The sequence below is a fragment of the Glandiceps talaboti genome, chromosome 2 (genome assembly GCF_964340395.1).
Source record: "Glandiceps talaboti chromosome 2, keGlaTala1.1, whole genome shotgun sequence".
Classification (NCBI taxonomy): Eukaryota; Metazoa; Hemichordata; class Enteropneusta; family Spengelidae; genus Glandiceps; species Glandiceps talaboti.
Window position 1 is genome coordinate 8,723,771 of NC_135550.1, and position 72,089 is coordinate 8,795,859.

Sequence of the window (72,089 nt, forward strand, 5' to 3'; positions counted from 1 at the left end):
GAACACGACCAGAACTTGACCCTTCCACTATAACAGCTTGGGATCGATTACTAACTTAAAGGAAACTTTGTATCCATCTATTAGTTACGCCATTCACACCATACCATTTCAGTTTCTATATCAAACGCTTGTGACCAACTTTATCGAATGCTTTCGAAAAGTCCAATACACAAACGTCAGTTTGAATACCGGATTGCATGTTGTTTGCTATATCGTGAACAAATTCTATCAATTGAAATTCGCATGAACGTTTTTCTCTGAAGCCGTGTTATAAGTCGTAAAGAATTTCTATGATTTTGTCCCTGTATTTTGATGTCAAAGCTTATGACATGCAATATGCGGAAATAAATCTCAACAACTAACATCTAATCTAATAATTCTTAAATTTGAAAGCCATGACAAAATATTATATTAAAATCTGGGCCTTTCAAAATACCAACTCAAGTAACACTTTTCACCTAATTAAAAGTGAACACATATGTATTATGTTTGTGAAGTCATGTGAACGTCCATAAAGTGTAAGGTATATGTTATTCATCAGTTGCTTCCGTGAACAAGTGCAGCAAACGCACTGCCTTCTTTGCTCAGTAGATATTGTGGCGAGTCGAACTCCTGCACTTTGCCATCGTTCAGCACAAGTACCATGTCAGAATCCAATATTGTACCAATTCGATGCTGGAATATAAATAAATGTAACATGAATATATGCTAATTCAATATTGTGATGAATTTCCTTTAATTCTATTGTGTCCAAAACATATATAATGAGATGATTAAGTAATTTTTTTCTATTACGTTTGGTTATTCTGGGTAAGTTGCATTAAAATCTAAAATGAATGAAATCAAGCACTAAGCATTACCCGTGTGAAGAAAATGTTTTCTGTAAAGTGTAAACGAAAAGAGGAAATACTTACCGCAATTGTTATCACAGTCCGGTCAGCGAACTCTTTTCTCACGACTTCCTGTAAAATGGCATCCTGTGCAAATACATACGGATAAATTCTATTTCAAACACTGGGTATCAAAAACACTAGTAATCAGTAAAATCGTGTCCAAACTGCGTATGTGTTGGCCGCTTGTTCATATACTGAACCATCACCATGCATGAACAGTTTGATTACTGATAATCATTTAAGATTGCAGTTATTAGTTTTGTTTACCTACTAGTAGTTTGTTTACAAACAACATTGTGTAGTATATTAACAAATTTAACAAACTGAACGGATAAGGTCTGTGTGTAAACAACTTAAAGTCAAAAACCACTGGACCGATTACCATTATATTTGATGGATATATATTATCTTTGGTGTCTAGTTGGGAAATAGTTCAAATCAAAATGATCTTTCAACCGGTGTGTGAGGAGGTCAAAAATGGGATTTTTGGTTTAAAAAAATTAAACTCCAAAACTACTGAGCAGATCGATCTGAAATTTGGTTGGAACGTTCTTAGAGGTTTAAAGATTAAGAATTGTTCATGGCATGATGATCCATCAACGATATGCAAATTTGGGCTAACAAGTGTCTTTTTGGTCAAAAAATATATAGTTCCAAAAACTACTGAGCAGATTGAGCTGACATTTAATGGAGATGCATCTGGGGATGTGTAGATGAAGCTGTATTCATAACCTGATGATCCCATCAGCGATATTCAAATAAGGTCTACAAATCGCAATTTTGGACAAAAACATATATATTTTGCAACTGCATGGTGAATGGGTTGAAACTTGAAGGGGTGTTTCTGGAGGTATTATTCTGCAGTTATTGTTGAAAACATTTCGACACAATTGCCCCTACAACCATAACGACGCCCTTAGCAACACTGAAATGAGGATGAATATTACAAAGATAACAAGGATGGGTACTAAAGATTCAAAAAATATTTGCAAATATGCTTAGCAACAGGGCCAAGCCCACAGAAAAAGCTACATGATGGTTTATATTGCAAAGATGAAAAGTGGGAAAGGTAGGCTAGTTAATAAAGATTCCAAAATATATGCAAATATCCATAGCAACAAGACCATGTCCATAGCAACAGTCAAATACAGTTGTTCCACAACGCCATTGTCGCTATTTTTAAAGATTTATTTTCCAAACTTATCTTTTGCAATTTATTGAGTCAGAAAGACAGAATTCGTCTATGCTATTTCACATTTTTAAAGTAGGAAAACAAACTGGTTTATCCGTCCATTTCTTCATCCATATGGCCAGGATAATATAAGATATTTGTCTATTATAATGTGGTACGTAATGGCAAAGGTTCATTTGAATTACTGCGAATGTTAACTGAAAGCAAAAGTCAAATACCGTTTTTGAATCAATAGATGCTGTGGCTTCATCCATAACAAGTATCTTCGATTTACGAAGAAATGCCCTTGCTAAGCAGAACAGCTGCCTCTGACCAACACTGAAGTTGTCCCCTCCCTCACAAACTTCCGAATCTGAAATTGTATTGTTTTGATAATTATAGACGTGGCAGTACAGGAAGTAATTCACAAGAATTAAAACTACGATCACTGGTTCAATAGATAAGGAAGTATATAAGAAAATATGGCATTGTTTTAAATATTGCATCTCAGCAACATGATCTTATAGATGTTCTTTGTAATTGTATACAGCAAACACGGACCTTTCGTTATTACTAAATTGTGATTATATTTCATACATACACGACACATTTAGCATGTATGACGAGAGAGAGAGAGAGAGAGAGATCGAGAGAGATCGAGAGAGAGAGAGAGAGAGAGAGAGAGAGAGAGAGAGAGAGAGAGAGAGAGAGAGAGAGAGAGAGAGAGGGGGGGGAAAAGGGAGACTGACAGATAGACAGGCACAGGCAGACAGACAGACAGACAGACAGTCATGTGTCGAATATACAGTAAGATGATAAGTTGGTCATTATTCATGTTGTTGTTGTTGTTGTTGTTGTTGTTGTTGTTGTTGTTTTGTTGTTAATTGGTATTGGTATTGTATGGATTTATAATGCCAATAACTCTGAATTTACGAAGTATGTATGCCTTTCTCGATCCACACTGTATACTTGCATGAATTGTAAGGTACTTTAGTTTGTTGACCTTTTTGGGGTTCGTCAAGGTATCTCATGATCATACTGATATACGTGGTATCATTTCATTCGGTTACTAGTCTTTGGAAACTTGCTTGTTACAATTCAATTCACCTAATAAGGTTACTTTCAATATCACCATAAACAATTTCTTGTGGTGTCAATAGTGTGTGGTATTACAAGAACAAAAACATTTTGACTCTCAGCAATTGATAAGATTACGAGTGGTTCTTTGTCCAGTGACAGCATAAAGGGAATTAAAAATGTGAATTGTGATGTTTTGCAGCCAGATGTATTCCGTGATAGCATATGTTTTTAACTGCAATCACGATATTTTAAACAAAAAAAAATGATTAATGTTTAAAAGTCAAGGGTTAACACAAATGTTTACTCTTAGTCTCTGCTAATAGCTATGGAAATAATATCAAGTGCAGGTAACTCTTCCAACCACTTTGACATAATCCTTAGTGATCAGACTATAACTATGCATTTCATCAATATCCAACTTAATATCCTCCAATACGATAATAAGTGTTCATGCTGTGCAGGACTTTGTATTAGTATGAGGCAATGGTAACTATGCAACTTTAAATATTCTCCAATACTACATAAAGTGTCCATGTTATCTTTAAGCATTACAAAAGAAATGAGTATGAGGCAATGATAACTGCATATCAAAAAGTCGATAAAAACGACAATGACTCACCAAGTTGACCTGGTAAATCTTGGACTAAACCTTTCAGTTGAGCAATATCAAGTGCTTGCCACAGCTCAGCATCCTCGGAAGAACCTCCTGGGTTTAAATTATATCTGATGGTAATGTATAAATCATCACAGATGAGTAGTGATTAATATTTTCAATTTAGTATATGCAAGGATTGTGAATGTCTTACAAATCAACTAACTTCATTCAGAATGTTATACATGATGAATGGTAGCAAAACGACTCAAGTAACAAGTCTTTGTAGAAGACACTGACTCCCCCGCACTGAAATACTTTTTACTATGCGACTGAGTGGGGACATGATTTAAAATTGGTGGTAACAAATATGACTGACATTCAGTAAAACGGATATGGGCACCACAAAAATGCTTGTGTATAGTTCTTTTCAACAATATTACTATTAAAATGATTTACAAGAAATTGGCAGTATGTAAATTACTACAATGTGTCTGTGATAGGCAAGAATTGGCTTGATTTTGATAATTAATGTGAAAGCTCCAGGTCAACTTCAAAGGTCAAAGTCTCCATCAATAGCTTGCATCTGATAATATGAAGGTAGACACTTGAATGGAGTGTCTGCGCATTACAGTTTTTGAGTTACTCAATAAATGTTGATTTTCAACTACAAACACGGCCACCATGCAGTCAAATCTGTATACATCAAAAAACAAATTGAAGTGCATAAGTCCCATATGATATGCCACCTTTGTGTAAGGTTTGAAAGAAGTTGGATGTTGTATGCCTGAGAAATGACGTACTGTGTGCTGACAAATGGATGGACAGACAGACGGACAGAGGCCATTGTAGTAGTCTCCCTCTGGGGTGGGGGGCTACAAGAACTGATAGGTATTTATTGTATATTTTGTATATTTATTATATAGTACAATAGTGGCATACCGTAGGGATATATGCAATCAATTTGCAAATGTCAAACAATTAATAATATGCAAAATAGGATCTGATCTTGACCTTAAATGTCAAGGTTTACTTTCTTGCAAGACCATGTGGTTACTATGTATGTGTGATGCACACACACACACACACAGATATATATATATATATATATATATATATATATATATATATATATATATATATATATATATATATATATATATATATATATACATATATAGTAATTATAGGGGAGATCAAAGCCATTCTGTTTGGTAAAATGTGACCCTCTCCTCTAATCTGTTTCTGAAATAATGACATTTTCTCCCTTTCCTTTCTCTACGACATGGCCCTCCTCCTGTTCAAATATTTTGTTTTTAAATTGATGATAATGATGTTTTAATAGTGACCAGGTCCACAATCAATGGTAAAGGCTCCAGCCCACCGCTGCCACCACATAATGGATTTAATTGAGGTTTTTCCCAAAACTACTACCCCAGTGAATTAGTGTGAAAGTGCTAAACAAATTAGTTAATTAATAACGTTCTTTTGATTTGATTGGGAGAGCTGATGGGTGTACAACCGAAATTTTGTCATCAACTTTTCCACCCATCATATTGTCCCCAATACCATTGTCTTCACTCTCATCAAACCAAAACCAACAATTTTTTTCAGCAGCAATAGTCTTAGACTGAGGTGTTCTTATATTATTTTACAATGGTGGCAGCAGTGGGTGTGGCAGCAGTGATATTTGAATGTGGTGGCAGCGAGGAAATGCAATTGCTAAATGATGCAACGTTATATAATACAATGAGTCAAAATAAAATGTGATCCTTTCATAATTTTCTAAAATATAGTCCTCCCCCGAGAACCGATTTATAAGAAGTGACTTTCTTCCCCACTCCTGCCCTCCACCACAAGTAATAGCTTAAGGCTCCCTTGCAACAGCACAAGTATGTCCCTTTATGAACAAATAACTAAATTGCAAATATTTATTTCGTAAAATATTGCGGGCGCTCCAAAAATTAGTGCATACAATTTCAATCAATGTATCTACATCTCTGTTACCCTATCTTAATCCTGCGTTGAAACTATGGATAATGTTTTTTTAAAATCAAAAAGCAACATAATTTGAGACATAAACTAAGCCTTTCCTCGCTATCCACGGAAGTGTAGCTCATTGTCCGTATTGGTTCATGAGAACTTAGTACTGAATTGCACCATAACACCCGAGTGAGGCTACCTTTTCCCTATTAAGACTACTTTTATACGTTCAAATGTGCCTTGGTATTTAGTAAAGTCTTCATTTTCTTTCCAGTACAGTAATCAGCAAAGCTCCCTTTATGGACCCAGAATGTGTAAATCGTTGAGGTGGTGGCATTGGCATCTATTATTAATTTAAAGTTAAGCCATGCATAGTTACACATATTCTGTGGTATTATTGCCATCATGAAATAGGTCATAGGCAAATGACAAAACAACAATTCTTTGTAGCAGTCCAGTCTCATGTAGATAATGACGGCAAGCATGAAATATATATATACTGTATACACATCATATGGTAGTATAGAAGGGAGGTTGCCTTTTATAAACATAAACCCTGCTGCTTGATCTGAGTGTTGCCGTTTTGAGAAGGCATGTGCTGTAAAAACTGTCTACGACTATGATTCACATTCTAACCTGTCCCCCCTCTCTCTCTCTCTCTCTCTCTCTCTCTCTCTCTCTCTCTCTCTCTCTCTCTCTCTCTCTCTCTCTCTCTCTCTCTCTCTCTCTCTCTCTCTCTCTCTCTCTCTCTCGATACTGTGGCTTTTTGACGACGTTATTGATGCAACATCATCCACTAGTTCAAGGCATTATCACTTGTGTCTTTTTTATTGACAGATATGTATTCGGCATTACATACTTCTAGAGTTTCAAATAAATTAAACACAGTAGATTTTTGAAATTAACTTACCGTATGCTACCAGAGAATAAAACGGGGTCTTGTGGGATAATGGCCATTTTATTACGCAGTGTCAGCAAAGGAACATTTGAAATATCCACACCGTCAATCAGTATACGACCTGTGATAAAGCAGACCCTCTATAAGTTATTCAAGATGGTGGCCAGGATGCAGACCGTCGTCCTGCTGACTCTATATTTCGTATTAAAATAACTTTCAATGGCTTCAAGATTTTGAAGGACAATATATTTCTATCTTTCAACAAAGAGGTTATTCCGACTTATTTGGTGCTATTCTCAGCCGAAGCCATTCAACAAATACGTTAAATTTTGGAATTGTTGAAGCCAGGCAGAGGGCGTTAGCCAGTGCCAAACGAAATGACAGTAGCTCCGTCATCGCAAAGAACAAACTAAGAAGGTCAGTCTACGTATTCACAATCATTCTGCTGATGTCGGGGTGGGGGGGGGGGCATTAATACAAACCCCGGACCTTGCAGTGTATGTAACCGTGTTGTAATGAGGAATCACCGAGTTATATTGTTTGACGAGTGAAACAAGTTAGTCTGGATGCCAACTGTGGTAACTGTGGTCTAGTCTGGATGCCAACTGTGGTAACTGTGGACTAACCACAGTCAGGTCAAACTTTCCCGATCAGCACAGAAAGTTGCTCATCTAATCAGTGAATCCCAGCTGCTATTGTGACATAAACAGTGTATAAGTAGCATCCTGAGCTGACAAATATACCATATTTAGACATTACATAACTGCCCCAATAAACACTAACTTTATGGGGACTGTGTTATGGTTAGCATTTTGCGACTGGTTAACAAAGACATGTTTTTTAATGACTCTGTGTGTGGCCAGCTGTGGATGAATTTTAAATTGCATCTCAGGACTTCTAGAGCAACAGCTTTGACTATACTGTGAGTGAAGGTATAAATCGTAACGATACTGTATAGGGACTAGACTAGCAACAAGTGGACTCATGTCAGATGGCAGAAAACAATTAGTTAATGTTAATGAAACGAATTCAGATTCCATGGATATTCAGTGTGGTATTCCTCACTGAAGTATTCTATGGCCACTGCTGTTTCTATGCTATGTGAATAATATGGACATTTCAATCAAATGTAAACTCCTACTTTAGTACACATGATTAGCAGTCGGGAGGTCATGGGTTCGAATCGTACTGGAAACGGAGGATTTTTCTATGACCGATCCAAACCCAGGGTGAGTGTTCTACAGACTCGATGGGTAGGCTGTATCACTCAGCCATGTCCCACTCACAAGACGAGTGCGAATTTGGGGAAACTCCTGGAGTAATGACTCGAAAAGGTCAGGGGCGATTACTCACATGGAACACACAGGTGCTATGTTTGCCGACTTGAGTGACACTGGGATAGCCTATGGACTGACTGGGAAAGCCTTGGCAGTTCAACAGCAACGTGATATAGAGTGTGCAACATAGACCTGTCACGTAGGTCCCAAACCTGAATGGTTCTCTGTAGCATTATGTGTGATCGCGTGTATATGTCTGCATATTAAACAGGATATCGCTGGGAGCAATTCCCAGCACAAAGGTTTTTTATAAACAAATATTTTTTAAAATCCTACTCTATGCTGACGACATTGACATGTTAGTGTCGCATAAGGATGTAAATCGCATTGCCTCAGTGTTAAGCAAATCATGTAACGAATGGCTGATTGACAATATTCACTCCATCCAGGGAAAACAGAAATAAAGGTTTCTGAATTTTGAATAACTTGTAATAAACGTGATATTTTTGCCAGCAAATCTGTCAAATACCTTGGACTCGAAATCCAATACAAGGCTTAGATTTCTCTATCGCCAAGAACTTTTTCTCAACCAAAACTCCCGCAAAACCCTTTGCTCTGCTCTGCTCTGCTCTAATCCAATATCATTTTGGTTACAAAATCATACGGTTCATACGGTTCATCCTTTCTATGGCGCCAAGATCACACATAGGTGCTGATCAATTTGATGCCCTGTGTATGCTGGATGTCAGGGGTAGAGTGAGCCAGCTACGGCTTAGCCATGCTTTCAAAATATACGATAACTCCAGTCCCGAGTATTTGTTCCATCAGCTTACCAAAGTATCTTCTGTAACAGTTCCAAATTATGGTACTATGGAGGGTGATATAAATTTTCATCGGGCAACAGTTAAAGCGAGGTTGATAATACGTTTTATACTAACGCAATTAAGGACTGGAACAATCTACCAGCATCAATAAAACAGATATCACAAAGAGATACCTTTAAAAACCATATCTGTCCAGTACACTAAGGGAGTTATTTTCCTTATTAACTAGTTTGCCTCGACGATTTCCCTATTCTGGTATTCTTCCCCATTATATGTAGTTAAACACTTTTGCTAATCCCACCACTTTCCTGAATCACTGCATGGACTCATTGACTTTGTGGGTTATCCAAGTAATTCAACAATTTGTACCCGTTTTTATTTGTATATCTGTGCTGTCGATATTGTTGTCTCACTGAAGTAAACTAATCTAAGCTAAACTATTAAGCACTGACAGTTCTATAGTCTTGAAAGCACATGATGACAAACTGTCCATCGTGGAAATGAGCTGGAGGGGACTCGGGAAGAGGCCTCAAAGAATTCGCAACCCATTGCACTCATATTCTCCAGAATGATTAGAATAGGCCAGTCCAAAAATATGGCTAACGAAAGATGGCCCCTTGAATTGCTGACGTCTATGTCTCTGTTCTTGTGTACACACTGTGCACATTAGTATATATGTTCATGTGTACACATTGTCAGTGTATGGTACATTTGATACACTACGAATGTATTTCACTTTATTTAGCAGTCACTAAGGTACTTTTTTACATGGCAGTCCATTCTCTACAATCACAATGGTATAGCTCTACACATAAAGACCAAAAACAGTAACGATAAAAGTTAACCATAGTGTCTTTCAGATTCCCTGTTAAATCGATATGCATTGCACGACAGGGCCATTTCAAATTTCACAAGCTTTACATGTCACAAATGTTCAAGCAACTAGGAAATACAGTTCGCCAGGTCACTATTTAACGATATTTCTCTCTGAATCTAACATGTAGTATAGCGATATAGTGGGATTAATTCCTTTATGTTACTACTTAGTACATGAGAACGCACATATTCGGAATGTGCATACCATGGTGTCGATGTAAATGTACAATTTTACCTTTTGACAGCCATGCTTGTCAAAGTAATACCTTTCCTTACGATAAGGGAATAGATGTGTGTTATATGGCTTGAAGTTCTCTTTCATGTATGCAATCTAATGTCTTTCAGATGACGAAATGGACAGTCTAAGTGGTCAGATCAACCATTTCAGAGACATTATCCAAATAATGACTTTTTTCTACGGTAAAACGCTTTCGAATTGGCTTTCTGATCACATCATAGTAATTGGAACTTGTTTATACTAAAGCGAACTTACCGCGATACGTGTCGATCATTCTGAAAAGTGCCAACGCAAGTGATGACTTGCCACTTCCTGTCCTTCCACAGATGCCGATCTACATAAAAATAAATACAGATGTTCAAAGGTGAGTACAGTCCATGGGAAGCAAATACACAAATGAAAGATCTTTGGAAGGCTAGAAAAATGCGAATCAAAGTAAGGTATACCTTTGAGCCACTTTTAAATTCCAATGACACTTTCCGCAGCACTGAGTCAAGATTGGCAGCGTATCGGACGGAGATATCTTGTAGACTTACATTACCTTCTGCAGGCCAGGTGTTTTCTGGCTTGTATTTACCTGTCAATACAAGTGAAATACAGATGTGATGGTTTCTTGCATACAAGATAAACACAAATGACCTCTCAGTAAGGATAGCTCGTTCTTGTAAAGTAAATGAATACAAAATATGTGAAGTGGACTAAACACAACACGCAGATTGTTCTTCACAAATTTAACTACCAATCTATGTCGATGAAAATCCTAGTTTTCTTTCAAATTAAAATAAAAAAGACAATAAGGATGATCGAAATGAAAATTTGACCGAACATGAATATTTGCGAAATACATTATGACTTTAGAAATCAGAACGAAAATAAGTGGACGCTGCACTGGCTTCATGAGAAATGCTATAATAATCAGATTTAAACTGGTAGAATTTTGGGCCTCCAACCACTGTTGGAATGCAAACCTCTGAACTATAACTATGAGTTTTGAAGCTTACTTATTGTCTAATTATGAAAAAAAATCATTCATTATGCAAATTAACCATTTAGCTTATAAGTTACGTCATCAAGCTTTAAATGACGCATACACATCTTTAGCATAAATGCATGTACTAAATTATCTGAAATTTTAAGTTTGCATTCTAAAGATATTGCACAATTACCGAAATGATTATGGAAAAAATTCCACATCGCAATTAAGAACAACACAATTACCTATCAATCATAAATAATTTCTATAGCGCCAGATTCCAAAAGATAAGTTCTGTTCAATGGCGCTTGAAAGGTTCAATTCACACATTATGCTAGTTTGAAAAGATGTGCTTTCAATTTGTTCTTTAAAAAATCAATAACTACATCAAAACATATGATCTTTTATATTTGATGAATGTATGAAGCTAAATGAAATTTGAAGTTTGCATTCTTAAGATGTATCCTATTCACCGAAAATCCTTAATTATGCAAATTATCCATTAAAATTAAAAACTATACTGACAGGCTTTAGAGGATATGTGTGACACAGACAGACAGATTGACGCACACACAGATGAATGGACGGACGGACAGACACAGAAATCGTCATTTCAATACCTCCCCTTACAAGAGGTGAAAATTATGAGAAAAAAATTCTTTCATAGAAATGGACCTTGACTATGCACTTGCTAAATTAATAGCTCGTTACCCTTTCGAATGTTTTTGCTATGTGGACAAGGCAATATCTCAACAAATTGTGCATGTCGTATGACATTTCTGAGAAATCTCATTTGCATGTACATAGAATATTTTTAAGGTATTAACCAGAAAATAAATCGTGATCATGAATAAGTAAACATTAAATTGTGAGTTTACCTCCCCTAAAGAGAGGTATTGAAATGGCGATGTCTGTCTGTCTGTCTGTCTGTCTGTCTGTAAGTCCGTCTGTGTATCTGTCTGTATGTCTGTGTCATCATTTTCTTAAAAACGGCTGGTTCATTTATAATGACATTTGGTACATACAATGGTATGGGTAATGGCTAGAACTGATAAGTTTTTGAGCGAGATCTGTTCATTTTAATTAGGCCAATTTGCATATCAATACAATCGACTAATTAAGCAATATCTTAAGACTGCATGCTTGAATAATTTGCATAATTAATTATTTTTTGTAATTATCTAAAGACTATATCTTAAGGCTGCATTCTTCAATGTCAATATAATTTAGCACATACATTAAACATAACAAAGTGCATGTCCTATAAAGTTTGTTGATGTACCTTACAGTGTCAATGAATAATTTGCATAAATAATTGTTTTCGATAATTAGGCTGTATCTTAAGAATACATACTTCAATTTCAATATAATTTAGTTCATACGTTAACCATGATAAAGCCAATGTGTCCTATACATTTGTTGATGTAGTTTAGTTTTAATAAAAAAAATGGCATAATGACTGATTTTCGGTAATTAGGTTTTTAGTAATATCTTAATAATGCAAGCTTCAAATTTCATGTAATATAAATCAACCATAATAATACACACTGGTCCTATGAAATTTATTGATGCAACTTTTAACTTTAATGAGTAATTTGAATAATCAACGATATTCAGTAATTAAGTTGTATCATGCACTCTTCAAATTCCATATAATTTGGTACACACATTAACCATAAGAAAGCGCAATTGTCCTAAAAAGCCAGTTAACATAGTTTTTTACTGTTAATGATTAATTTTCACCATTAGTGATTTTCGGTAATCAGACTTTATTTTAAGAATGTAAACTGCAAAATTCATATAATTTGGTATATATATCGACCATAATAATGCGGATATTAGGTTTCTTTAGTTAACTTATACTTGTAATGAGTAATTTTCATTATTAACGATCTTCAGCAATTAAGCTATATCTGTGCTTCAAATTCCATATAATTTATCACATACATCAACCATGAGAAAACACATATCCTCTAAAGCCTGTTGATATAGTTTTTCATTTTAACGGGTAATTTGCATAATTAATGACATTCTGTAATTAAAGCTATATCTTAAGTATGCAAACTTCAAATATAATTTAACTTGATACATTCATCAAACATAAAAATCATACGTTTTCATACAATTGCTTGTGTAGTACTTCAATGCGATATGTAATTTACATAAGTAATCATTTCTGTAATTAGGCAAGATCTTTAGAATACATACCTTAAATTTCAGATAATTTAGTTCATGCATTTTTGCTAAAGATGTGCATGTATGCATGCTTGTTTTATAATTTGACAATATGTTAACTATGTAAGCTTCAAACTTCATACAGTTTCGCATCATTAATTTTCCAATTAAGTGGCACGTACAGCATGGATAATAGTTATAGTTCGCTTTGCATTCCAACTAAACCAAAAATCTACAATTTTGCCCTTACTGGAGGCATTCAGTTTAAATCGGGTTTAGTTTGAAGTGTTACAGTTTACGAAAGTTAAAAAATAGGCAATTCAATTTACAGTTATTTAATAAGTATAAATCACCTGAGTAAGAAGCGGGTTAAAAAAAAAAATATTATTTAATTTTTTTTTAATTTTAATTAAGAAACATTTTAAGTTACTTAGTTATATTTAACTTGCCACTAGCTGGAATACATCATTATACATACCGTTGTAGTTTTCTGGTGCAATATCAACATACTCTTGGACTCGTTCAACATTGCCCAGATATACTTGAAACATTATCAAATGGTTGGCACACCATGACACACTCGATAAAAGCTGTAAATTAATTACAGTAAATTACTTTAATGGGTTATAACAAAACAACTGCAAAAAAGTCAGTCAAGTACCCAAAAGAATCACAAAGTTGTCATTAGTTTTCTATTATAGTGGGTAAAGGTGCTTAACAAAATAACTGTAAATTAAAGCTGGAAGCAGCGTTTGCGGAGCCCAAGCGGTTTGCCCAGCAGACAATGATGTGCTGCATGGAGGTTGGAGTAAGTCTTCCTTCTACACGCCAAATTGTAAGGTTATCTATACACTGGTTTCAGAGAAGATCATTTTAAAAATGATTTGGAGGAAAATCCAATATGGTCGCCACTGGATTTCTTAAGGTAATCGGTAGCGATCACTCAACTGATTCCGATGTAATCCGACACAGCATGAAGTGTTTTGGGTGAGATGACTTTGAAGTTTTTATTGCCCATATGACATATGTCAATATTGTATGTTTGTCAGTATGCCGACTACAGTGAAAGAGGAGAAAGCAGATATTCCAATGTTCCTGATCCTTTGCCAAAATCTACACAAGAATTGTAACTCTCGACAAAAAAATCTTATTTACGGAACAAATCTTTTGAAATTCCCGCGATTCTACTAACAAAACAACTCACACGCTGTCACTCCCCTATCATGGCACCATCCGTTAACCTCTCATGAATATTCAAACATCATCTTCGTCTTCGCTCGGCAAGATTTTTCCACATTCGGACTAATCCTTTGACCAACCTGAGCGTATTAACGGGAAGTACCCGAACGGTAATGTAGTTATATGGTAGTTTTGACCTGTCGATGTTAGGTTTTCGTTTTCGATCGGATTATTCGTTACACACTTACGTGATTTTGCCCGGGACCTGAAAATGTCAATGTTTGGACTCAAAAAATGGACCATTTTCACAGCTTTCTACATTAATGGGATATTCACCCATTTTCTATCAAACATCGATAGAGTATGTTGCTTTGAATGTGTCTAGGTCACACTTCTGGGTCTACGCCAAATACATTTACAGGCAACGCTCGGCGAAAATTTTCACCCATTTATTTCCCAAAATTTGACCAATTTTGACATTTTTTTAAAAGAATTCTGCATCCACAAAGCAATTATTTTTTCATACATCGATTTACTAGGTATTTTTAAGTCTGTATTCGAAGTTTCATGAACATTGAATGGCAAATTTCTATATGAATGGCCTGTGAAGTCAAGAATGTGTGTTACAGATCTATGGGCCTCGCCTGGCCAGTGATCGGCCAGCGGTCGTAGCTGGTCACTGGTGTGTGTTTTCGAGGAGGGGTGACTACAAGAAACCGCTACCTTTATGGTAACCTGCCATACGCAGGTCCTGTCTGGGGATGCCCTCTTTAAAGATTGCGAAACTCATGTTGAGAGTAGCAATTTCAAAAATTGGTGGATGAAGTGTGCTTGGTCCATCGATACTTGCTGTAGACAGACGAAAACAATGCTCGCATTAAATTCCATAAATAACAATGAGCAATATTCTTGAGCGACGCACTGATAGGGTTTTAAAATATTACATATACTTACAGTGAGGACAGATGTTATGCTTAATCCAACTAATCCGGGTGACAACTTAAACACCACAACTGACACAAGGCTTAGTAACGTCACTGAGAAAAAAATTATTAACGGGGGTAGACCCTGCAAGTAATTAGCACGTTATTTATCAATATCATGTATTAAATGTTTTAAATATTGCGATATTTAAATCGTAAACCTGCACTAGCTGCAACATAGACATTTTCTATGTGAAAACTGTGTTAAGTACTAATGAAAAGACATAGTGTCTGTCAAATGGTAGTCAACATTGTCAGTGGGTAGTGTAGTGTCAAGTTTAAATCGTGAGGAATTGCTTGATTTCGAATCAGCCACCATAGTAAACAGATAAATTGAATTCCTCCCGTGAGGGAAAAACATAGATGTTTGGGTCTATACACATTATTGGAATGTAAAATTCAGGGTGCGCAATAATGTACATTATATTAGAGCATTACCAATTTCAGTGAATTTTGTGACGTCATCGCTGATTACTGATAATGTACTCCGTTATTGGGCATCGCGGCCCCGGAACGAGCATAACAATACAAGCTTATGTCCGTAAGGCAATAAAGGTGTGGGTATTTAAGAACAGGGAAATTATGGGGTAAACACCATAAGAATTTTTTTTTAAAAAGATTGAAATGAAAATGAAACAAATTTGTGTTCACAGCAGTTCATTGAAGTGTATATGTGTGTGTACGTGTACGTACGTGTGTTGCTATGATTAGTATTCAGCTTCCGGGCCGAACATGGCAGACGATGTTCAGCGCTGTGTATATTATACGTTGGTTTGCGTTTCTCTGTCTACAAATTCACTGGAATTGGCAAAACTATAAAATAATAACAATAATGTTCGCCCTCCCAGTCCATAATTGACTCAAGCAAACTTTGCACTCCATAACGGGCTCGGCTGTCGCCTCGCCCATTATGTCGTTCAAAGTTTGCTTTCGTCCATTATTGGCTGGGTGGGCGTACATTATTGTTTAATTACGATATCTAATAAAAAAAATTGGAAAAAAACGTTCAGGTTGCAGCTAGTGCAGCGTTAAGTAATGCCATGTCATAATGGGATATTCCTTAATTGCAATGAAATCAAAAACAGCGTTAAGGATATCCAATCCTTGTCATACCCCATCTTACTATATAGCACCATTGCATACGATGTGCAATACAATAACTCTTTAATTATCATACTTTTATGACACATGACTTCCTTGCTATGCAAATCTATCTCTTTAAAGATGACACAATCAAATGAAATTCATCCATCTCATCATCTGTGTAAGTATTGTCTCCCTAGCCCCTTTGACCAGGAGCCCCTTTGACCTGGAGCAAGTGAACTCGGACGTATTGAATACATTGCTTAACATCTTGTTAACAAATAGTTGAAAAGATAAGATTTTCTAATCAGAACCGATTAACACTTACCAATATGATGTTGGCTCTTCGCAGTATAGTATATAAGAAAAGATCTGTTATAACATTGTCATTATTGTACTTTAGCATCATCTTGCGAAATCGTGCCTGACACCTATGCATGTAACAACATGATAGAAATATGATCACCATTCTCTGACCAGAAAATGCACACACAAATAAATAAAGTAAACGTATTTTCAGCAGTTACTCAAAGTCCAAAACAACAAATAAAAGAACTTCGAGTGGTATACGATTACATGTAAAGTGATTTTTGGGATAACAAAGATCACGCTTAAATAGCAGTTACGACTTACTTGTTCTACCCGTTTTAATGTATATGAATAAGAAAAAGACCATTTAATGCAGACAAAGCATTGTAACTTCGTGAGGTGATCATTTAGCGGCGTCATCATAAAGTGAACAAGACTCGCTGTGTTTTGTGTATTGGTTGAAATGATAAAGTCAATATATTTGAATATGTATCTGGAATGTGCCCATTAACTTTCTGCTGTATAGTGTCTCTTTATCATTAAAATTATTATGATTATTATCATATTAATTTATTTTAATAAATTGTGGGGCTTAAGATAATAAAACATCAAAAACATATGAGGACTTTAGAGGAAATCCACTTTTGATTTAAAAAAAGTAATCACAAAATATGGTTAATTGGGTTTAATATGGCAATAAAAGTAAATAACATAATTACATTAGATAGCATGCTTGTAAAGAACATATTGCTTGTCATCATCATAATCAGTATTATATTGTTACAGGCTTATTTCTTCATGTTGAGTTCCCTTGGAAGCAGCTGTCGAGTTTTATGTTTTCACGCATGTTACAACGGAATCAACCACCAAATGACATAAGCAAGGAAATATTTTCCTACATATTATATTATCATATGTTATAGATAGTTTTAGCGGCATTTCTTATAAAGGGGAATATTTGCTATCATGGCAACTGATGTTCATAAAATGGCTAATAGTTTTAACCCAGCTAACAAATAATCCTAGCTATTATTAGAAGCATATATTGTACTGACATTGTGCGTTATTATGCCTACTTTTACAAGTATGTTTCCATATTATATCTATTTCTATTATCTTATCACTTACCCACACATGGCATGTGCGAAGGATTTCTTCCCTATTTCAATTTGTTCATGTGTTATATATAGTTTTGTAATGAAATCACATAATATGGTGATTTTCGTTGCCATGGCAACTGATGTACCTAAAGGTGACTTCATTTGTGAATTCAGCATGAGAAATAACCATAAATATTGTTAATTTCTTAGTCAAAATATATTCAAATCATTGTAATGTTATTGTCAGAAGCATACATTTTACTAAAACATGGCATTTTAAGCCTAATTTACGTTTCCATGGAAACAGCTATCATATTTTAGTAATCTGTATTACAACAGATGTCATCAACTCATCAATGCCATACACAAGAAAATTGTTTATATATTTTATTTCTGTATGTGCTATGTCCATTGTTACAAAAATAAATCTGCACAATGTGTTGTTTTTTGGTTATTATGTTAACTAATGTTCAAGAAGTGACTACTATTTCTGCACTCAACATACCGAAAATAGCATAGATATTGAGGTTTGTTGGCAAAATATATATTATTCAACTCATTACTGTTGTGATCAGAGCCATTCATTTTACCAAAACATAGCATTGTAAAGCCTACATTGCATTTTTCCATGGAAAGAGCTATTCAGTTTTAATTAATTTGTATTACAATGGACAGCACAGGCTCATTAACACCATAAGCAACGACATTTGTTCATACATTTTATTTATTATTCATATAAAGAGATAATATATGGTTACCATGGTAACGAATGTTCATAAAATTACTGTTTTTTACCATATCACACCACCAAATCATGATAAACTACCCCGGCTAGGGTGATTTATAACCAAACAGTCATTATCATTATTCTGTCATTACCAAAGTGATTATTATTATATTTTATGTTATTTGATTAATGTTGACTTTATTTAATCTCCATAAATTGTTACACAATGTACACCAACATAAACCTGGTAATGAAAAGTCATATATCTTTTAAAGCCAAATATTACACATAGTTTATAGTGATGTGACAAATATAAAATATCTGGTATTCTTAGATTCGGTGAACCAAAACAATTACATACCCATATGCTCTCACTGAAGAAAGTCCTCCCGCTGTTGTTGAGATGTGAGCCAATATTGGTGATCTGGTGAGATTACTCAAACGACGGATTTCACTACAGGTACAAAATATATATATTTATATGATATTTAGGTACATTGAAAGTATTTATTCATGTAAGTATACAAGTAGCCCCCCCCCCCCACATAAGTCTGTCACAGAAAAGAGACAAACAAATGTGAAAAAACAGACATACGCACTTGCACGTGTTGCTGTCCATGTGACACTTTCTTAAATGGAGGTTATATTTGTGAAAAAACCCCGCAGTAATGTTATCCATTAGACTAAGTCACATATAAGTAAAGCATTTGAAGACACTGTCTTTTACGAAAACCTGTTAGCTATGGAACGGATGTTTTATGTTTTAGGGTTATCTATCTGTCTGTCTGTCTGTCTGTCTGTCTGTCTGTCTGTCTGTCTGTCTGTCTGTCTGTCTGTCTGTCTGTCTGTCTGTATGTCTGTCTGTATGTCTGTCTGTCTCTGTATATCCATCCATCCATGGTAGAAAACGTCTGATGACTCAATATAACGAAAGTTCTCTTGGTCAATTGTTAGAAATTATAGATTGTTGATAATCAAGTGATAATACGAAAGAAACAAATAATTGAATGTTCAAAATATTCCAAGGTTCCAAAGTACTGAGTCAGACATGTTTGATAATCAAGATCCCTAGATTTAGATGATACGCGTTAGTGAATGTTTCTTACCGTAGAGCCGAACCCATATATTTTAGCAGATAAACATAGCCGATGACTGAAAGTACCAGTACCACAATAGTTACCGGGGCAGCAATTACAACAGTTATCACAGTTGTCAAAATAGTCACAGCGAAGCCACATAACGTGAGTGTACTTGTCCAGATGACCTGCAAACAATTAGAAGGAAAGAAATGAGATTGCAAAACTCTCGTATGTCTGGCCAAAATAATGATACCGTTCAAAATATTCATTAACAACACCAGAATGTCTCAAATGTGTATGAAGTGTTCACTTTGCGACACACATTTAATAGGTGGTACGGTTTAAAGTTATAGGGTCATTTGGCACATTTACGTAGTTCCTATATTTACTTGCTTTTAAACAAACTCTATGACTCTAAACATTCATCAGATTTTTATTCGTAGCAAACCAGTTTAACTTTGTAATAGTGAAGTGCAATGCAGTGTAGCCCTGCAGTGTAGTGTAGTGTAGTGTAGTGTAGTGAGGAAACAGTTCACTGTAATATTGACGGAAAGCGAGTGGAATGAACAGATCAAAGACTAGGTAAACATTAAAATGTGTTCAGAAACTTAACAACTAGAAGTGTGTTCTTAAGATATAACGTCAAAATTTGATATAACATGACTTTGACGACATGTATAATCTCACCCCTAAGTAAAACATGAAAATTGATGTGGAATTATACATTTGTAAAATTGTTTGATGTAATGAAAATACGTCAAGATTTGATGTAGTATGACTTTTGTACGCGTACTATATCTCACACTTACCAAATTTGATATAGTATGACTTTGTGTGTATGTATTATATCACACTTACCAAATTTGGTATATTACGACTTTGTGTACATGTATTATATATCCCACTTACCAAATTTGATATAGTATGACTGTTTGTACATGTATTATATCTCACACTTACCAGATCTAATATCTGTAAATCACTTGAAAATCGATTGAGAATACGACCAATAGGACTTGTGTCGAAGAACCTCATAGGAGCATGAATGACATTGCGAAATATCTGACTCTGTAATCGTTTAGATCCTAGTATACTGAAGAGAGCAATGCATACACACTGGACTACAACCATACTAATAAAGCCCACTATCAATAACGTGTAACCTATGGTGTAGTACCTTCTTGTCTGTGGGTCTCCAATCTGTAATAAAAAGGAAATTTGTGTTTATGTGAATGACAAATCCTGAAAAGAATTGAAAATCTAAGAAATATGAGTTGGAAATAGGAGAATGACGTGGCTTGTTTAAGTAAACTTGGTACATAGATAAATGACTAGAAATACTTACCGTGACATTGTTTACAGCATCTAACTCAAACTGTGACCAATTCGACAACCATATATTCACCCACGTATCGAAGCTTACTGCGACGATAAACAAGACCATGATCAAGCAAACATAAGGCAATCTAATAACTTTTAAATAAGTCCAGAAGACGTTCCAAGACGGTTTGGCGATGGCATCTTCTTCTTTCGAGATAAACTGACCAATGGATTCTTGAGGAAAAAGCACATACATGAAACATAACATTGAAATGACACAGCACTTCACTTGATTGACTCATAGTATATTGAAATTATATAAATTTAATAAACAACGCTAGTACATACAAATGAATTAGTATTACCACTTGGTTTGTCAGATGAACTTTCTCCCTGTACTCCAGGAACCACAGGGACTTCTGAGGCACTTCCAGACCCACTTATTGTGCTAATGACTGCCTGCCACTCTTCGTATTGCCCGCCCTTACAAATTGCGTCCATGGTTCTTTGGTGGGTGATACTACCATTTTGCATTACTACAACCTTTTGGGGTAAAATATAAAATACAGTGTATTACTAAATGAGAAGACTAATGCCTATAATGCTTTGATTTGCCTTTAAATCAACGCGCTAAAATACACATTGATATAACCACTGGACACGTCCTTGGGCTGGCTGGACGTTATATAAATCGTAAAGCCTTTCCAATGGCAATTGCAAATCGACTCGTTAATTAAGTCGAATGTTCCCGGCTATCATAATTAGACGCCATACACAATGGGCATTTTATTGAAATGTTGATTGTTCGGTGTAATCGTTCATAGGTTCTGAATGCCAGAATTATCGAACAGTCACACTTTATCCTTTAACCATACACTCAGATCGTTCTAGCATAAAGGGAATTAAATGGATCAAATCAAAACTACACACAGTTCTTTACCTCACCAGTCTACTTTCTAGAACGAGACTCACTTCTTCCCCCAGTCTCAATACCGTTCCATTCTAGCCTTTACTGAATGAAACATTATTTAAAAATACATATTCATCAATGTTGTAAACTAATATATTTAAAAAAAAAATAACAGACCAATACTCAAAACCATGAAGCAGCATAACTCTAATAGAAGTGGTTCACGTTGAAACGATCAAACCCGACCATTTAGTGTCATTAGCTAAAACTACCATCATCACATTTCTAAAAAAGATGTGATGACATGAACAGATTGTCACAATATGCCAGACTATGCTCAACGTTTGTTTAAAGCTGAAACTCAAAAGAAGTCTAATGCTGTGTGTGAGTGTGTGTGCGCGTGCTGGGGGTGGGGGTGGGGGTAAACATGGCTATAACAGCATGGTATCAACAATGACCGCATAGCAAAGCCAATATCATTAAATCATTGTAATGTAATGTAAAACTGTGTTGCCAGATTTCTAGCGAGTACACACACCTGTATGACATATGACATATCTATCTCTCCACAAGCTTAAGGAAAACATTCATTTTATATATTTTCCTTACCTTTCCCTAGGATAGTTCAGTCTCTTCTACCAAAGTTAAACTTGTAATAATGCGACATATGAGTCTAAAATTTTGTTTACCTTTACAACACATATTCGACAATTATACTAGTTAATAATTAGAGTATGTTACTATTAGTATGCTGTTCAATGTGATATTGATATTTACCTGATCTGCGTTATCAACATATTGTACTTGGTGTGTAACCAAAATGACTGTTCTCTTCTCTTCAGTCAGAAATGTCATGATACATCGTTCCATTATGTGTGCTCCAACATGTACATCCAGGGCCGACAGAGGATCATCCTTTAGAAAATAATACGAAAAATAAGAACTTAATAGAGCATTTGACTAAATGTTCTGTAACATATGTCCTTAGTCACTTAACTAAGCTTTGCAAACAGCTCTACCTCAAATAAGATAACCCAATAATAATAACAATTTAAACTTTCATTTTATCTTTGAAGACTCATTTTACTAACTGTCCATTAAAACAGATTTTATGGATTGGTTATTTTTCCGGCCTGGGGTTCGATGGCCATCGACCCGACAAAAAGTCTCTTGCCCCTCTTTAAAAGCCCAAACACATTGACCACTCCTATTATCTATTTCTAAACATATACAATAGCCCCCCCCCCCCATTCATATGCATGTCAGGTATTCCATTCTGACTGAGTGAGTGGACTGTTGGACCACGTTTCACATATCGGTTTACAAGACAAATTAAGACTATCAGGCTAGGCGAATTTAAAAAACAATGTTTGTTTTCGATAACTCCACCGACCCTAGTTTAACCCACCGATCCTAAACATCGTTTAATATTTTAAAACAAAAAGATAAGAAATTCTATATTTATCTTGACCTGACGTCTGTTTTCTTTCCCACCTGACGTGTGTACATATTTCATCGAACTGTCACAGAAGATGTATTCTGACTGACATTCCGTTTGGTTTTGGATGGAATAAATATACGAATATAATTTCAAAATCAAAAACAATCACAACGATTGAGATACTATTATCGGAAACACGCTAATATTTTATTTTTCCTAATTAACAAATAAAATTTATAGACCGGGTTGAAATATTCGAAAAGATTTAATAGGATTTTGACAGAGAAGATCAGGGGAAAGAGTTGGAGGTGAGGATATGTCATGGGGAGATATGGGTGCTGAGAGGTTAGAATCTCTGGTGGGGGTGGACTATTATGGGTATTTATTAGGCCATCAGACCCTTTCGATCAATAATTTGCTAACTTGATAGCACCATATATCAGAAACTATTCTTTATACATATAGGATTCAAAAGTTCTTTAAACAGTAACCTGGTCCGAATTTAATGCTATCATCACAGTATAACGTCAGCGCACATGACGGTTGGATAGGCGGTGTTGAGGAATGTGTTTACTCTACGATTCTTTTAAGGCACTTTTATGTGTTGTCCATAGCCTTTTAGGCAATAATTTAACCGCTTTCATAGACAGTGCCTTCTAAGATTATCAATTAATCTTTAAAAATAGAGTTGAAATGTTTACGAAAATGTAATAATGTCGTGACAGTAAAAGGTTTAACTTAAGTAGTAGATCTGATTGTTGATTGACTAAGCACCTTCCATTCATCTGTCATAATGAGATGAAGACCTAATTCAAATGCACAAAAAATATGATTATTTTATTGAGGTGGGGGTGTCGTATTTTTCTGTAATGTTTGAGAGTCACTTTTAACCTTTAAGGATTTTTGTTAAAGTAACTCTTCTTCTCTTTTACTTTATTTCAGTGATGTGCAGAAAGTCGAAATAATGATACAATTGTTTTCAACAACAACATTTTAAAATACAAAACATTGTCATCTAACCCTGCAGGTCTAGTGTGAATCGTGTCATAGCAATGTAACCATAATGAGGGGGAAAATACGCCCATTTGTGAAAGTAAATGGAGTGAATAGTGGGTTTGAGGACAAGTGACAAGTGTGGCTGATGGTAGATAGAGATGTGCCTCCAATGTATAACAGTTTTCGAGCACAGTTCAAGTTACATAAATTAAACAATGTCGGTAACCGATGGACGTGTTATGCTCTGTGCATGATAACATCGTCTGCCAAGGCAAGTTTGGATGATATTGGATCATGCATGTTAGAGATATGACTTGACGTTAATGTACGGCTTGACAAATAGATGGGCAGAAATTATTTTTCAATATCACATTCTGAATAGTACCTGGTAAATTCTGAAATTTGTGTCTGTTCACTATTAAGCATTAGACATAGCAATATGGAGAAGCCTAAAATCGATAAAAATACATACCAGTATAACCACGTCACTCTTTGCGTACACTGCTCTTGCTACACTTATTCGTTGTTTCTGTCCTCCACTTAGATTTATACCCTTCTCACCTACTTCTGTCATATCACCTGCCGGTAGCATATTTAAATCGTGCTTCATGGCGCATACCTCTAATACTCTCTGGTACCTTGAAATGTAATGTAAGGTCAATATTACAATAATCAATAGAATGAGTAAAATAAGCTTTTCCATTGTTTGTTGTCCACAAAACCTGTTATTATCAAATTGGACTATGTACCGTGATTCTACTTCATTGTTGGAAGACATTTTGCATATTAATTCTTTCATTTGCATACTAAATGATTTTATATTGCAATGCCCTAGCACTTTATTTCACTTCAATTGGGTGGCTAACAAGTTTGTAGATTAGTTCAAGTATCATTATTGCACAGAACAATTGAACATAAGTATATCCAAGCATCTATTAATTAATCAGCATGATAATGCCACCAAAGTCTTACTTCACTGACCTAATTAGCAAAAATGTATAATTTATAATACCTCAAATCGGGATTTCTTCCATTCATATCACTTTCCCTTCCTATACGCACTGTCAAGTCTTTTTGTTTGTCATATAAGTTTGTCATTATTAGTAACTTTATGTACTTATATGTACCCAAACTTTGGACCAGGGGCGGCGGGCAATGCTGGTACAATTATACTTGTATTTGAGTAAGAAATAAGAAAAAGAGGAACAGAAATAGAGACACGAGTGTTTAGAACGCCCTGGATTTTTTTCACTTACAGTACCTTCTAATAAATAGAATAATATCGTTGTTTTTGCTACCTGTAGTCCCTGTACGTAGTCCTTGTAAATATACGATTCTAAACGCGCGGTTTCAGAGAACCCAATTCTCATATGCAACTGAGGCTCAAGATAAACGTCGAACTTCTCATCTGCCTAAATATAATTATTAGATTAGGTTCATTACAAATTCGACGCTTATTGCAATTAGTTGCAGCAACTGATACTGAATTTGACACAGCCTGTCGAAAACGTTCAGTGCGTGCATCATTCTCATGTTGGAATTATTTTCAATGCTAAAATTTCACACTGCAGTGAAATTCCTGTTTTCCTTGATTCTGTGTGTCAACAAAAATCTCGACTGGTCCGCCATATGATTTGACCCCCTAAAAGTAACTTTTGAAAGCTGAGGTCGTACCGGGGTATCACCCTTCAAGCAGAGCCAAAATCCTTACACTGATAAAATGTTCGTTCGACGGGACATTCCCAACTGGGGGTGCGATTTCGGGTTCGAGCATCACCAGAAAATCGAACCCGTCAAGTGTGCGATATTGGTATTTAAGATTGGTTACTGCTGCCTGATGTCATACTCCGTTGTATGTATGACCAACATCGCCCATAAGATACTCTCACGTGATGGTACCATTGCCTGACTGTGACTTTCGTTCATTTTAATTACATTCGTTATATTCTTTCGCGATTCCGAGCTCTGAGCTCGAGGGAAAGTCGAAAGTAAGCTTACTGCATACTGGCTGGTACATACAAATTGTCATCGATAATGTACATGATTTTGAAAATAAACAAAATTTATTAAATAAAAATAAAAGTACCTCTACATACCAGACTCCTGCCACCCAAGGATGTATGCAAAATAAGGGAGCGATCAGTTTTTACCACCGGGGGTGGGCCGGTGACTTTTTTGTTCACGTTGTACTTGAAAATAGTGACCCCCTGCCATTTATCCACAAAACAATCCAATCCCCCCTCTGACAAGTAAAAAACACACTGACTTCCCCCCCACCGACATCTGTTGGCCAGAAATATTCTTCTTGTTCTAGGAAAAGACACTCTAGATTCTCAAAGCACAATGCAGCACACAGCATAGTTAATTTTACTTGTTACATTTACAGTAATTTTAAGTGTATCTGGTAAATTGCTATACCAAATCCATTGTTTCACATGTATAAAGCTCTTTAGACAGAAACCCTATGAAAAGTATGATTGTCTCTTCATCGACTTGCAAAATATTCAAAAGTTATAGGATATCACTTAGATTGAGTGAATTATTACCATTATAGATTAATTCAGCTAATTATAAATATTAGAAATGGAGTTAATATAATTTAAACCTAGGGGTTTCAATAAGTATCAAAGTAGGGAGAGAACTGGAAAAAGTATGGTGAGAAGTGCATGCTACGTGCGTGCACGCCTGCTGTACAAGAGCAGGTGGGGCGCTGGGACGGGGTGTCCCCCCCGCCCACGGTAAGATTTTTTTATATATAAAGATTAACACCTTTTGGAGGCCATTTAGAGCACCATTCAAATTAAGTAAAACACAACTTAGTTATATCACAAAAGTATAACTAATTTTTGGGTTTCAAATGTTTAAGGGAGCAATTAGATTTTAAGGCCGGGGGTGGGCCGGTGACTTCTTGTTCACGTTGTACTTAAAAATAGTGACCCCCTTGCGATTCATCCACAAAACAATCCAACCCCCAACCTCGACAAATAAAAAAGCACACTGACCCCCCACCACCCGACATCTGTTGACAAGAGACATTCTTCTTGTTCTTGTATAATACACTCTAGATTCTCAAAGCACAATACCGCACACTGCATAGTTAATTTTCCTTGTTACATTTACAGTAATTTTAAGTGTATCTGGTAAATTGCTATCCCAAATCCATTGCTTCACATGTATAAAGCTGTTTAGACAGAAACCCTATGATTGTATGATTGTCTCTTCATCGACATGCAAAATATTCATGGTTTAGTAACTAAAAGTTATGGGATATCTCTTAGATTGAATGAACTATTACCATTGTAGATTAATTCAGCTAATTATAAAGTACAATATTAGAAAAGGAGTTAATATAATTGTAAACCTGTGGGTTTCATTAAGTTTCAAAGTAGGGAGAGAACTGGAAAATGTAAGGGGAGAAGTGAACGTGAAGTGCATTTCGAGCACCATTCAGAAGTAAAGCACAACTTATTATATCATAAAAATATTACTAATTTTAGGGTTTCAAAAGTTTCACTCATTTCAAGTCATATTGACACAAATAATAATAAAACAGATCACGTAGAAAGTGAGAACATTTGTGGAAATCATGCAAAGTGGAGGTCAGTTACTATTTAGAGATAGAAATTCATTAAATTATATGAAAGTTTTATATATATCTTCTTTATTACCTACTTATTAAATTTACATTTGTAGACAAAATAAATAATACATTTTTTGAGGTAGGTAAAAGGAGACCAGAAAATAGCTACTTGCTAATCAAGTCTGTCTCCTTAGACACTGTAAATAATATTTAGAATGTGTAACTGATTGAATAGTTGATTGGAGCCTACTGTACGATCACTGGAAGTTATAGCTCTGGCTGCCATTTTTTGTGTCTCTATTGGCACGGTTTGTGTGCAATGCAACATGTTCAGGTCAATGGAGGCACAGATTTTAGAGTCAGTGCATCCAGTAAATTTCAAGGTATTTCATTTCTTATGTGCTATTACATGTACAGCTACACATGCAAATTTTATACCACATGATGACACAATGCAACTAATGGCCTGCATTATTGAGAAGTCATTACTTACAAAACTGTTGTTTTATGACTCCATGTCATATGCTTGGGATGTATCAAGAGACAGAGTTTATGTTATATTTGAACGTATATTTATAGCCATTGTCTCTGTTTTATTGTATGCACATACATTTGTTGTATGGAAATTTAAGTACAGCAGGGTGGTTCATGATTTCGTTCAGTTGTTGAAAATAAGGTGACCCCCCCCCTTTATTCCCTTTGTAAATATGATGACCCCACCCTTCTTAGAGTGCCAAATTGAGGTGCCCCCTGAATAACCGCCCCCCCTGCCATAAAAAAACTGATCGCTCCCTAAGTTATTTCAAGTCATATTGACTTGAATAATAATAATAATAAAGATCAAGTAGAAAGTGAGTAAAAGTTGGGGAAAACATGCACAGTGGGGGTCATTTACCATTTAGAGATACAAATCATTAAATTATTTGGAAGTGTGCATCTAGCTATTGGTATGGAAATTTAAGTACAGCAGGGTGGCTCATGATTTCGTTTAGTTGTTCTTCACCACATGCTCTTCGTCTCAGATGAACATGGTTCACACGTTATGTTAAAACATCCCTAAAGAATAAACGAGTATCTTGGTGTATACCAAGTTAACAGTAACCTCCTAAGCTGCACAAAAAATTGTTGTCCATATTATGTAAGTTTGTGCACTGCAGTATTGTATAGTACTGTTATATGTACTCTGTACCGTCCGACTCCAAGAACCGTCTTAACAGAGATTAATCCGGAGTTCGTTCTCGGAGCACATATATTTCTAGAGAGTGATCACCATAGATAATCGAAAGTCTAGAAAGAGTATTGTTGCACATATAAATGTTTTCTTGTGACATTTTGGAAGTGCAAACTATGTACCTATATACAGTGTGTGGGGGAGTGATATATGTCCATGTACATGACTAAACATTTGTAACGGAAAAGACGCACCAAGAGGGGATTTTGACGTTAATTTTGGCAGGAAAGTGTCCAAGGGGACGCATTAGAAAAAAAAATTGACCGCAACTTCTGCCTGTACGAATAAAGACTACACCAAATTTGATGATTCAGGTAAATTAATTGCTAATTTATATATATTTCAAAAAGGCATTCGACTCTGTAAATCGATGTAAACTGTTGCATAAACTTTCAAAAATTGGAATTAGAGGGAAGATTTTATCTATCATTCGTTCTATGTATGCCAACGTCAGATCTTGTGTTGCAGTAGTTGGTTTTATATCAGATCATTTTTAAGTAAAGTAGGTTTAATGCAAGGGGAAGTTTTATCTCCTATATTATTTTCTATGTATATTAACGACTTAGAAATGGGTTTTCTAAACAATGAATGGTGGTAGACTGAGAATTAATGAGCAATGGGTTTACGATGGACAATTTGTTGAAGTGGTTGATAAGTTTACTTATTTAGGAATGTTGCTGAGTTATAATAACAAGTTTTCTTGCACGGAAAAACAATTTGCGGACTAGGGAAGGAAGGCACTTTTTGTATTACACCATAACACCTCTTCACTATCCCTGAACCATGAAACTTTGTTATTTTTGTTTGATTGTTACGTTGGTAGTATTCTCTCATAAGCGTCAGAAGTTTGGGGATTACACAAGGATCAAAATATTGAAAGAGTTCACCTTGATTTCTGTAAACGCATTCTTGGAGTAAAAAAGTCGACATGTAATGTTATGGTATACAGTGAGCTTGGTAGATACCCTCTTAAATATACCAGAACGTACAATATGATAAAATACAATACCTAAGGACACTGAGAGGATTAAGAAAGAGATTTGCTATATATTCAAGGAGTATGGGCTGAACATCACCATCGAAGCCAATAAGAACGTACTCAACTTCCTCGACGTTGCATTTAACCTCGCCGAGAAAACCTACAGCCCATATACAAAACCGAACGCAACCTTGCAATATGTCCATCGAGAGAGCAACCATCCCCCTAATAAAACCAGCGGGGGTAAATAGACGCCTGTCATCTATATCATCAGACAAGCAGTCATTCGATCAAGCCGCACCTCGGTACCAGAAAGCATTACACGAAAGCGGATATAAATACAAACTTGAATATAAGCACCCAGCAACTATAGGTAGGAAGAATAGGTCACGGAATAATATTTTACAGTATAACCCACCCTTCAGCAAGAGTGTCTCCACTAATATTGGTAAAAAAAATGCCTCGCCCTGGTGTGCTTTCCACAAGGGAACAACCTCAGAAAAATCTTCAATCGTAACACAATTAAAATTAGTTACAGTTGTGTAACTAATACCAAACGTCCGCAACAATTTGTCAAGAAACTCAACAGAACTAAGTAAGTATGTATGGTTTCTTAAGGATAAAGAAATTGATTACAACATCACGTGGAAAATGATAGCGCGCGCGACCATACAACAGCTCCAGTCAGAGATGTAATCTCTGCATAACTGAAAAGTACATCAACCTCATCGCTGCACTCTAAATAAACGGAATGAACTTGTGTCATCGTGTAACCATAGACATAAATCATTATCAATTAACTATGCAAATACACTATGTTACTAGGTAGATATTCCCTGTTAGGAACATTAGAATAATAGAATTTAACGGTAAGGAAACGCAGATACTATATTCCATTGTACCCCTGATGAGTGAGGAATACACACCTATGAAACAGTTCTGTAGGGTCAATAGCATGATTATTTTTTTTCATATTTTCAAAACCTGTATATAATTCGCTCTGCTAACCGTATTGAGCACTTTTATGTGGTTATATCAACACCCAGTCAATTATATATATATATATATATATATATATATATATATATATATATATATATATATATATATATATATATATATATATATATGTGTGTGTGTGTGTGTGTGTGTGTGTGTGTGTTTGTGTGAACGGGAGCATTTTCAGTTCATGTTTGGTTTTATATGTGCCAATAAAGCTATTATTATTACGATAACCTGATGGTAGCATAGAATGGCAGGAACAGTTAACAACAACAAAGTTCGCTAGAACAGGGGTGATGCCCTGTTTGACGTCACACAGGTGAAGATTTGCACGTCGTGTTAATGTGATAATGTCGTTTACCGCTTACCTCTCTTCTTCATATGGTTCCCCAAACAGTATATTATTTCTTAAGGTGTCATTTTGAAGCCATGCCTTCTGAGCGCTGTACGAAATTCTGCTATGCTCTCTGCCAAAGAGATAAATAGTTAAACTTGATATATCCATCACTATTGTCTAGACTCGTGTCCGGTCTCTTATCAGCTTTCAAATTGGTACTAGAGGCCGATAACAGTTAATTTACCCATGGCTGTAATTGGCTATAATTTCCTTGCATTCCGATTGGCCTGTGCCAGTGACGATTTTCAAATGGCAAAGTACCGATAAGATTGGCTTTTATTTGGAATCAAATGTGCGAGCCCATATAGAGTGGAGATGTCAAACAAGTTTGTTTGTATATTTAGTGTACACACTTACTCGTAGTAATGATGGCAAGACAAAATTCAAAATACATTTGTGTTTACTTTAAAATCCAAAGCAGACGACTGCCTGAAAGCTAGTTTGAGTGGTATTGCAGACAAAATCCGGCTTCAGGCCTATAAAGACTGTTGGCATAGTTTTTTTAGTTTTAATGAATTATTTACACAACAAATGATTTCCAGTAAATAGGCTGTATCTGAGGCTATATCTTTAGAATGAATACATACATATAATTTGATACATATATCAACCATGATAATGCGCCCATGTCAATTGTGTTTACATAGTATTCGATTTTAATGTCATTTGGTGTATTCATTGATTATTATTTTATAGTCATACGTTATTTGCATAATTAATGACTTGATAATTGGACCATATCTTAGAGTGCAAGCTTCAAATTTAACATATTGTTATCATAAATCAAACATCACAAAGCGCTCATGTACTTTAACGCTTGTTGCTGTAACTTTTAGTTATAATGAGAAATTTACATAATAAAATGATTTTCGGTATTAGGCTATATATGTTAAGAATACAAAATTCAATTCATTCAATGTGGTACATACATCAACCATAAGAAATCACACGTGTTTGATGCATTTGTTATGTGATGTGTAATTTGCATAAATAACCATTTTGAATATTAGGCAATATCTTTAATAGAATGCAAGCTTCAAATTTCAAATAATTTAGTACATGCATTGGTGGTTAAGAAGTGCATGTGTCCTTTAAAACTTATTGATGTAGCTTATAATTTTAACAGTTCATTTCCATAATGAATGATTTTACGATGATTAGACAATATCGTATGTATGCAAGGTCAAATGTTCACATATTCTCATATAATTACTTTTCAAGTTAAGGTTACATCATGTATGATAGATATAACTCAGAATTTTGCATTCAAACAATGTGCGTACGAACAAAACAAATATTGTTTTACCAGTATGAGAGGCATCTGTTTGTCAGAGTCCTGACAAAAATGGCAGCCATAACCGGTCCTCATTCTCTAAGCCCTCTAGTGATGAGATTGGATTGGAGCCAAGTCCTCACTACTGTCCTTCATTTTATTTTATGCTACTTTTTTTTGAGGGGGCCGGAGGTAACATTTCCATGTACATTCAACAAAGCGTTCATATTTGTCGGTGGAGGATTCATTTGCAGATAATATGAGAGTAAAACAAATCGTCGAAATGTGTTAGGCAGCCACCGAAAATGTGTGATGTGATTGCCAGGTGATTGGTCTTTTTGTCTTGAGGAAGTGATTGGCAAACGACAAAAGAAACATATTGTACATTTCCAGTGTTCTCAACCTGTATGAGCTCTAGCATTTACTACTGTGATCAAACATTTGATTTAACTCTATACCTACTTGTTGAACTTTACTTTACCAGACATCAAAGTCATTTCTCCCAAAATTGCTAACAGCAAAGACGACTTTCCACTACCGACACTTCCAACTATCATCGTAAGTTCACCTTGAAAGAAAGATTTATGATAAGTTAATAACAGCAAAGATGATAATACCTACTGACAAGTTATTGTTTGCTTAAAACTAGATAGTCCATGATATGTAGCAGTAAAATCCAAATTGATTAAAAGTATGGTTGTCATGGATCCAGACACCTAAATGATTCCAATTGAAAAAGTATGTTGAGAAGAGGTTTTGAGTAATCGCCTAATTGATATCCATAGAATAAGTATACCAAGTTAATTAAAAATTCATTCATACAATAGTTTCTGAGATATCATGTGCATAGTCAGACAGACACAGCAGGCAGACAGACAGACAGACAGACAGACAGACAGACAGACAGACAGACAGACACTGAGACATCACTAATCACATCATCTTTCCATACAGAAAGTAAAAAAAATGACCCATTTCTATTACCAGAACAACAAAACCATCGCAATTTTGAGCTATAGCTATCATACATTATACACCTCTTATTGGAAAATTATTTACATGAATCTATATGAAATCTGAAGCTTGTTTGAAGCATTCATATATGATATAGCCTAATTATTATATGCCTGTTTACCAAAATCTGATCAGTCCTTGTAATTACCCTATGAAAGATGTGTAGCAGGTTTCGTTACAATTGATGCAGTAGTTTTAGAGATAACATGTTCACAGAAACACACGCACATTCCAAACAAACAAACAAACAAACAGACAGACAGACAGACAGACAGACAGACAGACAGACAGACATGCAGACAGACAGACAGACAGACAAAAGTATAATATTACCTCTCTAAAAAAACTTGCTTTCGTTGTCATGATAACAGAAGGGCAATTACATGTTTTGTTTGATTACCATCTGATATCTGATAACCCAAACCTTTACGCAAAGCCAACCTATTACTTGGGTAAGAAATCAGTCAGTTTGGGTGTACATATTTAACAATATCACAATCTCATGGCCTCGCAATGCAATTGATGGCAGGGCTATGGTTATTTTCGATCGTGGTTCGGTGCATTCTGCTGTATTTTCGCTCACCATCACTCGCGAAAATATGGCCACAGTAATACACCGGTGTGCTCTCAAAGATAATTTCTGTACACCCTACCGTTGTGAAGCCATGGGATTGATAAAATAAGCTAAAATACCATCACAAATTGACAGCTGCTAGCCGGGGAGAGAATTTCTTTGAAAGAGTCTTACCAGCTTGAAATTTCACATTGATGTCGTTCAGATGTAGCTCACTGCTATCCTCACACCATGAAAAGGAGCCATTCTTAACCTAAGAAATTAAAGGAATATCAGAGCTTTATCACAACCTGTATTATTGATAATGTGAATTTGAAAAACTATAGATATTGATGGACTCGAGAGGAAAGGCCAAAGAGAACAATACAAATTACATTGAACCAAAATATGGCAAAAGCCTTTACTTATCAAATCATATTTAAATATGGCTGTACTGTCATTGGATGTTTATCACCTGAAAGACCAGTTTTTAGAAATGTAAACGATGCAAACTTTAAGAGGTTTAAGGCTCAAACACCAGAAAGTGCACGTGTAAGTGGACTATGACTCGGACATTTATTGTACAATCATATGTGCAGTGTGATATTCTTTGCATGTTCGGTCAACAAAATAAGTTTTTAGATAGCAATGTGTGTGTGTGTGTGTGTTTGTGTGTGTGTGTGTGTGTGTGTGTGTGTGTGTCTGTCTGTCTGTCTGTCTGTCTGTCTGTATGTATGTATGTATGTATGTATGCATGTCTGACTGTGTGGTTGTATGCCTTTTTGTATGCCTTATTGTATGCCTGTACGTACGTACGTACGTACTTATGTATGTATGTTTGTATGTATGTATGTATGTATGTATGTATGTATGTATGTATGTATGTATGTATGTATGTATGTATGTATGGATGTATGTATGTATGTATGTATGTATGTAGTTAGTTAGTTAGTTAGTTAGTTTGGTAGGTAGGTAGGTATGCCTTCGGCTTGGCCATCATCAACATTGTAGTAAAGAGTGCAAACCATTGTGCAGGCAATAAATTGCATGATACTTCTGAAGTGTAATCAATAGCTGCTCATAATTTCATCAAGCGGTGTGGATACAGATACGATGGACGTGACTTGAATATCATGAAGGATTTGGATAATGAACGATACATTTCAATTACACTATAATAAATGGTTTGATGTGTCCTTTCATTTTTCTAGAATGATGCTAATTTAGCTAAATAAATGGGTGTATCAATTCTCTCCTCAAATAAAACGTAATACTACATATGCAACAAAAACGAATTCCATTTATACCCACGTATTTTATCTTGATTGAACAAACATTTCCTTTCGTTTGATCTAGCTATACATATAATACCTTGTAAAACAACTGCAGATGTCAGAAAGTAAGGAATGAAACTATAGCAAATCACGTTTCAGACATAATTTGGAAACAAGTCAGCTGACCAGTTTGACTACTACTAGCAATATTACTTATCTAGACCTATCTGAGAACATTTCTGTAATGCATATTGAAGCCCGATCACCCCAGTAGATTTTCGACTGGGCATCAAAATTTACACACACACACACACACACACACACACACACACACACACACACACACACACACACACACACACACAGTTTGTCATTTCCAAAATAACTACTACTGAACCTCTCTTTACATTGTGTTCTTAAACGACAAAAGAATGAAATTCGACATTACTTGTATTGCAATTCCTTCTGGTAGTTCCACATTTTTTTCAGTGGGGACAAATGATGAATTAAGGTTCACATTTAAGTGTGACGTGTATGACGGTGGGTATTCTGCCTCTATCAGATGTGTACTTTCGTTGACACTGTCCTCATCAGTTTGCAATTTCCTTTTATTGTAGTACGATTCCGGTTCAGTACTCGAAGCCTAAGGTGAAGACAAAGAAGTAACGATTGATTAATCAAATTTACAGTAATATTACTTGAACGTTTATGCCCCATGTTTTACCATATAAAAAGTACAGGAGGAGTATACTTAATGACTGTCTAATGAATGTATCATTATTAAGATGTAACAACACCCTGAATGAACCCCTTGAAATAAAAATAGGAATATCAGCTCATCAAAAAGTTATCATACAGTTTGAAATTCTGTTTTTGAAATTTCAAGTTTATTGACTGACTTCTTGATACCATATCGTATCAAGGTCACACAGTGATGAAAAAGTGGTTTTATTTATTTATTTATTTATTTATTTATTTATTTATTTATTTTTTATTTGTTTGTTTGTTTGTTATTTTAGTATAATTTTGGAAAGAAACATCTTATATTACAACTTATGCATTGTGAAAGTTGTATAAATATATCACGATTGTTGAATAAACAAACCAACAATAAACACTTTTTACCTCCCATAAGGGGAGAATATGTTATGCTTTTGTCTGTCTGTATGTATGTATGTATGTGTGTGTGTGTCTGTCTGGCTGGCTGGATGTGGACACGATATCTCAGAAACTACTGAATTGATTCTAATGACACTTGCTACAAATCTTTCATTTGCTGATGACAAGAAGAAATTAGATTTTGGTAAACATCCAACGAAGATTAATTAGCAAGTTTCATAAATAACGATTTTTGGTAACTGAGGGATATCTTCAGAATTAATTCTTCAAATTGCATATAACATAGCACATACATTGATGATAAGTAAACATACATGTTCTGCTATTGTTTTAGTCAAAAGCCTCTGCATACTAATGAGATATTTCAACGAATTCAGTTAGTTTTCACACTACTTGTCGCAACAGAGTGCTGCAACTTTCGAACTCAGAGTTATATTGACAGGTGATGATATGTAACTGTACTTATGGCACAGTGACTTTTCCTGTGATTTTTTGTTGCGCTATTTGTCTGTCGATCTGTTCGCTGTATACACATCTTGATGTGGGTCAGTTTCATGTAAACCATACTTGACAGTGTTCTCGCTCAGCATGTCTTTTACGTGTTTTTCAAGATGGCGATGATGTCCTGGCAGACGATATTCGATTTGAATAGTTTAGTATTTCTTGGGGTGGCCTGTAACTTTTGGGAGTTTCAATATAAATGGGTATTAGTATGCAGGTCTGTCTGTGTATGACCTGTTTATGGCACTATTTAGATATTGTTAGATGGTGATAAGAGGGCAATGGGGTTTTTCGTATTTATTGTTCGTAAATTATAAAAAATATTGGAATAAAGCCAATACAAATGTGATTGAAAGGTCCCCATACTGCGTAACTATTTATTTTGAATTTTATAATTTTACAAGTACAAGTTTCTTTATTAAAACCCCAAGATAAATACCAATTCTTATCGATATGACCTCTTTAATCACAATTGAATATCTTCATACAACATCACCTTGTTTCGATGAATAATATCGTCATCTTCATCTTCACTTGTTGTAAAATCAAAGCCATTGTCGGTAATTTCTTTACCATCTATCTGATTTTTTAATTCATCCATGGCTAAAAATTGTCCAATTCTGTTCACTGCAGCTATTGCCTGTGTCACAAGCCCCGTGAATGGCACTAATATCATCAACGTGGGTACCATAACATTCGACAGTGCAACGGTTTTGAACACTGTACCTGGCACCAGTGGTTCGGGACTGATATGGGCATAGGTGGTTAATACCTGAGGGAGAATAGACACAAAACAAAATGACAATCAATATGTATGTATGTATGAAGACATGAGAAAGAAATTGTTCACTAAACAGATAAGTATTTGAACAGCAAACATGTTCATGTGTATCACGAACACGAACACACACACGAACACACGCGCGCGCGCGCGCCGATACCAGTCCCCTCTGCCTTATCTTTTTTATTCTGAAGTTCACCATCTAACAACTGAATACTGTATGGTGGTTGTTGGCAGAGTTAGGTGTTGAACCTAATTTAAGTTTAATAATTGGAATAACCATCGAAATGCAAAATTATGTTTAAACTAGGATAGGAATGTGTACTTTGTAGGAAGCCAGTGTTACCAGTAAGTTACTCATCTATGTCCAACTACCACACACAGAAGCCTCGCCAGTAGTTACAGATGTCCTGTATGATTATCTCCCCAAGAATATAAAATGTATTATTAGGTATCCTTGATAAGTTGTGATAGTTTAGGGACCATTCTGTTTCTCCAGCCTGGGGGGAGGTGTATTTTGCCATCTGGCCGACAAAACGTCACTGACCCACCCCCGCCCCATCTGTAAAACCAACACAGGCTGAACTTAATTCTAAAACAAAACATGATGACCCCCCCCCCCCCATATACCATATTCACATAACAGGTCTTGTTTTGATCGTGACTCAATGTGGACTGCTTGACTGTCTCACAAATACTTTACAAAATCCTGGTTTGGGAAGGGAATATGTACATCTCTCATGGGGGGGGGGGGTCCTAGGAGGTCTCCCCCTAGAAGCCCTACAGGTGTTTTTTTTACCCTTAAAGCCCATTTTTAGCCTATTCAGACACTTTCAGGCAATAATATCCAAGCTTTACAAGACAACACCAACGTGTAAAAAGCAACTTCATAGGGTTGAAATATTTTTTGAAATAAAGTTTAATAGCAACTTTACAGTAAGTGGTAGAGGGAAGAGCTTGAAACTGGGGGGGTTAGGGTTTTTTACTCTTGAAGCCCATTGTTAGGCTATTACGATAATTTCCAAGCTTTACAAGTCAGCACCATCAAGTATCAAAAAATATTATTGATAACTTTACATAGAGTTGAAATATGTTCTTAATCATTATAGTAAAGGACAGTTCATCTAATGGCAGTATCATTGGTAAGGGAGATTTGGAGTTTTAAGGCGTTTTGTGGCTATCTTGGCAAACATTTCACATCTTAAAAGACAATATCATCTCAAATTAGCATAAGGTGAGAAAGGTTTAATACCATTATGGCATTAAAAAGGTTGGTGCGTCTGATTGTTGGTTGAATGCATGAATGACCTCTGGGGGCGAGGGAGTCCTAGGGGTCCCCTTCTAGCATATCCGGAGGACTTTTGGTTCTATTAAGGTAATTTTTAGGTTATTCATAGCCTTTGAAGTAATATTTCAAAGCTTCGAAAATTTTCGAAGTTAAAGTTAATGTAAGTTTTAAATGAGTTTCCCACGTCACATAAAATTAGGCCCGTAACATTGGTACAGTGGCATTAATATTGCATGTACAGTATTAACAGTCACTGGTATGTTAGAGAACTTTAGGTGGTCATACCTTGTGTATAATACTGAATAGGAACTGGAATCTGATATAAGATTTGGTGATTTGTAGTGCCGATAACATGTAGTGTCCAAAATAGAAAGTGCATCTACTCTTCATGCTGAAGAGTAGGGCGATTTAGATTATAAATTATCTCTGAAGATAACCATTACGAAACCTTCAAGTTCATGTTTGCCCCAAAGTACAATATAAGTGAAGCATTCATTGTGAAACAGCCAAGCATTTACATGATATATTCTGTAACTAGTGTGGTAGCTAGATAATACATATATATGTATGTATAGAGTAGAGGTATGTTTGAACTCTTACGTGAAGTAATATTAAAGAAGTTATGTAAAAAACAGGGAGAATAATAAATTATACATGTACCAGTCAGTTCAGTCAAGGCTATATGCCATTGTAGAAAAGGATTTTCTTCTTCCATCACAACCCCCCCCCCCACCACAATTTCAAAACAGCATGACCCCCCCCCCCCACTGCCTATTTCAAAACCAGGGTGACCCCTCCCAATACACCGCCACCCCTCCCCCAGGCCGAAGAAACTGACCGGTCCCTTATGGAAGACATGGCAGGAAAATGCTGAGGGAGTCATTTGGGAAGGTCATTCATCTCATTCTGCATCTCATATTTTGTTATCCTTATAAGGGAGCCTTCATGTAATTACATGAGACTGGGTCATCAAACTCGGTCTGTTGGATGACACTCCCTGGGCCTACTCAGCAGTGCTAAAAAGTGGCTCTCTCTCAATTACCTTTCTCTAAAATATGACCCACCCCATTAAAATATTTGAAAAAAAAACATGGAGTTCAAATGCTTTTAGACATGGAAAATGGCACGAGTCTCAGAATCAATGGTAAGGACTTGATCCCACCACTGTCATCACTGATAGTTTCACTCAGGCGTCGTAGTGGATGTGACCGTCCGCTAATTCCACCCCACTCCCCACCCCTCATTTCGTAATTACTGAAGGTTATCCAATCCCGTTTTATACCAAGAGTGGCACACTTTGACATATTAAAACTCATAAAAATAATTTGGATATAAGTAAATACAATTCAAATAATACTTACAAGAAATGCTAACAGTGCAGGTAAAGTGACAGCAAATGTGGCTGAATTTCAAAATAGAAAAATGATAGGACATTAGCATCATTATCATATTGGATCCTGGAGAGGATGGGTAGTTTATTCAGTTTTGTGACTTTTGAAACAGTATTAGAGGGTAGGCGACAGCAGTCAGCTTAGTCTGGGTTACCCAGACTGTCGTCTTTAGGCATTTCACCCTAGCGAGAATAATCTGGGTATTTACAATATCACCTATTGCAAGGAGCAATATGGCCGCTGTCGAGATCTTGGCCAGTCACTGATTGGACAACAATGATTCAGAATTTTCATTTTCATCAACTCTGTATATATTTAACTGCAATCATGGTATAAACGTCCTTTCTTTGAAGAATTAACCTAACTACTCTTAGCATGATTTGTGACCATTTGAGTACTACATACTATATATTAGGTCATGTTGTGGGTCAGCCTCTCCATGCAGCCATCTTGTAGACATTATATTGTAATATCACAGACTCTTGCTTGGTGGGTGAAGCCCCAACAATGCGAGTCCGGATAACAGAGTCTACTGTCAGCTTTGCTTCTCTATGCCAAAGATGGCTACCAGGACAGATACCTTAGTCTGGCCATTGGCGGAAACCGTACTAAGCCTGCGACCTGCTAGAAAGTCCAGCAGCTCCTTCACTGGCGACCGTGGGACTGGGATGCCTGTCCCACCTAGTAGCCATTTTTGCTCTAGAGAAAGAAGCGTGCTGGTTCATTGAAGAAACATCACAAAAGTGCGAGATTTGAATGAGAATTTCAATTACACAGGGTCAGATGCGGGATTACGTACGGCGATCACCCGGAACAAAAAAATCCACACAACACAATGGAAATAGAGTTGAATGAAGACATATAGCCGCTTTCACCACATCAGATTTTAATCAGATTGATCATGACCAGTCCTGTAGAAAGTGGGTAATGATTGACCCCACACTGCGACACCGTTCATTGACAGTGGACGTTCCATCTCAGGGAGTTTTTGCAATTATAGCTATATCATATTTATTCAGTTTAGGATGCACCACTACAATGCTAGCCAATTGTACCAGAGATCACTTGAACTTTAGGGAATTAGCTTAGTAGACATCACACCGCTTTTTACCCAAAGCATGAGTTAACACCATAAGGAGAGCAGTGCATGTAGTATCTGTTTTATTCACTCGTCCCTCTGCAATCAAAGTGCCAAGCTCTTCTTGCTCTCCCACAAGTGTCTACTCATTTATCGTCATTAAAGTTCACATTTACATCAAACGAATATGAATGGCTGAATAATAAATTAATGTACACCATATAAAACTCGTGAGGAGGAGTTGTCATATCCTTCGACCATTCCCAAAAACATTCAATATGACAAATGATCAATATGAATGCTAGTTATATACGAGATGTGAACTGTTTTCTTAACTGACTTATTAATTATTAATCTTGTGGCCTCATTTCCTAGTCTTGAGTAAGGTTTATTGACTTTTCAATCACAGTACGGCATAACATAGTCAAAATATGGAATTCGATAAAATTATGAATGTCATTGGTAACAGTATTACTGAATGAATCTTCATGAAACGCTAATATCAAAGACAGAAAGTTGTGTTTACCTGTAAAAGAAACCACTTTACCCAAGCTAAATATGTATTTGAGTTCACTTTGACGTATGCTGCTTATTTTCTCAGCTAAACGTTCTTCCCAGCCATACAGCTTTAACAACTTTATTCCCTGGAATATCTCATTTGATAGCTGTATTCTTCTATCGCTTTCAATCTGAAAATATAGATTTTGTCCATAATCAGTGTACTATGAAATGAAGTATTACACAGAAGGTTCCCTGCGCAGATAATCAGTTGGTTGAAGAGTGCGGTGTGGTTTTCCTATTTTGGATCTTGCAAGAGAGGCAGGCAAGGGTATTCACGCACTGAAAAAATCCTGGTACCAGAGAAGTGAAGTTGAACGCAAAGTGCATAGTATATACTGGTACGGACACTATAGGCGAGCCTGTACCGGTCAGCGACAGTATAGTACTTATCACAAAACAATGGCATCCAAAAAGGTGTTTGATGTTGACAGAAGCCTTAAATACAATTAAAAGGCTAATATGAAATTTATTGCGGGACCTTTGTCGACAATTATATCAAGTTGGCTGGCCATGATTGATTCTTTGACTTAATTAAGCAATACTTGAGTTATTCTTGAGATTCTTTTGAGACAAGGAGAACAAGTTTATTTCACTTACCAATGCGTTTTTTTGAGAGATGTTTCCTCTGTATGATACCATTAGCTGTATCGGGATTATTATAATAAAAACTAAAGAAGTCCCTATAATGGCAGACACACCCAATTCTTGAACCAATATAATGATAACAGTTATGGTCTATAATATGAGAAATATATATTGTATATTTTAAAAAAAAGTTTTAACAACCATTTCTGATTTGTTTTTTTTTGGCGGGGGTTGGGTTGTTGTTGTTGTTGTTGTTGTTGTTGTTTTTGTTAATGTTGTTGTTGTTGTTGTTGTTTTTTTTTTTTTGCTTGGGTGTTTTAAAACTCCAGCGACAGAAAAATGAAACTGCGACAAACGGGACTAAATGTATCCGTTTCTTCTATCAAAGAAGGTAACGTATGACGAGCAATGATGTACGTACTCTGTACTTAATGTCTAATTTTGATACTAAGCTAAAGGCACATTGTTCTTGGATACATATTCAAATAAAGCGTACAGCGTTTGTTGTAAAAAGACTTGCATTCTATTTACACTTACAAACGTATTGGCTGAAATAAGTAAATTAATCTACACGTATTTTCACTAACCGTAATGATACTAGGTATAGCAACAGCCATGACACGTCCAAACAAAATTAAAGAGTTACAGTCTACTGCAAGGAGATTTGTTATTTGGCCTACATTGACACCAGTGCTGAGCAAAGACGATGTTGAAAGACGTAACAACTTCTCGTATATAGCCATCTATGAAAATAAATAATTAATTGTATCATTGTAGTCAGCTTATATAACTTGGATTTGGGTGAGTTGATTGGTTGGTTGGTTGGTTGGTTGGTTGGTTGGATGGAAGGATGGATGGATGGATGGATTGAATGATGGATGGATGGATGGATGGATGGATGGGTGGGTGGATGAATGGATTGTTGGATGGATATTCAATGACTGTCAACGGGCTTTTAGCCAGTAAATCATATTAGTATTTCATGTCGATGTTTTTCTTAATAGCATGTAGGAAAATGTCAGCGTTATGCTGTAATACTGGACCATCTATGTACACATCTTTTTAAATTGTCTGCATGCTCTAACTACTACAATACTATGTCGACTCAGGTTTACTTCCATATACATCTAATTGTGTATCATGCAAGTGGAATGTATACACTGACAGCTTAGACTTGAGCCACAGTTACAGGCTTCGCCAGTTAAAGACAAGGATACAAATATTTTGTTGTTATCTTACTTTCAAAGCTGATACATTCTTGATACTCAAATCATTAGCCAGCAGCATAGAATAGGCCCAAAGTACAAGTCTTGCTAATTCAGAAACGCAAATCATAGTTGCTAGAACAAATCCATTAGAGAAGAATTCTTCAACTGACACATATGAAGTATCCTGCAATATCAATAGATTCATTCGTTACTTTTTGTCTTGCAAAGTCTTCAGAATAACAAATTTAAAGAGTAGCAATGTGTAGCCATTAGCACAACATAACTATACAGTCAACATAGCTTCGGTAGCAGAGACTGTCATCGCTGGGGGCTTTTTTACGAGGCCAAACAGACGAGACTAATTATGCAAATGTGTCATTTAAGTACGTCAACAAGTTCTGTATGAAACATGCGATTTGTTATTAATGTATGTACGCTGTATATATGAAATTCTCAGGTTGTATTTTTAAGATATTGCTTAATTACCGAAAAGCATTTATCATCTAAAGGTGTCCGTTATTATTATGAATGTAGGAACCAAATTATATTAATTTTGGAACTTAGATTCTTAATGCATTGCCTAATTTCCAAAAATCACTTATCAAGCAAACGCTGTCAATCCTCAGTTATAAGAACTAAAGCAACAATCTTTATGGGCCATGCGTGCTTTGGTGTAAATATATAATCAAATCAATCAATCAATCAATCAAAATAATTTGTAGAGCGCCAAAATCCATGCAAAGTTCTGTTCAGGGGCGCTGGATGGTTAATCCACACCATAGGCTTTACAAAACAAATGTGTCTTCAGTTTTCTTTTGAAACAATCAATAGTTGGTGCAAGTTTAATGTCAGTTGGCAGTGAATTCCAGAGCTTTGGAGCAGCATAAGCGAAAGAACGTCCACCGTAGTTGATTTGCTTGTAACTTGTTGTCGTAAGAAGGTTTTTGTCCTTTGAGCGTAAGGTGCGAGCTGGTATGTATACTTGTATAAGGTCGGAAATGTACTCCGGTGTAAGACCATGGATTGCTTTGTAAGTCAGGAGTAAGATCTTGTAGTCGATTCTAGAACGAACTGGTAACCAATGGAGTTTGATGAGAGTATATTTCTTTGACCGGGTGATGATTCTTGCAGCTGTGTTTTGTGCGCGCTGAAGTTGGTTTGTGACTGATTCAGGGAGACCATACAGTAAAGAATTACAGTTATACAACTTTTTGGCTCGTCTCTATTGTTCAAAGCATGCTCTCTTTTTCTGTTACCGTACACTTTTCACTTATTAATTATAAATTCAAGTTAATCGGACTGCTTTCAACAAAGAAAAAGGCCGCTACAAGTTAACTCAAACAAAGAAAGAGTCCACACCAAGTTAACCCAAAGAAAGAAAGAGTCCGCAGTTTAGTTATTCTCAACAATTGGGAATATATCAATGTTAACGAGGTAATACAAAAAGAAACAATCTGACAGGTGTACACAACCAATGAAAACAAAGAAGCTCGAAACCAGGTGAAGTGCATTTAATAATGAAAATACAATACACAATTCAAAATGTAATTTGAATCTTCGTGTTCTCTTTGACTACATTTATTGTAACTGGTGACGATTCAACAATCGAATCCTTCGATGCAGTGTTACATTCAACAGTCTCACTGGAACTGCTTTCAGAAAGACGTAGGGTAGATCCTACCTGCACTTCTTTCCATACAGTAACACCCCATCGTGTCGCCTTGCGAGTGGCTGGTGGAACACGTGCTTTCTGGTATTCCTCCACTTTGGTGTTGTCAACCGGAGGTAGAAACCGAAATTCTTTTTGTATGTCAGTTAACTTAAAATCTTCAGCATCATCTACGTCGACCTGGGATAGAAAATATTCCCTATTCCAATTGATTACAGACTTTTGGAGCGACATAATACGAGACGAGGGAACGAACACTTCGACGACGGTTCGACTGTGGTGTCTGACGAGGAGACACAATGCTGCCACACCCGAATACACACGTGTGTCTAATTATAATACTACCACCTGTTAAACTAAAATGTTCTATTTTTGATTGTCTAAACTCAGTGTTCTCAATTCAAGCAAATGACAACGTGTTGTAAAACAGTCCCATCAATTGTAATTTACATAACGTGCTGCTGCGTTCATTGCCAGGGAGGAAGTCGCTTGAAAACTACAAAACTCGCCAAATTCGCAGTATAACTTCGTTATAGTACGTGTCCTCGGACATTTACTGTTTTTATTCGGACAGTTTTGGTTAACCCATCAGTTATTTTGTCCTCGGCTGCGCCTCGGACAAAATAACAGACGGGTTAACCAAAACTGTCCGAATAAAAACAGTAAATGTCCTCTGACACGTACTATAACTATCAGTAATCAAGTTTAGTGGATACAACAGCATGAATTAAAGTAGAGCAATCCGCACTTGAGACGTATTGACGTATAGATCCAATGCGGCGGAGATGACAGTACATTGATTTACATGTATTCTTGATGTGCTGGTTATACATGTGGATATTGTCAAAGAGTACACCCAAATTTCGTGCTGTTGTAACTGGTGTGATAGACGCAGAACCAATATTGACGGAACGAACAGGATCTGGGAGCTGATTGAATTTTGAGCGAAAACAAGAACTTCAGTTTTGCTGTCATTGAGCTGTAATTTATTAAGTGTCATCCATACCTTGATATCATGGATGCAGGACTCCATACTGTGAATAGCAGTTGGTGAATCTTGATGGGAGAACGCAAGGTATAGCTCATTATCATCAGCATACTGATGAAACTTTAAGTTATGGCGACGAATCAGATTACCGATTGGTGCTGTATAAATTGTGAATAAAAGGGGACCGAGGACGGACCCTTGAGGCACCCCGTATTTGAGAGCTGAAGGTTCACCAATGTGACGTTTTCGATTTTTACTGCCTGGTATCTGTTTTTGAGGTAGGATTCAAACCATTTCAATGGTGTACCCGTGATGCCGAGATTTGATAGCCTATTTAGGAGTAAACTGTGGTCGATTGTATCGAATGCCGCCGAGAGGTCGAGTAAGATCAGTATGACGTATTTTCCAGAGTCCAGTGATGTACATAATGTCACTATGAACTTTCAGAAGGGCTGTTTCGGTGCTGTGATACTTGCGGTACGCTGACTGAAGTGGCTCTAGAAGTGAATTCTCGTTGAGATAGCTGTTAATCTGTGAGGCAACTATTTTCTCAAGAACTTTGGACAGAAATGGTAGGTTAGAAACGGGTCGATAGTTCTTTAAAATGTTTTGATCTAGGGATGGTTTTTTCAGCAGAGGTGTGACAATGGCTGACTTGAACATGGATGGAACCTCACCAGTTTGTAGAGATAGGTTTATAACATTTGCAATGAATGGGAGAAGTGGATCAAGACATTGTTTCAGCAGTGATGTAGGAATCGGATCAAGAGAGCATGACTTGGTGGGTGATTGCATGATAAATATATAAATTCATACAACCAAATATCATTATTTACGCATATTACTCATTCGTAATGATCATGCTATATTTACCAAAACTCAAACAGTTTTCGTGATCCCATAAGGAAAATATGTATCAATTTAAAATAATACAGTATTGCTATATGTAATTTCCAGAGACAGACAGACGCACACGCAAGCGCCCGCCCGCGCGCGCGCGCAAACACACACACACACACACACACACACACACACACGAGCCAGTAATGGACTGAAAATGCTCCCGAAGGGTAAGGTTCTCAAGGAATTAACAATGTTTGAATCATAATACGACGTATGCTACTTATTTCATAATTAACCACACAGTGCGTAAATTGCTTATCTGTAATCTGTGAATTATTTGCAATTAATAAAAATTCTTCTTTCAACATATAAACTACAAAACAAACAGGCTGCAGTTTTCCAAACTGCAGATTCCAGTGTAGTAAGTCACATGTCGCAGTTATGAAATTGAACATTGCAGTTAACTATTTAACAAGTCGTGGGTCATCAGTGGATCATCTTGATCATCATGAACAATTCTTAATCTAAACACCTCTAAGAACGTTCTCCAAACAATTTTCAGGAGGAGTTTAAGTTTAATCACATTTTGTGACCCAAATTACACATCGGTGATTTGAAAAATTTCCAAACACCCAATGTAATATACCCATCAAATATCATGGCAATCGATCCAGTGGTTTTTGGCTTTAAGTTGTTACACACACACACACACACACACACACACACACACACACACACACACACACACACACACACACACACACACACACGAGCCAGTAATGGACTAAAAATGCTCGCGCACGCACGCACGCAGACAGACAGACAGACAGACAGACAGATGGACCGACAGACACTTTGCCATGCCTATAGCACTACTGAACCTTACCAATTCAGTTGTGCTAAAAATCAAATAAGTTACATACTAAGAATATAATATTTAATCAAACCAAAATCAAACATATCTCATCCCTTGTGTGTTTCTAGCGTATGTCCTGATATATTTGTGGATTAAAATACTAAAATATTACGGAGCCTTCAGTAATTACGAGCGGGAAGGTCCGGCCGGGAATCAGGATTTTACAAATCGGTTCTCAGGGGAGGGCAATGTTTGAAAATGGAATTAAGAGAGGGTCACATTCTAAATGCCTTTGCTTGTAGTACAACGATGTTCGACCAATTGTATCTCTTAGGCTGTCTCAAGCTGTGCTTTAACGAACTACTACTAGCAGCAAGTGTATCTGTTGATCACAGTGTAATCTCTCACTCCCTGATGTCTTTTTCTTTCTTTCTTTGGAAATGGGGAGAGCAATATTTTAGAGAAGGGAAATTGAGGAAGAGCCACTTGTTCGAAAAGGGAATTGGGGAGAGGTCACATTGTAAGAAATACATCGTTTTTTTTTTAATATTCTTAAGCCCAGCCCTTATAATTACTGAAAGCTTTCTTACCCAAGGAACCTGAGGGTTGCTACTGGACTCATCAGCTCAATTTTCAAACAATCTACACAAAAATAACATCTTAAAATACAAGATACTTACGTAAGTTACATGCTTGTCGTAGTAATATTCTGTGGCATAATTTATTATTCTTGGTATTGTTAATGAAGGTAGCATAGATATTGTATCACTACAAACCCTCATCAGAAAACTGTGAAACAAACTGAAGCGATGGATGCGAAACATTACTCTCCCTAAAGAAGGTACGGCATCTTGCCTGGACGTACACTTTTTCTGGAAATAGAACAGGGTAGTGCTCGTTAAGACAAGACTTTTATACCAAAAGGTGACAAAAACTAGTAGTGAAAGTCCCTTCAAATACTTAACTGATTGATGAAATAAATTCCTTTATTACATTTTGGCTCAGAGGGATATGTTCAGGATCAAATATATTATACTAATAGAAAGGCCATAGCTGATAATATAGGAACATATATTTGAATAAATCTTTGATTTCCTTTTGTTCTTGGACTACTGTACAAATGTTGCATGTTTGTATGACCCTTGTTGCATATCAACTTTAGGCACAATTTGAAAGAAACTTGCTGCACTTAACTACCACAAATTGTATGCAAATAGGTCAATATGATGAAGTGACTTGATTTTGCTAACTGACCCTGAAGATCAAGGTCTTGGGAAATTATCAAGGTCCTTAAACATATATTGCCCCTGATTATATTGGAGTAGACAAGTGAGTGAAGTATCTGTGTCATATATGGTCCCGAGGCTGCACAAATCACTGATATTTGCAGTAAAGATGGCTGCGATTAAGTTTGTACAAGTCTTTGTCGAAAACATATATACCAACGTTTGAACTAACCAACACATATTCTGAATGTTAAGAAGAACATGGCCGCCATTCAGTTGGACTATTGTGAAGGTTACAAAATAAAGTTATGTACATATGAACTTCAGTATCTGACAGTTATGCCAGGTTGATTGAAACCGATCAATGCATGTCAGAGGTGTACATGAACACTTCGAATATTTTGGATCATTTGATCTTGAACATAAAAAGCAAGGTCAATGTTCAAGATCTAATTAGATAGTTCATCATAGATAACATGGGTATCGGACATTCAAATAAAGTGGCTATATATTAAGCTCCCAGAGTTTGTGGGCAAAATGTCAAATTTTAGGAAAAATATCGCCGCCATTATGGAAGATCACAAAACAAAGTAAAACATAACTAGACTAGAGTATCTGACATTTGTACCAGGTTTGGTTGAAATCGGCATGTGTAACAATTTTCAACACCGACAGCCATATAGAGCATAGTAAAAAAGTTCATGAGGTTGGCAACTTCAATAATGTAGTAATCTTCTATGACACTCAACCAGGTTACTTTTTTCATGTGTGATCTTTTCAATTTATTCACCACATCGCCATCTAGTAGTGAACAGTAGTCATCGTCAGTTGGTCCTCGGGAAGTCATGTTGCAGAATTGCAGACATGGAAAAGGTAATTTAGTTGTGTATCAAAGAACATTTCTGCACTACACAGCACGGATCTGCATTAAATTGTGTTTTACTAGATTCTACCACACGTTTTTTACTGACCTATCAAATTACTCAGTGCTAAAACAAAAATCACGAAACCTGAAACGAATTGTTGTTTGGCTGGCTGGCTGGACAAAAATCTTACTAAGATTGCTACTTTTTTATCTTCTGGTGCAACAAAAGCCGCACCAACATTGCTTATCATCAGGAGTGACATACATCTTACCCAACATTGCTACTATTTCTTTGCATTTAGACAGTTACTTGACTAAAATGTAATAATTTTACATCTATTCTTCTCACGTCAGATAATAGCATATGCAGATTTTATGTTTGAACAGACAATAACATGTAGCAAGGTTGGAAGGATTTTTGTCGAGACAGAAGATGCGATCTAAGATTTCGTAATTTTAGTTGTAAGTCATCTTATTACGTCATCTTGATCACCTTTGAATATTTTAACTTGAAAGTGGCAGTTTAAGGTCAAAGGTTAAGATCTCATTAGAAAGCTCAATATGTGTAATATGGGTCAACACACTATATTGATGTCTTTATCAATAATTTGTGGGCAAAATGTGAATTTTCAATATAGATATGACCGCCATTTGACTATTACTGCGAAGGTCACAAAGCATAAGTTACGTGCATATGCTAACTACAGCTACTATCTTTTATGTGTGTCTGGTTTGCTTGAATTTGGCCTGTGTATATCAGATGTGTACAATACACTTTAAACACTTCTGACAATTTGAATGATTATAGAGGTTCAAATGTCAAGGTTTCATTAGAAGGTTCACCATAGATAATATGGGTGTACACACTCAAATAGGGTGTTTCTCTATTAAACTTGTGTTTAGGTGGGCCAATGCATGTTTGAGATGCAGGTGAATACGGACGGACAAATGAACGGGACCTAAGGGTGACCTTTTTTTGTTTCTCATATCCAATGGAATAGTCAGGCGGGGCGGGCGGGCGGGCGAAATAAAAAAAAAGGGGGGAGGGGGAGGGAAGGAAAAAAATCTGTATTTTTTCAGTTCTAGTATCTGTCCTTTCTGTCCTGTCAGTCTCTCTACAACTTCTTTTCTCTTCTCTTTATTGAATCCTTGTTACAGGTCTCTTTCCTTCATTTTAGCAAGGTAGACAAGTCCGTAGAACAACTTTGTAAGAAGATGAATACTTATCATCCTGATGGGTGATTTTATCAGGAGTACTTATACATTCGTCCTATTAATCAAAGTGGCATTGACATCGCTAGCAATTTTCAAGTTATCCAATTTGAACTTTAGTGTGTAACTTTTTGAAACACTTGCGTGATTGTCATCAGTGTGCTAGAGGAATTTTCATTTATATAAATCATTAGTGTTGTGAAACATTTTTCTTCAGTGTGAACTTGTCAAAATAATCCACCGGATAACATGTAAACATTCCTAGAACTCCGAACTCCTTTTGGATTTATTGTTTAAAAGTAATTAAAAGTAATAATGTAAACATCGGAACGTCTTCCAAGGTCATGCATATCATGGGTCATGAAACGCATTACCATTACGGAGTCGGTCATTTCCCCGATGATTTAAAGCTAAAAACTGGTCAAGAAATTGTTTTTTAGGAATGCAGTATGACTTTTAACCAATTTTAAGCATAATTTTGAAAATGCTAGAAATATTCTGAGCTATAATTACATTGCAGCAAAATGTACCGCGCGACGGCATTAATTTCGAGCCATGTCCCTCATCAAACCTCAACGACTTCAGCTCCGACGTAACAAAGGGGGTGGGGGTGGGGGATGGGCGACTCTAAGACGCCATGAGGAACATTTGATGTTCGTTCGAACCTTACAATCTTGCTGTGCTCAGGGGTCGGTCGGAAATTAAAAAAAAACAACTTTTTTTCTGATGTCGGAGCTGCAAATTAGGGTCGGTCGGGAGATGAGAAACAGAAAAATAAAAAGGGCCGCCCTTTAAACATAGAAGTTCCCTTCGGGTTTTGCCTGTATGGAGCTAAAAGGATATAAGCGCCATAAACAATACATATGTGTATTTCCTTTGTCGTTCATTACCTTCACTCACAAACTGAAAGAAAATGGTCACGTTTAAATACCACAAAGTCTTTGCAATATACAAGAATTCCCTGGATGTTGATAACTGACCCTCAAGTGGAAAGGTCAGCGTCAATGTTTTAAATGAAAGCTGAAATCTGGTACCATTGGGGTAGACATTTGAATGTACTCCAGTTTTTAAGTTATGCAGTAAATCAATATTTTTGCTACACATATGGCCCCAATTCAGTACAAAGTGGTACACTATATAATATATATATATATATATATTTATATATATATATATATATTCTTACATGATATTGTGTCATTTATACCGCTCTCCATACATTTGTATTGAGCACTGTTTATTCCAGGATATAAAGTTTTTCATATACTGAGTTGAGAGAGAGAGAGAGAGAGAGAGAGAGAGAGAGAGAGAGAGAGAGAGAGAGAGAGAGAGAGAGAGAGAGAGAGAGAGAGAGAGAGAGAGAGGGGGGGGGGAGAAGGGGAGGGAGGGGAAAGAGGGAGGGTTAGAGAGGGTGAGAGAGTAGGCAAGGGAGGGAGGGAGAAAGAGAGGATGCTGCCAGGACTGTAGTAGTACATAGAAGTGCATATGGAACGAGTCATACAGTCAGAATTGGCAAATGTAATCCGACGTTTCGTAAAGGCAAGATATATAGTAGGTCACTAACTGACTATATAGATAAATGTCATGGAATAGAAAGACAACCGTAAGATTTTATCAACGGTTTAATACGCACAAAAAGATCCAAAAGTCACACGCACCAAATGGAACCCTATAGAACACACACAATAGAATAAGCGAAGTTAGACATTAGGGAATTATGTAAATAATCTATTAATTTCATGGGGTTCCAACGTTCCGAGATGAAAAATGAGTTCCTCCCCTTCAACCTCAATCTTCCTCATCACCAGAAACCTTCCAAATTCCTTAAACAGACATATCTAATACACTATGATCGTTAGTAATAAAATGCATAGATACGGGATAGTTACGATTCTTTTATCAGAGATTAACGGAGGTAAAACGTCGGATTGCATTTATCGATTGGGACTGTATCACTTTCCTACTTTCCTTTGTATATATATATATATAGACTTAATTCAAAAGAATAAGGATGTAATAAGTCGTTACTCAGAGTTTCAGGCTTTGAGCGATCTTCAGACAACTTAAATTGGGATCGTTTAAACTCGGTACATGCACTTAATGTTTATATGTATATATTGCGTAACATGATGGTCGGACTAAACTATTCCTTACGGGGGGTTTACTACAAAAGTTGGCGATTGAGTTTTTGCCTTCATGGCGACATTTCGAGACCAGATCTGATTTTTTGTTCAGTAACATATTCTTTTCAGCATTGGTTATACAAAGTTACTCAGTTAAACAGAGGTTACAACATTTCGTCTCACTTGTATAAGCCGCCGCTTGGGTGATGATATCCCAATTGATATTATATGTTTGGTTCCTTTCCTTCAATTCCAAACGTGAAACTCTGAGTAACGACTTATTACATCCTTATTCTTTTGAATTAAGTCTATAACGCTGTGCTACTAATATTTTCATCGAACACTGTTCTCTCCAGTGACACACACACACACACACACACACACACACACACACACACACACACACACATATATATATATATATATATATATATATATATATATATATATATATATATATATATATATATATATATATATATATATATATATATATTGGTTTGCCATCCACATGGCCATTATAAAAATAATGATTCCAAAATTGCCGAATTCTTTCCTTGTGGTTATTTTCCTTGTTGTCACTTTTAAACACCTGCAGTATGGAATATAGTAAGCGTGATAATAGTGAATTGGTCGCCGAAAGATGTATATAACAGAAAATGGAAGAAAACATCAAGTAAGGCTTACCTTTTCAATGCAATAGGTCTCGACAAATTCCTTATAGGTATTTTTAGTTTCAAAATCTTGTGGCAAAGAGCCAAAATCAGACATTTCAATTGGTCGTTTCAAAGCTATGCCAAAATAACGATTGACACACCTATGAAGTAGTCGCGACAAGAAATTGCTGTATCGAAAACAATGAAACAGATCTGTCTTCTTGAATTCTTTGGGAACTTTGGGCTCTGTGTATCGCCAACCAAATAACTGAAACAATAAAAGTAATATTTGTATTGGTCAGAATTAGCTTACAGGGTATCAATTAACGGTCAATATATTCACGTTGGTGTCATAATTCTATTGCATCAGTGTGTAGCTATGTATATGTTATTTGCCAAATACTGTTCCATATCTTGCTGCGAGAGGTAATTTTTCTGGTATAACGGAGATCCGGCTCTCCGTTATACCAGAAAAATTACCTCGAGCAGCAAGATGTGGAACAGTATTTGGCAAATAACATACTTATACGTCACCTGCGACTATGAATTCATTTTTGAATGTCTAAAAATGCTGTTTCATGTAAAAATAAAATCACTTCCGCGTTATACTGTTGAGCGTAGTATCATGCACCTCTCTGATAACTGCAATGCAGTTGTTTACATGTCAGCCTTAACTTTATCGTCCAATCAGAGTGCGCGTTTGCTCAGTAGTATGACGTAATGTTTACTATTTGCATATCACTCAGCGATATATTCAAACTTATAACCATCAGCTAAAAAATGAGTGCGTGTTTGTTTTGCGTACTGTATTCCATTAAATATACATAAATGTTCGTGATATGCTTTGTTGTTCTTAACTTTCAAAGTTAGAAATTAAAGTTCAATCATGCTTATCTTAGGGATAGGTTAGCTACGGTATATGAAATGAGATTTAAGCGCTGTTCAGAAGCGAGGCAAAACAATTATGGGCTATACCATTAATTGAATTACATGGGGGCTGGTGGATTTTCGAGAGAGAAAATGTATTGTCTGCCAAAAGTAGGGAAAAAATACGCTGACCAACTCAAGACAGAAAGAAAATTGTTTCCAGGGCAGGGTTTGAGCTAAAAGAAATTTGTTGTGCTGCAAATGCAGAAACTAGCTATAAATGTCAAATTCCCAGCTACACGTGTTTCTGGTACATGTGTTTCTAGTCAAAGGTTTATGATACTAACTGTTGACAAATGCAGAAACAAGCCACAACACTACCTTTAAATCAAATTAATAAGAATACTGAACTGAAATGATAAAATAATTTTGAATGACAATAATATACTTTGAGGATTTTTTGGTGTTAGTTTTTTTAATTCAAATTTCAATCTATAAAGGGTATTGTTATCACCTTGACATGTTAAAATAACACCAGATAGCAATCTTTTAGTCTTTAACCACCCTCCCGTACCCATCCCACACTGCTCTCTTGTATTTTGATTCAAAGTCTAACTAGTATTGTTTCCACTTTGACATGTTAAATAGCATCACAAAGCATTCGTTTAGTTCTTCAATTTCATAACAATATCTAGGGATACCTCTTGCATTTTGATGATTATTCATGACATGGTGATTTTGTCAGTGATATGCAAATAAGGTATAACAATGTCTTTAATTTCAAAACTACTCGGCATATTGGGTTGGAACTTAATGGAGTTGCATTTGGGGATGTGTAGATGAATATATTGACTCAACTAGCTCTAAGAACCATGACTACGCCCTTAGCATCGTTAACAGCCAAATGATGTTATATATTGCAAAGACAAAAACAGGACAGGGATGGTAGGCAAGTGAATGAACGTTCACAAATGTATGCAAATATGCCTAGCAACAAGACCACGCCCATAGCAACAGCCAAATGATGGTGCAGATTGCAAAGATAACAACTGGGATTAATGAACAGGTACATGTAGATAGGCTTTGTTTTAGATAACACAAACTCTAAGATGTGCTACAAAGTCATTGATACTATTTTCTTTTATTTTTTTCGCCAATGAAAAATAAAGTGTGATTTGAGTATGGTGTCAATTTAAAAGTTCACACGAAATACACCTCCATCCCAACCCCAAACCACTGTCCGTTGAATTTTTAAAATTTAGTTTCTGAATAATGTTGTTCCACATACACCCACCATAAGTCCTAATTATAGCATACATATTGTGTCTGAAATGACCAGGGGAAAGTCTTTTTTTTATCGATAATGTCCCAAATATATTAACAAGGAGCAATGTAAACAAGATAACATTACAAGTGGATGTAGTGATCATTAAAAAACTAACATTATAACTCACCTTTGTTCTCATAATGTTTAAATCGAAAATGAGCAAGCATACATAGAGGAATGATAACAGCACGGTCACATCAAATCGGAGAGTCTTAATGTCATGTCCAATCTCGTGAATCAAATTGCAGAGTGCTGATATTTCACCTACAATCGCTGCAGTCCAGTAGATTAACAGTAACGATACCATCTTTGGTTTATTCCAGTACTCCATGCAGTGGTAATAAACCAAGCTGACAATGCCGCCAATCAAAGCAAACATCTCTGGTAGATATAGAGAGGCTTCATTTGTCATTTCCCGAGTCAAAGCCGTCAATATTCCCTCACCAAGAGCCACAAAGAGTGTAAATAGCATTATAAGAGAAAACATATATCTACCATCATGACAGGGGTACGGTAATAACATTTTAGAATTGTACTGACGAAGGTCAGTGACACACCCTAACAATATGAGTACTAGAGAAGCGACGACGAGAAAAACTCCATGGATGGCAATTTCAAGTCCGAAGGAGAAGGTACCATTGAAAACCATAGTAGTTTCCGCTGACAATGTGACGTTTTGTGTCATCTCTATATTAAATGGAGAGACTGATATGTTGGGGAACGCCATAACTGGTCAGCAGAATACGTCACGGTCCCAATCTTTCGTAGGATGTAAATGTGTCTACATGTAACTCAAATGTGAAAGTGGAATGATTATATTTGCATTCAATTTCATTCAGTATTCACGGCATTCATCGAAGATAAAGATGAGGTAACCAAAGTATTCCCATTGTCTCAACTTCTCCAATAGACACTGGTCACAATCAACATTTTGCATAAATAAATATATTTGGCGTAAATCATGTACATACATGCATGCATGCACACGTATACAATTTATTGGACTTGTCAGCAACGTGACACACGAAATAACTGGTCGAAATACCTATAACTGGTCGAAATACTTAAAACTGGTGATATAGAGGCAAAATAACCCGATTCTAAAAATGACCGAGATAAAACTCAGCTATACTGGATGCAGTTAGTGTTTACATGGTTATTTACTAGTATAACATAATGACCTGCGGAATACTTCCGTGTATTTCTGCTTGTTTTTTTTTTTTATTTCTTTGTCATTGTTGCTGTTGTTGTTCATTTTGTTTTCGTGTAACTAAAATTTACGCTCTGACAATGATAATCATAAACTTAATATAAAGTAGCATGAACAAATTTCGTGTTAACTTCCGGGTACCATTTGTCATGTTTGACGGCTAGTCAGTATTATAGGACAATATCATTACAGAACAATAGGACACACACAACCAGACACATTCACACAGCCATACTATTTAGTTAATGGTCATCTAAAATCGAGGACAGCGCGACATTGCATACGTATATAATATCGGATATTATATTATACCAGTATATTGATGGTGGAAATCGAGGGATCTGATTGGTCTAGACATCGAACTAGCGCGTCTAAAACGAGTGATAATGCACTGCTGGTACGATAATGCACTGCTGGCACGCGTCCAAATTTTGTTCGTCTACGAGCATTGAGTTGTAGTCCGCCGTGATACTGATAGTGAACTCTTCGAATTGTCAGAGGAGGATTTTCTCTCAATGAGACAATATTTTATGAGAAATTATTGAAGGAAATTTCGAAAGCAACCAAGTCATCGCGTATTTGTTCAAATCATCGCCTACTATATACCCGGGTCAAGGCATGCACGAAATCGGTCCCACCTCGGCGCGGCGCGGCCAGTTGGAGTGGAAACATTGGTGAGCTGTCCTGTCCTGTCATAAAAATGAAGCAAGTGAAAGAACTTACACTGGCCGACTTACCATTAATCTAAATAGAAATTTTTCTTGGATCCTGTCCTAGAGTATCAGTCATCAATCCGAGAGGGAAATCCTCAAACCCGAAAATCTACTGACGTAACTTCCAGTAATATAAATACATTGTAAATATCAACCTGTCTATCACTTCACCGAGTCGCGAATTCGGCCGGGAACGATCGAAGCATGCTGTATTCAATAAACCACTTCAAGTTTATACCTTGAGTCAAACAGGTTGTTTATTCATCACTGCGCACTTTTAATGAGCCGATCAATGTACAGATTATCCCTAGAAACGATTCGCAGGTAAAATAAATCCAGTCGCTGCACGACGTTCACGTTGAGGCCAAGATCAGCTGTCTTGAAAGCAGCGTTATTGTTATGCAAATTAGCCACAGGGGCGCATATGAAACGAGAAAACGTTAGTTCTTATCTTGTTTCCGATATTTTCAATATACTGGTATAATATAATAGCGATAAACCACCCCCTGGGGAAGGTATACCACTCGGTTTTGACCAGTGAACTCAATATATGCACTCGCTATCGCTCGTGCATATATTTCGTTCACTGGTCAAAACCTCTTGGTATACCATCCCCAGGGGGTGGTTTATTGCTTAAATATCGTCTAAATGCCTTATGCTACACTCTTAGAACCAAAAATCTAATATTAGAGGTCGCACATCGCCCGGACCCACGACAGCAGTTTTTTAGGATAATATCGTCTAAAATCTAGCTTAGAGATCTAAAATCTAATATTAGACTTTCATATTCGACACGGCAGATTGTTCATACTCCGGGAGCAGTTTTATCGGATAACATCGTCTAAAATCGATGTAAGAGTCCAAAATCTGATATATTATCCAACATTAGATGTTATCGGATAATTGATATTTGTGCGATGCCTTTTATGCTGGTGTTTGCCATGTTTAGAAAGGTCACACAGACGTCTGAGGAAAGTGCGACCGCATGTACAGACTTTAGAACTGAAATTTCAATAAAAACCGTTGCACTTAAATTTCAGAAATAGACACAAAGTGTTCTAAAGTCTGAAAGTTGTAGTTCCATCTTAATACATTCGAGTATGATACCTTCAAGAAGCCTTGTTGTTGACTGTGTGACTTCCTCTTTTTCGATTATCTGTATACCATTTTGATATTGCCATGACTAAAACCCCTACAATTAATATTCCCGCAGCAAAATAAAAAGACGTGTTGTATGACTGAGTCTTATCCCAGAAATAACCTGAAATAAACAACAAAATATCAACTTATTATATTACCTCTGTTATATGACGATATATTTTCATCTACTCGAAATATAACATTTATAATTAACTTGAAACTATGCCAATATTATTAAATAACAGTCGTGTCTGACAGAGGGACACACACACACACACACACACACACACACACAGATATGAGGAGACAAAGATACTACAGTGAATTAAAAGGTGTACGGCACTAGAGTTTTCTGATGTTTAGGATAATGTGTGCCTGGTAAGGGAGTTTCAGTAATTATTAGGGGAAGGCTAGGAGAATTGGAGGAAGGAAACCTTTTACAAATCGGTTCTCACATTTTATTGTCATGATTCATTGTATCATTATTAATGACTATATCAACCTTTGTTCATAGATGAGTTTCTTTACTCGTTAGGTAAAAACTAGTTGATCACATGGCCACAGGCTTTAATGAAGCCAGTGTCATTTAAGTACGGCGTGTGTGTATTATAGCTAAAATGATGTAGGCTTGGTGTTTATTCACTACATTACGTTTTTTTGACACAAAACTAGACGTATTTCAACTCTAGACTAACAATAACAGAGACACAGTAAACACAACAGAATCCTTTGCCCAATCACATAGAGCAGTGATAAGCATTACTTTTCTTTGTCAAAGCATTACAAACAGGCTTCTAATGAAAATATTACACATGGACTTGATTATTTTGATGGCTAGCTTCAATTGTTTGTTTTCTAACTGATAATCAACATTTCAACTTGACTACTTCTACATGCCCACCGTGCACTACACCTATGTACAACTCATAACACCACCAAAGTATTAAAAAGCGGTTTTTTTGTATGTACCACAATCGCTTATAGAATAAATTTAAAGTGTAAAAGTATATTATTTCAATTGGTTTGTTCACAAGTCTCGCATGTGGCCTTTCTAATCAATTAGTTAATGGAACAGTATACTTTTACATTTGATATGAATGCTATAAATGAGTGTAGCACATAGACAGAGTGTTTTACTTCAGTGTTATTAGTTGTAATTGTTTAATTTGCATTGGAAGTTGTCTCAGTGTTTGTGTGTGTGTGTGTGTGTGTGTGTGTGTGTGTGTGTGTGTGTGTGTGTGTGTGTGTGTATTAAATGACATGTCACATAATCAGTGAAACACCAAGCCTACATCATTTTAGCTATAAGATGTATAAAACTATTACCAAACATAGAGGTATAGGTGTTAATTGTTAATTATTGTGTATATCAAAAGCGGTGTCGATGGTGTTTTCAAAACTACAAAAGATATTCAGTAAATTGTCTGCTGATACATGTAAAACAAAACATAGTGAAGCCCTGAGAAAGTGATAAACGAATTATTGGGGGCATGCGCATATAAGAGACACATTGATTAGGTGGGTCAAGTCTAACACCATAATTGTGATATATTTTTATTTGACAGTGAAAATGCATGAACTGTCACTGACTGACAAAGCTTCCACTTACTCTATTCAGATCTCGACCGATTATTGTATTCATGAAAGTCTAATTAGGAGGAAGTGAAGCTGTGTGAATGGTAGACCTTAAAAGCCGAGGACAAAAGACGAATAAAAAGTGTAGACGCAATGACTTTGCAAATATAATTTGGGAAGTGGGGCTAAATGGAGCATGGACCTTGCCTAAATCTACCTGAAACAAAGATTTTCATTATTTTGTTACGAACAAACAGCCTAGTTATTGTGTTAATAGTTGTAGTGCATTCACAACACACACGGACGGACGGACGGACTGACGGGACAGACACATTCCAAACACCCACATTACCTCTCTCTCTACACAATCACAACAATCACCATAGTGTGTCCATGCTTTACTCTGGCTTAATACAAAAAACATAGCGAACTTTACCAAGGTACACCTAATAGTAGTTCATTTTAACAAAATCGAAGATTCATTGATAATGACCTTGCTTTATCAATTAATCTTTTCTTTCTTTTTAAGGGGGGAGACCATGAAATATCCACCCTAAGTCTGTGTGATATTTTGTTTTGTTAATAACAATATTCCTATCACAGATATTTCACAAACCTGATAATGGCGGACCAATTAGAAATCCCAAACCAACAAAGAAGGTAGCAACAGCGAATCCTTCAGTTATTCTTTGTATACCAACAACCTGTTTAACACACACGGGATCCAACGCTGAAAATACACCACGGCCTATTCCAAGAACGACAGAGATTACCACCAACATAGGGTAAGAGTTTGCGGTTGGTACAATAATCGTTGCGACTGCAAATACTACAAAGCCTAAACAATGTGCGGAGATCCTACCCCCCTCAATTCCACAGCAATCGAGTAGAAAACCGGTAGCTATATATGGAACAAATACAAGTTACGATACCCATAATAATCTTCTTTATTCCCATAAATATATATATACATATACATATATAACAATTCTACAATATATGAAGTATTCAACTTGGGAAAGGGAGACGAAAAATAGTTGTCTTTGCAACTAGTCGAGTCCGTCCCCTTTTACAATCTTAGGGATTAGGAATTACTAATTACTGGGGCTGCTGGTCAAATTGAGTATATTGCAATATTGACAGAATAGAAAAAAATCATAAAGGATTTACAAAATACATTGTATAAATATAGGTGGACAACAACAACAACAACAACAACAACAACAACAACAACAACAACAACAACAACCACCACCACCAAACAAGCAAATACACAAATACAAAGAAACAACAAATGACCTACTTAAATATACAGACAAACGGTAATCAATCTCTATGAATATGAAGTATAACTAGTTTACAATGATTGGAGATAGTTTTTGAACTCTGTTTGAAAATGACTTCTGCTATTTATGTTGCGAATGTTGTAAGGGATGCTATTCCATAGTTTAGCACCTGCATACTTGACAGTGAACTGACCAGTCCTATGGTTTGCTTTTGGGATAGTAAGGTCGTTTCTGGCGCTCTGTCGTGTTGTGAAGGAGTGTTTAATGGGAGTGAAAAAACCCTGAAAGGTATCCGGTAATCTGAGGTGCAAAACGTCATGAACGAGAACGGCAAGCTGTAATTTGTGCTGTTTGAAAATGTCAAGAATATTCAACCTTTTAAATAATGGCTCCGAGTGAGCACACCAATGACTATCTGTTATGGTGCGCACTATTCTTTTTTGAATTAAAAATATTTCATTCAGGTATGTCGGACACGTGTTACCCCACACTTCGAGACAGTAGGTGATATGGGGCAGAACAAAAGCATTATACATCAGTACAAGTACGTATTCTGGAACCGTGTGACGTAACTTATAAAACACACCTGTCATTCTACTAATTTTCTTTTTCACCTCAGCTATATGCTGCTTCCAAGACAGCGTATTGTCAATGTTGACCCCAACAAAAGGCGAACTTTGAACTTCATCTAGTGAGACCCCCTTAAATTCAAGGGAACCAGTCAATACTACATTTTTTCTATGGCTTTTTAAGATTGTATATTTGGTCTTATTTGAATTGATCGTCAATTTGTTGGCATCACACCAGTTGATGACATCCTTGAAATTTTTACTTACAAGGTTTAGGTCTATAGTACATGTGTTTGTGTCTTTTTTAATAGTGTAAAATAAATTTGAGTCATCCGCATATAATCTAAAATCAAAAGCATTTGAAGACATCGGGATGTCATTTATGTATAGCAGAAATAAAGTTGGCCCAAGAATCGAGCCCTGTGGAACACCGCAATTTATATTTTGTTTACTAGATTTGACGTCGTTGATGCCAACAAATTGACTCCTGGAAGATAAATAACTTTTAAACCAAAGGAGGGGTAAGCCTCTGATACCATAAAACTCTAGTTTGGCAAGCAAAATATCGTGATTTATGGTATCAAAGGCTTTAGAGAAGTCTACAAAAATACCTAGAGTTGGATTGCCATGATCAATTTCACTCAGTAGATATTGGGATAAACTGATCAGTGAAAGTTTTGTACTATGCTTTTTTCTGAACCCGTATTGGTGTTTGTAAAGTATGTCATGTTTGTCCAGGAAATTCAGTATTTGTTCATTCACCAATTTCTCAAAAATCTTGCTAAAAATTGGTAAAATAGATATGGGTCTATAGTTCCCCATGTCTTCTGGGTTACCCTTTTTGTAAATCGGTAAAACTCTTGCTATTTTGAGGTCATCGGGAAAGATGCCTTTTGAAAATGATAAGTTAATAAGTGAACATAAGGGTTTCAATATTTCTTTTGAAGCGTCTTTTACAAGTTTAACACCAATGCCATCATGACCAGCCGCTTTCCTAGTGTCCAGTGAAGAAATTATGTCTTTGACTTCACTTTCAGTAACAGGGCGGAGAAAAAAGGAAAACTGATTTGGGCTATTCAAATATGACATGTAATTGGTTCCTTGAGAATTGTCAATTTTCTTTGCTAGACTTTCACCTATTTGAGTGAAAAAGTCGTTAAACTGTTCAATAATATCCTGCGGTTGAGTGATAAATTCTGTACAGCTTTCAGATTTGGGTTTTATTTGATTTGGTATTTTCAAATTTTTGTGTTTTTGTTTCCCTAATAGTTCATGTATAACGTCCCACATCTCTTTGGTGTTGTTCTGATTTGTCATGAGAAGATTTGTGTAATAGTATTTCTTGGCTTTTTTGAGTAAGGAAGTCAGTGTATTTCTATACTTTTTGTATCGAGTGAACAGTGGTTCTCTAAATTTCTCTTTGATTAATTTACTGTACATTTTGTGTTTTACTTTTATCGATTTTTTTAATCCTTTTGTAATCCAATGTTTACTTTTCTTTCTTTTTCGTTTGCCATTAGCATGTAGAGGAGCGTGTTTATCACAGATACTCAAAAATATTTTGCTAAAATTTTCATATGCCTCATTGACATCATGACAATTCAGAACTCCTTCCCAAAACTCTATATGTAGATCATGATTGAAATTTTGGACTGTATAATTTGAGAAATTTCTCGAAGATGATAAGGGAGTTTCCGAAGGCAAAGTACAGAATTTATTTACAAATACAAAAATTGGTAGGTGATCGGAAATATCGGCGATAATAACACCTGCGTCAATGTGCTTATTACTTAAATTAATATAAATATGATCGATTGTGGTTTGACAGGTTTTGGTAATACGAGTTGAATTTTGAATCATTTGCTTTAAATGAAAACAAGAAAGTGTGTTAAGTAATTTCTGTGAAGTGTTAGATTTTTCGATGACATTGATGTTAAAATCGCCAACAATAATACAGCCATAGTACTTGTGATTAACTTGATTTAGAGTATTTTCGATACCATCTATAAAGGTATTTTCATCAAAATGTGGTGGTCTATATATGACACCGAGAATGTAATGTTTCCCTCTATCAACAAATTCCAACCACATTGATTCAGCAGCTGGCACTGTTATATCTGGAATAACAGTATAGTTTATAGTGGAATGTACATATGCCCCTACACCGCCACCCTTACCCCGGTCTCTACATTGAATTTCGAGAGAGTAATTTTCCAATTTATACATATCTGTATTTTGTATTTGCCAAATTTCTGTAAGAGCGATAAACTTGAAATTGGTGTTTAAACTATCTTCATATACAGATTTCAACTCTTCAAAGTGTTTACTTAGTGATCGGGTATTGATGTGGGAAACAGAAAGTACATTGCCACTATTTGAAAACTTGTCATTGAATTCTGAGATTGAGTACGTACCGTTAGATACATGAAAAATATCTGTTTCTGGTAGTATAGTCATCATATTCGTGGAAAGATGAATACAAAGAGAAGCTTACATTCGTACAGTTTATACAATTTTGGGCAGATCTGCCTCATTTCGGATAACGACCGACATAGAACTCTGGTCTTTCCTAGTATAAATGTTACCATTTTGTGTCCATAGAAATTTATAGTTCAATGTCTTCCTTCTGTCGTTTGCTTTCTTCATTAGATTTCGTTTACGTGATGTTAGATTCTCGTTGATGTAGATGTTATTCTTAGTTTCATACCCAAGTTTATCTGTCGTGGTGTGCTTCATCCTTTTTCTGTCTTTGTACACTTTGTCTCGAATTCTTCTATTTACAAATCTGACTATGATTGGTCTGTGTCTTCTTCTGTCTTGTTGTTGTTTCCCAATTCTATGTGTTACTTGGATATCATTGATGGTAATACCGGGATAGATTGGTTGAAGAACAGCTAAGGTGATGTCGTCTGTCCTTTCATCTTGGATTTCAGGGATGCCGTGGATCTCGATATTTTCCCTCCGACTATACTGGTCTTGTTCGTCTTGCGATTTCTCAAGCTCTGTGAATCAAGATTGATTGACATCAAGAAGGCTGCGTCTACATTACTTGTCCCTTTTCTGATTCCTGCATCGACAAAATGACTGAATACGATGCCTGAGCCAAAAGAATAGAGGAAATAAGAAACCAACAAAGCTGCGAATAACGGCGTTTCTCGGAAAACTGCTAGTGGTTTGTTTTCATTCTTATTACTTATCTTAGAATGTTTGTCTTCTTTGATTTCTAAACCTTCGAATTCCCTTTTTAGACTAATGTCAGTAGCTTGATGTGTGCACGTGTCCCTCTGTTCTTGGCGTGTTTCGTTAATCTGAGTATCATCGAATTGATTGATTGATTGATTGATTGATTGATTGATTGATTGATTGATTGATTGATTGATTGATTGATTGATTGATTGATAAAACACATCTCCCCCTGTGATCTAGTTTTATCACCAGTGAAAGTGTATAAGTGAAAATCATCACCATTAAAAATTCTCATGGTGTTCGCTTCGTTGTATATCTTTTACCAAGGGTACACAAATTCGATGACTTCCTTTCTACGAGCAAGTACAGATCTTAGGTGACAAACTTGCTTCTTGTACCCATATTTAATACTATCACAGTGCTCTTTTGTGTGAATTGTTCTCAATGCCTGGACTCAGTAAATAAATGTGAAAGATGTTTGAGACACAAAAGTGTGTACGTTCTCGGGGTTTGCCTATTTTAGCCCCCACACCTCCGCCCCCACTCATTCAAATTTTCGTACATGTTTCGTTTAGATGCATGCAAGCTTTATTGAAGATTGTCTCCGAAAATCTGTCGCAAGTATGAAGGACGTCATCCAGCTTACATACTCCTTATTATATCATTATACATCGTATACATCTCTCTCTTTCTTGGAGGTCCTGATTCAATTCCCGTACGGTACGGTTGGCGGCTTTTTTCTTCGAAATTTGATCTAGCAGCTAGACTACTGATGCACCTATCATACATACTTGGTACAAGCAGACTGTTTTACTTTCCTACTGTTGACTGTAAATTTGTGTCACTAGCAGTACCAACAACACACTTTTTTCCTTTTTTATTTTTGAAAGATGTTGTTTCAATGGACGACTATCCCACAGTTCATGATCTGCTAACTAGGACATGCATATCGTCATAAGGTCAAACCGAGTGTCACCTCTGCCGGTCGACTGTGAAACACCGCGAAATTACAACTTTTTATGAAAGTTAAACGCGATGGGATTATCATGCTGTCTTTATTCTTTGTTCTTACACTCAAAATTATAGAATGGTGACTTACCTGCACAAAAATTACAAACTGTAAAGACAGACACAATTCCAGATGTGACAGCACCGCCTGCTTCGAAATAGCTCAGGAATTCAACGCATACAACGGACATTGCTGCTTCACTTCCACGCAGTCAAGAGCTTGTAGAACCACCAGGTGGAGGCTGGGGATGGATGATAGCTGTGTCATTTTTCTTCACTACCTTGTTAACGCCATGCTGTGTCGAATTTCCTCATGCAATACCCTATACGTATAGTGCATTGCATTGTATTTTATTGTATTGTTATCCTGATTGGAAGTATTCATTCCAAAAAAAAGAGGGATGCTATGTGTTGAGAGGATTGGTCACAGTCGCATGTCTGTGGCAACTCATACATTACACTTTTTAGCTCCGCTGTCGGCGAAAGCTGATATTTGGTGTGCATCTTCCTTGGGGAGGCTATTCAGATTCGATCATGCGAAGGTGGTCTGTGCAATTTTTAATTTTTTATGATATTTTCATCATCTCCTCAAATACTACTTGTCAGATTACTTTGATATATGGCGTGTCGAGTGTAGCTTACTCAGATTTCAAGTCAGCACATCTTTTTTTATATTTTTGATGATTTTTAAAATATGTTAATGAGCATTGTGACCGACGCCATATTGGGAATCAGTCCACGAGACTGAAGTAAACTGCCACTTTTCAAAAGACACCATTGACATCTGACAGGCAATGTAATATGTGCTATAGTCTGAATTCTACGTATTTTGCGCCCAAATTACAAGTGTTTGTTCAAAACAGGATTGCAGACTTTACATCCAAATTCTGCACCCTTTCTACAGAATGGTTCATTCCAATATGTATTCCGTATATATATATATTTATTTATTTATTTACTTCAAGAACATGCTCATAAAAAAACATATAAAACACACACAAAAAACAAAGTGAAATAAGACATAAACACAAGAGACAGTTTAGGTAACAAGAACAAGTGAAAGGAAAGGTTATACTGATGAAAGAAGCCAAACATACCAGACACTGTCAATTAAAAGTCAAAAACAATCTCTTAGGACAACAGCCATATATTTGTTATCCCTGATTACAGTCGGTGATAAACTGGTTTCAATTAAAGTATTCTGACTGTTCAGTAATCTCAAATAGAACTGCTTACATGAAAACGTCATTATGTTATTACTCACAAAGGTTTCAGAAATACTGATACGTTGCTTTACCCCTAGCAAAATACGAAAAGCATTATTATATGCAACTTTGACTTCACTTAAGGTAGGAGGTGTCAAATTCGAATTACATCAACGATGCAACTTTTGGTGCAGACTGAAACTCACGCTCTTGTCAACATTCGAACGTGAAACAAACCCGGAAGTGAAGTGAAGTGTTAAATGTTTTTCAAGCACTGTACGTACTCTTGGAGATTTAGGGGGTGAATGGAAGGTAATCTCGTATAATTGAGTTTCAGAAGTCCTTGCAAAGTTTTTCAAAAACTTCCCTCGCACACTGAAGATGTATTACGAAGCAAATTTGCCATTTTATTAGTTGAAACATCATTTAGCATTTTATATGTTTTCCGTCGTTACTTTCTTAGTAATCAGTGGTCATGTCACATCGATGGAGAAACTTCAGTCCCTGAACGCCAGTAAAATTGATCATGCAACCACGATGACATCGTCATTTACCGGCCTTAAAAACACCATATAACAAATTGATAACAGTACTCTTTTGTAAAAGGCTTTCAAAACTTATTCTGTTGTCGGTATTCTGCTCTCCCACGATGGTGTGCACTTGTTTGGTTTTGCTAGGGGTCTAGAGGTCCTGCTTGCATATGGCATAAATCGTCCCTTCCAAGCGTGCATAGTCTGCAAGCAGGACTAGAGTTTCCGACGCATGTATTCATTCCCGATAGAACCTCCAGACATTATACATCCCTAAATAATTTTTTTATGTCTCGTCAACTATACTGGTAGTCACACTTGCATGAGTCGCGTGTTTATAGTAAAGCATACAGTTCAAATTGCAACAAATTATACAAGTTGTACTATAAAAACTATTGACATTGTCTCCCCATAAAAGAAGTATCCATGGTAACATTACTATAAAGTTTCAATGAGGGGTTCTACATGTATTTTTGTACCCAAAATCAATAAATACATCTAGTAGCATACATTGTAGCTTTTGGTTCCTTACAGTGCAGTGCCACATATACAGAGCAAGAGGTACATATACTGGATGCCGAGTTGAGAGGATCAACAGCTAATGATAGTATTATTTATAGTTCAGTTTGATAAGTTATTTCCTATTTTTCATAGTGACCACACTCCGCAATAAACACTAGCAATTTCATTATATGAAATCAACATTTAACTGTTTCAACAATGGAGATATAAGGTGCGAGATCAATATATATTTCAATGTAGGATGGAAATCTAAATTCTTTTACTTTTGGGGTATTTTTTTTAGATGTCTAGCTAGCTCTCTTCCTACAGAAACGATTTTACTTTTAATGGGTCTGTTTGTATCCCTAAACATGCAATTATTTCTTTTAAAGAATTTCCCCAAATTGAGAAATAGACACTGTAGAACAGCACTAAAATAAAGTGTCAACAAAAGAACTATTTTTCCTAACTACATACTGGCTTTGTATTCATAGCATTACTACATATTGATTTGATTGGATGTACATTTTCAATTTTGGCCAATTAAGTTGGGGGGGGGGGGGAGTTAACTAAAGGTTTTTAGCTGTTCATCCTACATTGAACTATTGACCTAGCCCCTAATGTGTTGATTTATCATTCATAATTATGTACTGACAAACATCCCTTGGTGCCTATGTGTCCCAATATTTTGCATTTTAATGTGAATTTTGCCCAAAAATGTTGAAATTTGGATGGGGTTGGGGTGGGGGTTATAATTTTGAATGTTATGACCACTTTGGTTTTTGGGAAATAAATAAACTCTGCACATGAATAGTTCAGTTGATTTATCATACATATGTATTGATAGAAATATCCCTTGGTGCCTTGTGTTCCAATTTTGTAGAATTTCATGTGATTTTTAGCCAAAATGTTGAAATTTTGAAGGGGTGGTGGGGTTACAATTGTGAATATTATTATGTGCACTTTGGTGTTTTGAGAAAGAAACAAACTCCATATATGATTAGTTCAGTTCATTTAGCATACATATGAACTGATAGATATATCCCTTGGTGCCTGTGTATTCAAATATTGTACAATTTCATGTGATTTTTAGCCAAAATGTTGAAATTTTGAAGGGGTGGGTAGTTACAATTGTGAATATTATGAGCACTTTGGCATTTGGAGAAAGAAATAAACTTCATATATGATTAGTTCAGTTCATTTAGCATACATATGAACTGATAGATATATCCCTTGGTGCCTGTGTGTTCAAATATTGTACAATTTCATGTGATTTTTAGCCAAAATATTGAATTGTTGATGGGGTGGGGGTTACAATTGTGAATATTATGAGCACTTTGGCGTTTGGAGAAAGAAATAAACTCCATATATGATTAGTTCAGTTCATTTAGCATACATATGAACTGATAGATATATCCCTTGGTGCCTGTGTGTTCCAATATTGTACAATTTCATGCGATTTTTGTTCCAAAATGTTCCAAAATTTTTTGCTTGGGTTGGGGGTGACATATTTTACTGGCATTTGCAAGTTAGCATATACACAATGATTTTTGTTACCTATTTATGAAGGGGTATTGGTACATTATACATAGATGCAAAGATAAACAAGCTCATTTTATTTTTTGTCAAAATTCAACAAAATTTCATAATATATTTCTGTCGAAAATGTCAAAATTTAGATGGGGTGTGGGGTGACAATTTCAGTTCTAGAATTTAGACGGACGTGGTGACCCCATATGTTTTTGCCATTGATAAGTAGCTGGAATAATACAATGTACACATACAGCGTATAAAAAAATCTATCACGGACTTTTATCCATTTTTGCCATTTTCTTATGTTTTTCTTTACAAATAGTAAACCAGCTGGGGATAAAATAACATAATATTTTATAAAATAATGAATATAAATTCAAAAAAATATGTCTGGACCTACTATACATTGCACCTAAATACATTAGTGCGTTTGGTGTTCTGGGGATAATCTTTAACTGTCAAAAATCATGTTGTAGTAAATTGTTGTAAATCTACTTATTTTGACCCAAACATATATATGTACATACAAGAATCGGTCATTATCCTGAAGACAAAGGTAGTGACATAGTATTTTCTCTGCATTTTTTACATATTCAGATATCAATGTTTAAGTATGCAAAGTATAAGAAAAATCTATCGACTTTTTTGAATTTGACACCTCCCCCCTTAAACAAGTTGGAGTAAAGACATTCCAGAGATGAGCACAGTACAATGAAGAACAATACACTTTAAATAAATTTATCTTCACTGCAAAAGAGCAACGATTGGAATTACGAATTGAACTATTAGCACTAGCATAAAAACTTATCATTTGCCGTTTGATATCATCTTTGTCGTTTCCAATATAATTCAAGACGACTCCTAGGTAAGTATGTTTTCTAACAAATGCCAAGGTTGAGTCGTTCATATAAACATGTGGTACACGAGAGATTTTGCATTGCTTTGGCATCACATAAAGACACTTGGATTTCTTTGCATTAAAAATAATATCATGGGTTACAGCATAGCTTGAACAAGAGCGTAACAGTCTGTTTAGTCCCTTCACAGAGGGACAAATAAGAACGATATCATCTGCAAAT

At 36.0% G+C, this 72,089-nt stretch overlaps 2 protein-coding genes across 2 annotated transcripts; both read right to left on the minus strand.

Moving 5' to 3' along the window:
- Positions 1–537: 537 nt before the first annotated feature.
- LOC144443669 (ATP-binding cassette sub-family C member 9-like) lies at positions 538–57,026 on the minus strand. The gene is made up of 29 exons (XM_078133213.1): positions 56,682–57,026; positions 54,392–54,628; positions 46,598–46,846; positions 45,604–45,771; positions 43,954–44,106; positions 43,302–43,457; positions 42,095–42,257; positions 41,071–41,189; positions 37,527–37,802; positions 35,859–36,053; positions 34,332–34,410; positions 33,032–33,137; positions 31,268–31,366; positions 24,580–24,745; positions 22,448–22,585; positions 21,126–21,303; positions 20,786–20,994; positions 20,401–20,640; positions 19,468–19,625; positions 18,723–18,815; positions 16,554–16,656; positions 13,459–13,570; positions 10,279–10,409; positions 10,088–10,166; positions 6,630–6,738; positions 3,764–3,867; positions 2,304–2,437; positions 915–977; positions 538–675 (listed from the first exon to the last, which is right to left on the minus strand). The coding sequence occupies exons 1-29, from the start codon at positions 57,024–57,026 to the stop codon at positions 538–540; spliced, it is 4,500 nt and encodes a 1,499-aa protein (XP_077989339.1).
- Positions 57,027–65,552: 8,526 nt separating this feature from the next.
- Positions 65,553–67,432, minus strand: LOC144443689 (uncharacterized). Its single transcript, XM_078133231.1, has 2 exons — positions 67,333–67,432; positions 65,553–66,049 (listed from the first exon to the last, which is right to left on the minus strand). Exons 1-2 carry the CDS (start codon positions 67,430–67,432, stop codon positions 65,553–65,555), a joined length of 597 nt encoding a protein of 198 aa, XP_077989357.1.
- Positions 67,433–72,089: the final 4,657 nt, after the last annotated feature.

What these genes read in the sequence shown, in the direction of transcription:
- LOC144443669 (XM_078133213.1), bottom strand. Translation starts at nt 57,026, where the DNA reads ATGCTATTTACACTCTTTGTGGCTCTTGGTGAGGGAATATTGACGGCT. An exon ending in CAGAAGGAATTGCAATACAA is followed by an intron (nt 34,411 to 35,858) that starts GTAATGTCGAAT and finishes TTAATTTCTTAG; the next exon opens with GTTAAGAATGGCTCCTTTTC. An exon ending in TTCATCTGACAAACCAAGTG is followed by an intron (nt 20,995 to 21,125) that starts GTAATACTAATT and finishes TTTTTCCTCAAG; the next exon opens with AATCCATTGGTCAGTTTATC.
- LOC144443689 (XM_078133231.1), bottom strand. Translation starts at nt 67,432, where the DNA reads ATGTCCGTTGTATGCGTTGAATTCCTGAGCTATTTCGAAGCAGGCGGT. An exon ending in AGTTTGTAATTTTTGTGCAG is followed by an intron (nt 66,050 to 67,332) that starts GTAAGTCACCAT and finishes CTTGATTCACAG; the next exon opens with AGCTTGAGAAATCGCAAGAC.